General features: G+C 41.5%; 1 protein-coding gene across 3 annotated transcripts; it reads left to right on the forward strand.

Annotated features, from left to right (window-relative positions):
• The first annotated feature begins 5,881 nt into the window (after window positions 1-5,881).
• On the forward strand, window positions 5,882-47,052 carry ARHGEF33 (Rho guanine nucleotide exchange factor 33). 3 transcript variants are annotated; one of them, XM_061432140.1, is made up of 14 exons: window positions 5,882-6,109; window positions 6,429-6,550; window positions 7,697-7,839; window positions 11,179-11,238; window positions 12,100-12,324; window positions 18,414-18,543; window positions 24,908-25,040; window positions 26,696-26,779; window positions 27,960-28,043; window positions 31,238-31,386; window positions 32,386-32,550; window positions 35,420-36,215; window positions 39,389-39,528; window positions 46,352-47,052. In XM_061432140.1, the coding sequence occupies exons 1-14, from the start codon at window positions 5,990-5,992 to the stop codon at window positions 46,479-46,481; spliced, it is 2,481 nt and encodes an 826-aa protein (XP_061288124.1). In that variant the 5' UTR covers window positions 5,882-5,989; the 3' UTR covers window positions 46,482-47,052. The 3 variants fall into 3 exon arrangements, with proteins under 3 accessions (XP_061288124.1, XP_061288125.1, XP_061288126.1); XM_061432141.1 differs by having other exon boundaries at window positions 35,420-36,206; XM_061432142.1 differs by lacking the exon at window positions 46,352-47,052 and adding an exon at window positions 42,330-46,332.
• Window positions 47,053-51,718: the final 4,666 nt, after the last annotated feature.

Raw genomic sequence — 51,718 nt, forward strand, 5'->3', positions numbered from 1 at the left:
AAGAAGAGGACTAGGAAGGAGGGATACAGGGAAAGATTAACTAGAATAGATACAATCTATACTTAAAAGGGAGAGCAAAATATGAAAGGTGAAGGAAAATGTGACATTTCAGACATTTTCTATCTCCTTATTTTCTCAACAGATCTCCCAATCCCTACCTAACATTAGAGTAAATATTAACTTGTTTATTATTTTTCAATTGTCTGTCTGCTTCTCTAGAGTGTAAGCTCCAAGGGCAGGGATTAGTACATTTTGCTCTTTGTTATACTCTCAGAACAAAGTATAGTGCCTGGACTATAATACATATTCAATAAAAGTTGAATGAATGAATGGATATCGTGGGATGTGTATATTGCTTTAAGCCAAAGGGTCTGATGTAGTTTTTTTAGTTTGGTGCTAAATGGTGTTTGGAAAACTGTCTGGTTCTTTGCAAAAAAAGAAAAGATCTTTGCTTCATACTCTAATCAAAATTAGCTCAAAAGTGAATTAAAGGATTAAATATTTGTAGAAACCATAGAATTAGTGAATATTTATTTTGTCTCTGGATGTCTTTGTAAGAAAAAAAACACTGGAAAATATCTTTTGAAGAGAAAAAAACCACTGGAAAAAAATCACAAAGGGAAAGGTTAGTGAGTACATCACATCCCAATTAAAAATTTTCCCAATGTAAAAATATTTTCAATAAATTCAAAGATAAATAGCAAAAACTGGAAAATTTCCTACAAAACTATTACAGAGCTTTAATGCTATATAAATAGTTCATAGAATCAATAAAAAGGAAAATTCTGAAACCCTGATAGAATATGGGTGAAGAAGACAAACAATTTACCAAAACAGAATTGCAGAAGGCTAATAAATAGAAGAAAAGGTTGAAGCTCAAAGAAACAATGATTAAAACAAGGAGTATTATTTTTTGACTAATTTAATTCAAATGCAGTAAAAGTGTTAAAATGTTCATACCCCTAATTGGCTTCCTGTTCTTTGGATGAATGTAACCTGTTTGCTAAGAATATGGTTCAGTTCAGTTTAGTTCAGTTCAGTCGCTCTGTCGTGTCCAACTCTTTGTGACCCCATGAACTGCAGCACACCAGGCCTCCCTGTCCATCACCAACTCCTGGAGTTCACTCAAACTCATGTCCATCGAGTCGGTGATGCCATTCAGCCATCTCATCCTCTGTCGTCCCCTTCTCCTCCTGCCCCCAATCCCTCCCAGCATCAGAGTCTTTTCCAATGAGTCAACTCTTCTCATGAGGTGGCCAAAGTACTAGAGTTTCAGCTTTAGCATCACTCCTTCCAATGAACACCCAGGACTGATCTCCATCTGAGCCACAGTCAGCTCCTGGTCTTGTACTGTGACCTAAATCAGGTCACAGAAGTCAACACTAGAATGAGCACTATAATCTCCCAGGTCACTCCAGGTAGAATTCTGTGGACCAGGTGAATCAGTAGACACACTGACTGATCCTTAGCTCAATACACTGCCTTTTATTTGAATCCAAATCTATCCCTCTCCTTTTTGTCCATTGTCCATTGTCCATAACCCTCTCAAAGTCCACCCCAATCTCTTTTCCAGAGTCACACTGTGTTGATTTAGCCTTGATTACTTCATTTGGAATATATATTTTAAAATTATGATTTCATTAACATGAGAAGTGAGGGTTGAGCATCCCCCAGTTAAGGCAACAGATGTGGTAACAGCACAATTTAGTTCTAGTGCAACCCTTACACTAATGACTTGAACTTCAGCCATGTTTTTGGCTCATGTGTAGCCTTAGGAATGTAGACACTTTAACCATTTATATTACTTATGTTTCATATGTCTTATCTAAGACATGATTTTCCAAATACACTAATATAGGACATTGCATGTCATACAGTATGTTTCCAAGAACATATACAACCATATTATTATAACTTTTCAAGCCTTCTGGTCAAATATATTTTGTATAATTATTAATTAATTGAATATATTCCAATATGGTATATTTTCCTTTGGGTCAATACTACCTAACATCCTTTGACTCAGTAATTTCATATTTAAGAATTATCCAAAGAAAATAACTGAAATATATACAAAGTTTTCAGTAAAAAGCATTATATTTCAATGCATTATCTTATATTGAAAAATTATAAATAACAAATTTATAACAAGGGTGAATGAGTAGGTAAACTCTGACACACTTGTAGTTTGGAATATCATATAGCCATTAAAATGTACACTTAGACAAACATTTGAAGGCTGAGGGGAAGGGCTTATAAGAATGTTATGCAAAAGGAAAGAAAAAGGAGGGCAGAATCAAAATATATCTTTTATGTGATTTCAACATGACAAATATGCATGCGTGTGTGCTCAGTCGTGTCTGACTCTTTGAGACATGATGGACCATAGCCCGCCAGACTCCTCTGTCCATGGAATTTTCCAGGTAAGGATACTGGAGTGGGTTGCCATTTCCTACTCCAAGGTATCTTCCCGACCTAGGGATCAAACCCCCTTCTCTTACATCTCCTGCACTGGCAGGTGAATTCTTTACCACCATGCCACCTAGGAAGCCAAAGCCAATGCTATTAATACTTGCATTTATATTCATAGCACAAAATAGAAGGAAATATACCAAAATGTTAATGGTTATATTAAAGTAATGAGATTTTGGGTGACTCTCTTTTTTTCCTTTTTCTCTGTAATAAAATTATTAATAATTTAAGAAAATGGGTTATATGCCCAAAGAAACTCTAACTGGAAAACTATGGGAACCAGTCCTACAGTAATAGGTTTCATCATCAAAATTTCCATTGAATGTTTTCTAGGATTTGTAAGCCCTGTTTAAGCCTCAGTCTCTTTTTACCATTGAGGCATGTTCTTCTAACTCCAGAGAAGCTATCTCTGCTAGACCTGTGTTGCATCCAGGGATAGATAAGATAAATTCCCACCACACCAGGCTTCCTATCAGCCTCAGTGTTGCCTGGTAAGAATGACTTGAAGGATCAATTTCTGCAGGGAGTGTAGAGGAGAAGGTTTGGGAAATTTACTCTTGACTGTTCAAATGACTCACTTTGTGTTTTAAATCACTGTGTTAAATTAATTGCAATGGGTTAATCCATTGCATTGAATTAACAGAGGCTAAAAATTAGGGAGTGGCAGCTGGCAGAAAGACCCCATTTCTTCTGTAGCAACCCTGATTTAGGGGGAAGCCAAAGCAATTACCCTGGCATTCTTGCCATCATGGGCTACTTCAAAATACCTGAGCTTTTGCTCCTGAAGAGCTTTTAGTCAGGTGTCACAGGAATTTGGCATAGCTTGTGGAGATTTCTCAAATCTTGATATTTAAAACTTTGCAGAGTTCTCAAAGCACAGGCCCATTCCCTACTTTTCTGACCTTAATAATGAGACAGAAGGGAAGGAGAAGTTTGTGTAAAAGACAAGTTGGAATAACTTGCTTAATTTATGAAAATTTAGTTTAAGGGATCTTTGGTGAAAAAAAAAATTGGAAGACAATGACTAAAATTCATCTTGAGAAGAGTTAAGAGCCAAGAAAGTAAAGGAAATTGAGAAACAGAAATTCATTTAAGAGCAGGAAATAGGAAGAATTCGGACTCCCCTCCCCTATTTCTTTGAGCCTAAGAAGCCCTCTGTGGTACCGTAGGCTTCCAAGTACAAGAGTTCCCTGAACCTGCCTCCGGTGGGAGCCCGCCTCCAGCGGCAGGATGGAGGGATCATAACCTCTCTAGAGCAGCTTCATGAAAAAATCAACGAGATGAGGAACGTGTTCAACTCGCTGGAGAACAAGGTAGACACCCATTTCTAATCCTGGGGGTGGGCTGTGGGCTGTTAAACAAGCAAGCTGGAGACAGAGCAGAGCAAATAAGTCCACGTCTTCAGAATATTTTTTTTTACTTACAAAGGAATGGCCAGTTGGTACCAGAAAACCAGTCTGCAGTTGCTAAAGGTTTTCAGAATCTCCCAAGCAACTTAAAAGTGACCTGTAGTCTCAGGTGTGTGATTGTACTCACTATGTATGGCATCCCCCGCCTGATCAGTGGTTGTGAAGCTGTTTATAAAGCAGTAGTGTTACTTCAGTGGCAGGTATCGAAGGAGCTCACAGTAACATATGGAAAGAAAATGGGCGCTCCTAGCTCAAAATGGTTTCAGAATTCCCAAAGTCCCTATATAACCTGGCTGTTAGTGAAATGTATTGATAGCTATTAATATTTGGGAACTGGGGTTCTACAGGTGAAGAGAACCCTGCTGCTTCCTTTTGCCTCCTGGGCAAAATGCCACACATCCACCTAGGGGAGTAGTGAAAATGAAACCTATTTCTGTTGGAAAGTGGTTCCCTTTTTTTTTTCCAAGCAGGAAACATGAGTGAATGTGAGGTTTCCTTCCTTCAATTTTGAAACGTGCCTACATTTTGCTTTGATATCACATGGCCATCGACTTCATTTTGCTCACAGAAGATGAATTTGTATAATGAAAATTACCAAATCAAATGTAGTTGATCTGGTGATTTAACCTAACATGACAACTGAATTAGGACATGTGCTGAAACCCATCACAGACATATCAAAATTAAAAATGACTGGAATGAAATACAGACTGCTCATGTTGTTTCCCAATCTTTCAGCTCCAAACACCTGAGATGTCATCTTCTTTTTCCTCGGAATGATCTCCTTGATTCCTCTTATTTCCCCCTCCTCCAAGCCCTCTGTGAAGCACAGAGACCCACAAGCCCTATATTTTGAAAATATGGTACAGAAGAGTAATTCATTTTATACTTTGAGATGTCACACAAGTTGGAACCATTTGGAAAGGGTTTTTTAGGCTCCTAAAAAGTTCTGTTTTAAAAAGTAATCCGGAGTAAGCATTTCTATACTTAGCAGAATGTAAGATCATAAAAATCATGTAAGTAATGTTATTATTACCTTATTGTTATTATCTTAACCTTTTATTTGTTGAAAATGCTTTTTTCATTGACTCAATAAATAAAACTGAACTTTAGAAGTGCTCCATTTTCTCCACATTTCTGTTTGCGCTTAGCTTTCTGATTTGCCATTTCAAGGGGGAAAAGCATTAAAATTTCTTGAATACTTTTTACATACCAAGCATAAGCTGTGGTAGGTACCTTACCTACATTTATTCATTTAATTCTCAAGACAGTCCTGTGAAATATTATCCTGGCTGTATTATGGATGAGGAAATTGCTACAAAGAGGCTAACCAACTTGCCTGAGGTTTTAGTACTTGTAGGAGAGTTGCTAGGATTTATACCCTACCTGACTCCAAAATTGACACCCTTTTCATGGTTGGAAGGTGACAATAAAAATCCAAGTGTGCATTCCTACATGACCAGGCTTGACAGCTGAAGACGACTCTCGTCACTATCAGTGTGCTGAGTTTCTACCATTGTAGGTTTTCCTGCCCCTGGAAATACCATAATCTCCTTTTTCATTATATCATCCAAGAATATTAAAAAAAAACTTCTTCCCTTTCAAAGAAATATTCAGATATGCTTAATTATTACTCTTTTTATCATTACATTTTTTTAAGGGAAAAAAATAACTGAATTTCTTCAACATCCTTTCTTGCATGGAATTCAAAGAATTACTGATCAACACTGTCTTTCACATGCATAGCTTGCTTTTAAAGTAAATCTCTTTTTAATCAAAGGTGTTTGAATAAATAGTAAGTTGCAGGAACACTTGCAAACAATAAATTGGTTGCTTTTTTATCACTATCAAGCTTCAGTATGAGTGATATAAAGAAGACCCACTTTTCCCTAGACAAATGGGGCCAAGGTGCCTTAAGTTGTGTACACAACAGTCTTCTAGTAAAAGAGTTTTGTACATGTTCAAGAGCCTGGTTTTGCAAACAAAAGAAACATCCAAGGGATCAGAGATACCATTCATAATAATTTATAGCAAATTGAATATACTCTTTGTGTATTATTTAGTTGCAGGCTCTAGCCTCTGAACTCAAAACTGGCTTCACAGAAGCAATGCAAGAACTGTCAAGAATTCAACATGGAGAATATGCTTTGGAAGAGAAGGTTAAGAGCTGCAGATGTTCCATGGAAGAGAAAGTTACTGAGATGAAGAATTCATTGAACTATTTTAAGGTAGGTCCTTCTTCTATTTCCCTCCTAGAGATTTCTGGTCATCTTAACAGAATTTAAAAAAAAAAAAAAAAACTTGCCTTTTTGCCTAGCAACCAAATACAAGAATTTTCCTCTGGCCCATTCATTAACTTTCATGGGAAAATATCATATTTTACTTAGTTGGATCTCTATGTCAAAATTAGAAGCTACAATAGAAGTAAAGTTTTCATTTCTCATTCATCATTTACTATGTATTAAAAGTTTTCTGTGTACTAGATATTATGTTATATACTTTACCTTCATATACCAGATTAAATACATATCAATTCTTATTTTTTAGGAAGAGCTAAGCAATGCCATGTCAATGATCCAGGCCATCACTTCCAAACAAGAAGAAATGCAACAGAAAATTGAACAGCTTCAACAGGAGAAGCGAAGAGAATCTCGAAAAGTTAAAGCCAAGTGAGTGTCTGACCAAAAAACTGACCAAAGGCAAACGTATAAGCCACGGCTCATAGACAGGCACCAGAAACAGCTTTCCCTCTATTGGTGGACAGCTGGCCACTGGGCTCCATGGACCAGCATGTGAGAGAGGTTATGCAGCACAGAAATGAATGGTGGGACTTCTCTGGCAATCCAGTAGTTAAGACTCCGTGTTTACAATGCAGGGTGCAAAGGTTCAATTCCTGGTGGGGGAAACAGGAACAGTAGCAGAAAACACACTTAATGTAACTGGAAGGTAAATGAAAATGACATCAAGTGGCATGTAGAATTTAACTGTAAAAACGTAAAATAACAACTAGAAAGTTAAAGTGTTAGTCACTCAGTCGTGTCCAACTCTTTTTGACCCCGTGGACTGTAGCCCACCAGGCCCCTCTGTCCATAGAATTCTCCAGGCAAGAATACTGGAGTAGGTTGCTATTTCCTTCTCCAGGGCATCTTCCCGACCCAGGGATTGAATCTGGGTCTCCTGCATTGCAGGCAGACTCTTTACCAACTGAGCCACCAGGAAAATAACAACTAGAAAGATATATTTAAATTATGATTTTTGTGCTAAGATAGTGGGGTCACCAGTGATTTTGTTAGATTTCTGAAATTTCTCTAATACTATTATTATTTTACTTTGACCATTGAAAATAAATTTTGTTAAACAGTATCCCAACCAGGCTGAATTAAGTAAAGCTTCACCACTAAGTAGACATAATCTTCATTGTTACATGTTTTAATATGATCAAATTTCAAATATAACTAATATTTGTGTGACCCTGGAGAATGGTTCAGTGTTTTCAATCGAGTACCTGCTCCTTCCTGCTACCTTTGTGTTGCTTTGTGAAGAGAATGTAAATTATCCCAAGAAATTGTTCCTGCTGTAAACTCTGTAACAGGGAAGCTAGCAACAGAAAAATAAGAATGTAGATATTATAATTAGAAGGTGAATTGTAGGTATTTGGTGATGAGTTGCATTGACTCATATGAATTGCTAGTATTCAACTGTGTTAAATTTACAAAAACTGCAATTTTTTATGGTTCAGAAATTTTCTTGACCTGTTCTGAACTCTTTTCTTACCCCATCACTTAGTAAGAGCCTTTTTTCTTTTCTTGTGTTAGGAAAACTCAGAAAGAAGAACATGGATCACAGGCTGGACCTGCTCAAGCACAAGGAAGTCCCTTCCGTTCCATCAACATCCCTGAGCCTGTTCTTCCAAGTGAAGATTTTACAAACCTTTTGCCTTCTCAGGCCTATGAAAAAGGTACAGTTCACACATCATATTGAATTAGCCAGGTAGTTCTCCCTTGGTTCCTAGGACTTCAGTAACATTGAGAATAGGCTTATAGCCTCCATCTTTATTAGATGAAAATGGTGTTATTGCTCAGGATTTTTGCTTTTGTAACTGGAATGTAGAAGAATTCAGAGGATCTAAGAGATGGAGAGAGTCTGCCCAAATTTAAAAGATTTACTTTTGAGGGAAAATACTAATCTGGGTATTCTAAGTTTCAAACGGGTTGGAAATAAGTTATTATACAATAATACTATACGAGCTGCCATAGAAAAAAAATTTTTAATTATTCACTGTAATAAATTGTTTTATTTTCTACATTACTTCTCAATCCTTACCTCTCTGCACAGATGGAAAATTGTGTTCTTTTTTTTTCCAGCAAAAGTTTCACAGATATGAGAAAGTTATATCTGCTCTAACAGGCAGGCATTGATGTCAGTGATAACCTAATTCTGTACTCTCCTTTCTCTGGAAAACGGATCTGGTGGTGTTTGTGGGCTGAAACAGCCACAGCCACATCACTGAAAATAATCAGAAAATATCTGTATGTAGCAGTCCTGAAGAAAATGGCTTTCCAATAGACGTTGCTAAGCATGTTTGCTACATCTTTGTATCCTCAACAATATAAGCAAGCACCTTATATGCAGGAGCATGAATGGAGATACTAACATTGTTTGGATAAATTTTCCTGTTTTTTAGGTCTCATGTTGAAAATTTCCAAAAGAGGCTCAATAAATTCTAGACCAACTGTAATCTCCTCAAGAGCAGGACTGGTGGTTTTCCACCCTTATGGTTTAAGAAACAATGTAACTCATATATTCAAAGATAACAAATCTGCTTTGGATAATTTAAAAATCTTAATCAAGTGGCTTTTAAGTGGTATTAACTTCAAAGTACAGATTTGCTTTTTTATTTTTTATCCATTTGAGTAGTTATTTTAGAGACTCAATAGGTGCAGCCTAGGAAAACTCACTTGCTCCATCTAGGGAATGGGTTCATCACAGGTGGCTCTGTGTTTTTTGCTCCATGGCATAAACAACACAGCATAAAATGAAGATGTTGTTAGGGAAGAATGTAGAATGGGCTTGGAAGGTAGAAGTCAGATCAGAGTTAAGTCTGGGACAGCCGACCATATGCACAAGATAAAAAATTAAAAGTTATATTTGCAAAGTGCCCAGATGCATGGCAAATTCTACTTCTTTTGTTATTATTTAGGCATGGCTTATATAATATAGTTTATTCTACCTAGTTGCTATACAAATTTGGGGATAATATGCCATAGTAAGACATTCTGGATATGATTGGTGATAGTTTATGTTAAAACTTGAGGTCAAAGGACCAAACTTTCAGAAGGGGTTGGCTTCAGTTCAGTTCAGTTCAGTCGCTCAGTCGTGTCCAACTCTTTGTGACCCCACGAACTGCAGCACGCCACGCCTCCCTGTCCATCACCAACTCCCGGAGTTCACTCAAACTCACATCCATCGAGTCAGTGATGCCATCCCGCCATCTCAGCCTCTGTTGTCCCCTTCTTCTCCTGCCCCCAATTCCTCCCAGCATCAGAGTCTTTTCCAATGAGTCAACTCTTCGCATGAGGTGGCCAAAGTACTGGAGTTTCAGCTTTAGCATCACTCCTTCCAAAGAACACCCAGGACTGATCTCCTTTAGAATGGACTGGTTGGATCTCCTTGCAGTCCAAGGGACTCTCAAGAGTCTTCTCCAACACCACAGTTCAAAAGCATCAATTCTTTGGTACTCAGCTTTCTTCACAGTCCAACTCTCTGCTGCTGCTGCTGCTAAGTCGCTTCATTCGTGTCTGACTCTGTGTGACCCCATAGATGGCAGCCCACCAGGCTTCCCTGTCCCTGGGATTCTCCAGGCAAGAACACTGGAGCAGGTTGCCATTTCCTTCTCCAATGCATGAAAGTGAAAAGTGAAAGTGAAAAGTCGTGTCCGACTCTTCGAGTCCCCATGGACTGCAGCCTACCAGGCTCCTCCGTCCATTGTTAATTATAAAATGGTGCCATTGTTATCCATTGACCCCAAACTCAGTATCTTAAAATAGCAACATTCATTATATCACAGTTTCTCTGAGTTGGGAATCTTTGCACAGCTTAGCTGAGTGCCTCTGGCTCAAGGTCTCTCATGAGGTTGCAGTCAAGGTGTTGGCCACCCGCTACCCTTCCTTCTATCCATCCATTCATCTACACTTTCATCCATCCATTCACCTCAAGCATTGATTTAGGTGGTGGGATGTCATAATGAACAAGAATTTCTAACCTTCAAGGAGCTGTTGTTCTGAAGGAAGCAGACAATGAACAAGACAAAATATGTAGTATGTTAGATAGTAATCAGAAGACAAATAAGGAAACACGGGTATAATTTTAGAGAGGGTACCAGGTAAAGACCTGAAGGAAGTGAGAAAGTAGGTTTATGGATATCAGAGTGGAGAAAGGGACCAGCCCCAAGGTACCAGGAGGAACATCACTGATGTGCTCAAGAAATTGCATAAGACCAGTGGGGCTAAAAGCAGAATAAACAGGGAAACAATAGGAGATGGGTTTTTTTAGAAAAAGAGAAAAAACAGCAGGCAGGGGAGGGAGGCAGATATTTTAGGGCCTTAAGATAATTCTAAGATCTTTGGTCTTTGCACAGAAATGGGGAGCTGTTGGAGGGCTAAGCAGAGGCTTGACAGGGTCTGACTTACATTTTAAAATCATCCTTCTGGCTCTGTTTAGCATTACCATCCTTACCATCATAGTTACGTAATCATTTAGCTCTTGCTGTGTGCAGTTTAGAAATGTTATCTTATTTAATTCTTATGGCTATCTATGAGTTAAGTTGGAGACGGCAATGGCACCCCAATCCAGTACTCTTGCCTGGAAAATCCCGTGGATGGAGGAGCCTGGTAGGCTGCAGTCCATGGGGTTGCTAAGAGTCGGACATGACTGAGAGACTTCACTTTCACTTTTCACTTTCATGCATTGGAGAAGGAAATGGCAACCCACTCCAGTGTTTTTGCCTGGAGAATCCCAGGGACAGGGGAGCCTGGTGGGCTGCCATCTATGGAGTCGCACAGAGTCGGACACGACTGAAGCGACTTAGCAGCAGCATGAGTTAAGTATTAGTTATATCTTTGTAGAAATGAGAGACTAGTACTTGCCACACTCTATTGTAATTTTTTTTTTTTTTTACTGCTCTGGCTTCCCCAGTAGAAGGTAAGCCCTGTGAGACTATCCCAGTTCTTAGTTAGTAGAAGGTGCCAGTCTATGTTAGCGGGATGAATATTGATTGAAAGCTTTCCTTCGTCTGCAGCACAAGAGACCAGATCCATGCACGTAGGAGACAGCAATGTGAAGGGAATGATGGGTCCTGGTAAGTGGCTCTTCTTCAAGTTCTCTTTTCTTCTAACAGCCTCACCCTTTCCCTTCTTCTACCTTTCCTGCTTCTACGCCCTCAGTCCCAAACCAGGCATGAAAGAAGTCAGGCAAGATAAAGCACTATGTTTTTAGTAAGATTCCAAGATGTATGCTGGAGTAGGTCAGCAACTCAGAGGGAAGGGGAAGGGAAGTTGAAGACAAAACTGGTCTTCTTAGTTCCTTCAGGCTTGTTTCAGTTACCACTGAACTAGAACTTGCTGAGAACTCACAAGTGCAGGTGGAATGACATTTACGTTTTCTGTGGACCACACATCTTATAGTTTATGTAATTTAAAAGTTATCTAGGAGATAATTCACCAGAATTTTATAAATTATTTCATCTCCCCTCCCTCCCTTCCTCCTGCCTTTTGGAAATATACCATCATCAGGGCCAAGGAGGACAAATTCCAAAACACAACACTGTCTTTGGTACCCTTCTTCCTGCTCTTTCTGTGTTTTCTCCTCAGGTGTGCTCACCTGAAAGGAAGAAATATGAAGAATCAATACATATAACTATAAATTAGTTTTGTTATTATATTTTATAAAATAAATAATTTATAAATTAACTAATTTATATTTTATTTTATAAAATTTATTTTTTTAAAGTCATTCAGTACAGTCTGTGTGCCAAGAATTAAGTATATAGACCAGAAACAGAGAAAGGTGATCCTTTGTAACTGTGGAGACTTTTAATTCTTAATTGATATGTTTAACCCTCAAAGGATAGTTGTACCCAAGCAAAGGCATAATATTTTTGAGTTAGTAACAAATATAATTAAAAAAAAGTCAGAACTTGATGGCAGATGTTATTTTTCAGGAATGACCCCAACAACTCCAGAAGCAGAAGAAAACCTTAAACCTTGCCTCTCAGCTGATATCCAACCCAAGAGTCATCTACCACCTGGTGTGTGGAGGCAGCCTAAGGAAGCTAAAGACTGGGGTGAAGAATACGTCACAAAAGACCACCCAGATAAACTCAAGGAAGTGAGCCAGGGCAGACATAGCTCCTTGGAAAACGTTTTATGTGAAACTTCTTTAGCTGGTAAGTCCAAAGGGGCAATGTAGGCTGAAAATGTAAAAAACAAGAAACCTAAGGGCTGGAATCCTTGCAATTTAGATGCAGTGGACCTATGAGACAATTGAGCTTCTGGTTTCCTTTTGAGATGAACAAACTGAAGTCTTTAGTGGTAAAGGGACTCACCTGAGGTCACACGGCCAACTGGGACTACCACCTTGATTCTGGGTATCCATGACACTTAGTATTGTACCGATCTGGGAGAAAAGGCATAAGGTTAGTGGAGAAGAAGGCAGAATTTTGTAATGGATTTATTCAGTGATATGGAATGTTCAACATATGAATCTTGTATCAGGGGTTCACCACCAAAATGTCAAATACTGCAATGAGGTCTGTTTTTCCCTTCCTCCTTTTTTCCCTCTTTATTTTCTTTCTTCAAAAGATAAATCATCACAGAGCACTTAGCACATGTCTGACAATGGCAATTCCAACTGTTGTTTTTAATTAATTAATTTTAATTGGAGGCTAATTACTTTACAATATTGTAGTGGTTTTTGCCATACACTGACATGAGTCAGCCATGGGTGTACATATGTCCCCCATCCTGAAGCTCGCTCCCACCTCCCTCTCCATCCCATCCCTCAGGGTCATCCCAGTGCACCAGCCCTGAGTGTCCTGTCTCATGCATTGAACCTGGACTGGCAATCTATTTCACATATGGTAATATACACGTTTCAATGCTATTCTCTCAAATCATCCCACCCTCACATCCTCCCACAGAGTCCAAAAGTCTGTTCTTTACATCTTTGTCTCTTTTGCTGTCTCACATATAGGGTCATCATTACCATCTTTCTAAATTCCATATATATGCTTTAATATACTGTATTAGTGTTTTTCTTTCTGACTTACTTCACTCTATAATAGGCTCCAGTTTCATCCACCTCATTAGAACTGATCCAAATGTGTTCTTTTTAATAGCTAAGTAATATTCCATTGTGTATATGTACCACAGCTTTCTTTATCCATTCGTCTGCCAAAGGACATCTAGGCTATTGTAAACAGTGCTGCAATGAACATTGGGGTACATGTGTCTCTTTCAATTCTGGTTTCCTCAGTGTGTATGCCCAGGTGTGGGATTGCTGGCAGTTCTATTTCCAGTTTTTTAAGGAATCTCCACACTGTTCTCCATAGTGGCTGTATTAGTTTGCATTCTAACCAACAGTGTAAGAGGGTTCCCTTTTCTCCATACCCTCTCCAGCATTTATTGTTTGTAGACTTTTTGATAGCAGCCATTCTGACCAGCATGAGATGTTATCTCATTGTGTTTTTGATTTGTATTTCTCTGATAATGATTGATGTTGAGCATCTTTTCATGTGTTTGTTAGCCATCTGTATGTCTTCTTTGGAGAAATGTCTGTTTAGTTCTTTGGCCCATTTTTTTGATTGGGTCATTTATTTTTCTGGAATTCAGCTACATGAGCTGCTTGTATATTTTTTGAGATTAATTATTTGTCAGTTGCTTTGTTTGCTATTATTTTCTCCCATTCTGAAGGCTGTCTTTTCACCTTGTTTATAGTTTCCTTCATTGAGCAAAAGCTTTTAAGTTTAATTAGCTCCCATTTGTTTATTTTTGCTTTTATCTCCATTACTCTGGGAGGTGGGTCATAGAGGATCCTGCTATGATTTACATCAGAGAGTGTTTTGCCTATGTTTTCCTCTAGGAGTTTTATAGTTTCTGGTCTTACATTTAGATCTTTAATCCATTTTGAGTTTATTTTTGTGTATGGTATTAGAACGTGTTCTAGTTTCATTCTTTTACAGGTGACCAGTTTTCCCAGCACCATTTGTTAAAGAGATTGTTTTTTCTCCATTGTCTATTCTTGCCTCCTTTGTCAAAGGTGTCCATAGGTGTGTGGATTTATCTCTGGGCTTTATATTTTGTCCCATTGATCTATATTTCTGTCTTTGTGCCAGTACCATACTGTCTTGATAACTGTAGCTTTGTAGTACAGTCTGAAATCAGGCAGGTTGATTCCTCCAGTTCCATTCTTCTTTCTTAAGATTGCTTTGGCTATTTGAGGATTTTTGTATCTCCATACAAATTGTAAAATTATTTGTTCTAGTTCTGTGAAAAATACCATTGGTAGCTTGACAGGGATTGCATTGAATCTGTATATTGCTTTGGGTAGTATACTCATTTTCACTATATTGATTCTTCCAATCCATGAACATGGTATATTTCTCCATCTATTTGTGTTATCTTTGATTTCTTTCATCAGTGTTTGATAGTTTTCTATATATAGGTCTTTTGTTTATTTAGGTTCCCTCCAACCCTTTTATAGGAGGTAATTTTTAATTTTTTATTATCAAATACATGAAAACTGAATAACACTAAAAGTTTTATTGTGAAAATCAGTAGCACTTTAAATTCTTTTGACATATTTTTTTCTGGTGCTTGTTTCCATGTTTTAAAAAGAGTTTATGCTGCTATTTTTTTCTATTGGTACATTGCATGCATGCTAAGTTGCTTTAGTCATGTCCAACTCTTTGTGAACCTATGAACTGTAGCCCGCCAGGTTCCTCTGTCCATGGGATTCTCCAGGCAAGAATACTGGAGTGAGTTTCTGTGCCTCCTCCAGGGGATCTTTCCAACCCAGAGATTGAATCTGCATTTCTTATGTCTCCTGCATTGGCAGGTGGGTTATTTCCCACTAGCACCACCTGGGGATACACAGACCTGTATAATATGAGAAATATATTGGGTTGGCCAAGAAGTTCTTTTGGGTTTTTCCATAAAATCTTACAGAAAAACCCAAAAGAACTTCTTGGCCAATCCAACATTAATATTTCTAATAATAGAAATATTATCTCATAAAGTTCTTTCATACACCTTTTCAGGCAATACCCACCCACAGAACCACTACTCTGACTTCTGTCACCATAAATTAGTTGTGTCTGTTCTTGACTCCATAAAAATGGAATATTACAATATGTAGTTTTTTCATGTCTGGCCTCTTTCTCTCAACATAGCATTGCATGTAATTCATTCAGTAATTTATTCCTTTTTATTAATCATATTGAATGAATTTACCATAATTTGTCCATTCTCTTGTTGCTAGACATTGGATTGTTCCAATTTAGGGCTACTATGAATAAAACTGCTATGAACATTCTTGCACAAGTCTTTTTTTTTTTAATGTATGCCCTCATTTCTCTTGAGTGTACACCTAGGAGTGGAATCTTTGGATTATAGGATAGGATTATGTTTAACTTTAAAACACCAGCAGTTTACCAGTTGGAACATTTTATACTCTTACCAGCAATGTATGAAACTTTGCAGTTTTTTTACATTCTTCTCAGTATTTAGTATGATCAGCCTTTTAAATTTGAACCATTCTGTGGGTGTGTCCTGTGTCATATTGCAGTTTTAATTTGCACTTCCCTGAAGACTAATGATGTTGAGCATCTTTTCATATGCTTGTTGACTATTTGTATAATTTCTTTTATGACGTACCTATTTAAGTCCTTTGTCCAGTGTTTAAATTGGGTTATCTTTTTATTCTCTATTAGTAGGGTTTTTTAATATATTTTGAATATGAGTTCCCTGTAAGATATATGTGTTGAGAATATTTTATTCTATTCTCTGCCCTGCCTTTTCACTTTCTTGGTAGTCTTTTGATAATAGATATTTTTAATTTTAATGAAGTTCAATTTATCAATTTTAAATGTTTAAAATAGTTTGTGACTTATGTGCCCTTGCAAAATATTTTTGCCAGTTCTAAGGTTATCAAGATATTATACTATGTTTTCTTATAAAAATCTTTATAGTTTTAGCATTCACATTTAGGTCTATGACTCATATTGAATAAATTTTGCTGTGTGGTATGAATCCAGATTCATTTTTTTCCCATATGGGTATCCAGTTGCTTCAGCTCCATTTATTGAAAATGCCTTCCTATTCTCACTGAAATGAATAGGAAAAGCCAAGTCATCACATATATGTGGGTCTAACTCTAGACTCTAAGGCTTCCCAGGTGGTTCAGTGGTAAAGCATCTGCCTGCCAATGCAGCAGATGCTGGAGACATGGGTTTGCTCCCTGGGTCTGAAAGATCCCTTGGAGAGGATAGTGGCAATCCAGTCCAGTATTCTTGCCTGGGAAATCCCACGGACAGAGGAGCCTGGTGTTCTACAGTCTATGGGGTTGCAAAAGAGCTGGCCACGACTTAGGGACTAAAAAACAAATTCTACTCTATATTCTTTTATTCTGATTAGGAGAGAATTGACATCTTGACAGTACTGATATTCCAGTTGAAGAACATGGTATATGACTCTTTTTACATGGGGGGTCTTCTTTAATTTTTCTTAGCAATGTAACAAAGTCTATCACTGAAATTTTTTTAAAACAGCATTTGCCTTAGAGACCTCTGCTATCCTACTGTATTCTGACTCACTGCACTGCTGCCCTCCTGGGACTTCCTGTGAATTCCCTTAAAATTCCTCCTATGTTAGATTTCTATTCAGGGTTTTGTGGAGGTTTTTTTTTTTTTTTTTGCATATCCTTCTCAGTTTCTTGGTTTACTACTTGTTTTGATGGAACACATAGCCTGGTAGGTTCCACATAATTCATTGGCTATTTAGATGAATACAAAGTCATTTTCCATTATCATTTTGAAGCAATTGTTCCACTGTCTTCTAAATTCTAATGTTGCCAGTGAAAAATCCAATATCATCTAATCCCCAGTCCTTTGTATGTTACCTGATTTTTCTCTCTGGTAACTTTTAGGATCTTCTCTTTACCTTTGGTGTGCTAAATTTTCACAGTGATTTGGTATATTTTACAGTGATGTGAGAGTTTTTTTTTCATTAATTATACTGAATGCAAATGGGCCCTTTCCTCTGGAAATACATGTCCTGGTATTTTTTGTATTATTAATTTGATATCTTCTCATTCATTTTCTTTCTTTTCTCTGAAACTTCTACTAGTTTGATATTGGATCTCCTGGACTGATTTTCTCTATTACTGCCTTTTTTGGTGGGGAGGGAAATGGAGGCAGGTGTACAGATTTCCTTGACTTTGTCTTCTCCTCTTTTAAAAAAGCCAAAAAGTTTCTTTTTTCCTGGATTGTTTTTAAAATATAGGATCCTGTAATTATTAAGCGGGCAGAACATTTTTGGTAACTCTTTGAGGATATTAATTATAAGATTTTTTTTAAAGGTTTCTTTTTTTTCCCTGCATTGTCTCTATTTATGGTTCCTCCTTTTACAAATGTGTGTATACTTTTTTCTTCTCTTTCTTTTATGATGTAAGATTGATTCAAGTATCTGAGGATTCTTAGCTAATTATTCATATCCAGGAAAAAGGCCCTAAATAAAAAGAAACCTAAAAATCCTGTGTTGGTCAAGCTGATCAATAAGTGGGCTTCTTATCTGCTAATCAGGTGGCAAATTACCGTTTTGATTGGTTACCTCTGTATGTCAGTGATTGTAGACCTTTTTCACTTGGGCAGCTCATTCCTCCAGTGGAAGATCCTCTGGTCTCCAGTCTGGACAGTGTAAGTCTGGCTGCTGGCACTCTGGGACCTGCAGGCAAAGAGGCTGAGAGGAGTCTCACTCTTTTGTATGTGAGCCTTCTTTGAGTCCCTTTGTTTTCATTTTAGCATTTCAGCTCTGCTCTCTGCTGTGTCTGATGTTGTTAGTTCAGATACCAGAGACCCAGGCTTCTCTAGCTTTTCTTGTTTCTCCTGGGGTGGAACTGAGGAAGTCATCCAGCATGGGTATGAGGAACTGAAGGTTCAGCTTCACTGAATGTAGACTGTTTCTCCTGTTTATAACACTGCCTCTTACTTGTACTCTCTGTGATGTCTTGGTGTCTCCAATCCTTGAGCCTTTCTGCTTCTCAGCTGGTTTCCCATCCACAGATGAAAACGCTGAAGTAAATGGTTTGGTGCCCTTTGCTCTGCTGAATTAATGACCATGCCTCCACTCTGTTTTCCATCTTCCAGAAACTTGCTGGTGTCTCTATTGCTTTCAATACCTTTTTATTGCTTTCTATCATTTAACAGGGTCTCAGGGAATAGTGGTTAACAAAAATTCCCTCCTTGTTTTGTTTTTAAAGCTAAAAGACAGACTGTGGCTCTAGAACTGCTTGAATCAGAGAGAAAATATGTCATTAACATCTCTCTGATCCTGAAGATCAAGGCAACATTCCAGGGGTCAGATGGAAAGAGGAATTCTAAAGAGAGAAGGTACCCATGTATTCATTGCCTTTGCTTTTCAGATTGATTAAAATTTAAGGTAAGTTGTTTATTGTTTCCACTTTGGGAATTCTGGTACTTATCAAGAGCTCCAGATATAGACTTGGAAATGAGAATAGTCAGTGACCGCAGGTAACCCCTGGCAAGTCTCAACTTTTGACTTCCAGCAGATAAGAAAATGAGTGGAGTCTCTGGGGCTTTCAGTGGTCCTGGCATGTCTGTTAAGAGCCTAAAGGGAAAAAGTGCAACAGTGAGGGAGGTATTCCTGTCTGTTGCCATCTGCATATTCCACTGGAAATCCTGGAAGAACCCCTGGAACCACTTCTCATGGGAGCACAGGAAATGGATGGGAATGGAGATCTGAAGTGGCCATTAGATAAATGATGCAGGGCTTACATAGCTGTGAACTTGGACCTTTCTTATTATTTGTTCAGGAAATCCTGGTTAAGGTATGAGCCGCATGTGAGTGTAGTCATGCTGTGGGGCAGAGCTTCCATCGGGCCTCTAATGTGTTACAGCAACTTGCTAGTCGCCAGGTTACCACATTCCCCCCTCTATATCTGTTCCAAAACGTCAGATTTTCTCTGCTTCCCTCTCTGCTGAGAGAAAGCAGGAAGGAGAAACTTACGATTTGGTGGGGAAAGACTACTGTCATAAAGATGTGATAATCCAGATCCACCGAGGAAAAGGCCAAGCCAAATAAATGAGAAGTCTGGATGATGGATGACTAGAGACAAACACAGCATTACCACTTTAAGTATTCTACCAAGGAATATGCACTGGTGGTTCGTGAAGTTGTGGGAAGCCTGAACTGTATTTTCCAGATCCATATCACCCCTACCCCCAATTTTACTTGGCTTTGCAGCTGCCAGCAATAAACCCAATCACCAAAACACAATGTACATCCATCAAAGCGACTGATGTGAGAAAACGTGCCATGACAAACCCACAATTACTTCACTATTTGCAAGAATTATTTCACTGCAAAACCTAGATAAAATAGAAAGCTGTAAGGAGCAGAAAAGAACATGACACTGAAAGCTGTGAACAGTAGACGCTCTGGACTGGGTTTTACTTTCTGTGGCCACCTAGATCCTTGCTGGCTCTTCCCTTTCTGGCCACTTGATTCCCCCTTCTTCATCCCATCCAGCTTGTCTGAACCTCCCAGATTACCCCTTCAGCCCTCCGAGAAGTCTCTCTGGCCTCTTGCTATCTTGCTGGTGCCGAAGATTTGCTCAGTTCACATTAAAACCCAACTAAAACCCAGTCTACCTTTTGATGTGGCTTTGCCTCCACATCTATGAGTCTAAGCCAGCAGTATCTCTTTCTACTCTCTGAAAATGTGGGGATGGGGTAAGGAGAGTGAAAGAGAGGATTGTTTGCTCCAGCATACAGTAATCAGGCTCCATGTTGGGTACTTCATTTACTTCATGAAATCTTCACAAGAACCTGTGAATCCTACCTGATAGATGAAGAAACTCAGGTCCAGTGAGGTTTGAAGTCACATAACCAACTGAAGCCAGAGCTCAAACCCAGGCCTGTCTGATGCTCTTTTAGCATCAAACTGCTTCTCTAAGGACCATGTGATTTCAAAGATACCACCTTGACTGACAGCAATATTCCAGTGCCTCAACCAGAAGCTGACTTTGTCTCTTCCTGTTTCATAAATCAGGCTTCTCCCTTAGCTGCCCATTTGTCCTTACTTCAGATCTCAGCTGACCCGTCAAATAGAGGAAGATTTTTAGTTCACAGAAGCTCTTTTCTACTTGCCCTCTCTTCTACTGCTCATGACCCATTACTAAGGAAGAAGTGGGCCTTCCCCTAAATCCTGAGATTAAAATAATTAAAACTATCATACCTTCCTCAAGAAAGTAAGTTAATGGTTATTTCTCATATCCATGACAATGCTATTTATGTTAGTTATCTGCCAAGCTAATCCTCTTTTTTGTTTTCATTGCCCAAGAAGAGAAAAGCTTCAATTCAGTATTAGTGCTAATATGAAATCTCTGGTTCTGAGCTTTGCTGTGCTTAGTCACTCAGTCGTGTCCTATTCTTTGCGACCCCATAGACTGTAGCCTGCCAGGCTCCTCTGTTCATGGGGATTCTCCAGGCAAGAATACTGGAGTGGGTTGCCATGCCCTCCTCCAGGGGCTCTTCCCCCACCCAGGGATCGAACCCAGGTCTCCTGCATTGCAGGTGATTCTTTACTGCCTGGGCCACCAGGGAAGCCCCTCTGAGCATTGCAATGTCACCCTTTTCCTATTGTTGTTGAGTCGCTAAGTCATGTCTGACTCTTTGTGATACCATGGACTGTAGCCCGCCAGGCTCCTCTGTCCATGGGACTTCCCAGGCAAGAGTACTGGTTGCCATTTCCTTCCCAGGGATCAAAGCCAAGTCTCTTGCATCTTCTGCACTGGCAGATGGATTCTTTACCACTAAGCCACCAGGGAAGCCCTACTCTTTTCCTACCTGAGGTTAGAGCTTCATCCTCCTCCTTAATTAACTGTTTCTTTTTTCTAAGCTTTCTGAAGCCTCCACGTGTAGCCTCTTTATTTAAATAGATAAGTGGAATGAAATACAGAACAGAATGAGATTATTCCTCTTCTCTATTGGCATTTTTCCTCCCATACAAAGATGAAAATTACCTTATGAACATTTACCTTTCCCATCACAAACCACAAGCCTTCTGCATTTTCTGCCCTCATTGAAAAGTCAGCTGGGGGTGAAAACAACACCCACAAATACATACCTGATGCTCAAACCTGAGGGTGCCACGTCCTCTCAAACCTATAAAATAAAAGTTTAGGTTTTCCCTAGAAATACATGAAGTGCTCAGAAGTCTCTGCAGGCTGCTTCCAGCCAGCCCTGCCCCTGGCTGCAATCGGCTGCAGGAGCAAAGGCTGCCAGTGGAAGCCTGAGGGGAAAGTGTGGGCTGTTGTCCACTGGTAGGAGGATCACAGATGTTGGAGTTCTTGTTTTTTTCTGCCATGTTTCACCCACACAGAGCCACTACCTCAGGCTTGAATAGTCCTGCATGAACCCTTGTCAGGAGGGGCAAAGTCAGCCCCACAGGATTTGCCGGTTAGCCTTAAAAGCTGAACCCCAGGGCTACATCCTCCAAGAGCTCAACAAACTGTATGCTTCAGATCACCACTAGGTGGCACGTGTTTTTATTATCAATGCCTCATCTTGCAGCTGAAGCTCAGGAGTTGTTTTGACCTAAGTTACTAATTTAAAACTATAACTGGATGTTCGTTGATTGCTTTTAGTTTATTTCCTTGCTTAAGTACTGTCTTGCAGGCGTTGAAATTACTTTGAAGACTTTAGAAAGAATAAACTTTTCATGTTGCCATAATCTCACCCCCGGTTAGGAACAGAAAATAAATTGAGCACTTAACATTTTTGTCCTAATGAAAAAGTTGCTTCTGGGAGTCAGGTTAGGCTCCAGGCAAAACAGTGAAATAGGTTAAGTGTGTCTATACTTCTCGCTTCTTTTTCCCTCTCCCCATTTCCTGGCTCACCTCCTCTGCACTCTGCCCTAATTTCGAATACTATCCTTATTAAATTTAAAAAAATCTAAAGCCTGTTTTCAATATTTGGTACAGAAAGTGAAAAATGAAAGTTAAAGTTGCTCAGTCATTTCCAACTCTTTGCAACCCCATGGACTATACAGTCCATGGGATTCTCCAGGCCAGAATACTAGAGTGGGTAGCCTTTCCCTTCTCCAGGGGATCTTCCCAACCCAGGGATCAAACCAGGTCTTGCATTGCAGGCAGATTCTTTACTAGCTGAGCCACAAGGGAAGCCCAAGAATACTGGAGTGGGTAGCCTATCCCTTCTCCAGCAGATCTTCCTGACCCAGGAATCCAACCAGGGTCTCCTGCATTGCAGGCAGATTCTTTACCAACTGAGCTATCAGAGAAGCCATTTGGCACAGAATCCACCTCAAATCATCACTCTTCATGTAACTCACATGCTTCCGTGAAACTTAATGAGGGTATTAGCCTTTTGTGATCCCCATCCTAAAACCTTACACTGTCACTCCAGTGGACTGTCCACGAGGCAACCTGGACTCCAACTGAGTTACCAGCTGTCCAACTCTGCAAGTACACTGGTCATAGTGTAACAGAAGACAGCTTTCTTGAAAGAAAGGACAGGACAGGAAAGGAAGGAAAAAAAAAAAAAGGAGAGGAAGGAAAGAGAGAAAAAGAAGAGATAAATCAAGACATTTTATACAACCTACACTGACCACCCATCACAATCTCAGATCTCACCACTGTGCCCTAACATCTCACAGTGTCACGCCAGGAATATTACCTGCAGTCACTGTCAGCCTCTGGGTGGGGAGAAATCTTTCATGTCTAGGTCTCTTGTGGGTGCAGTGTTTCACTCTTTCAATGTGATCAGGTCTGCTTTCCTCCGTCAGCTTTATGGTTTCTCCCAGTTAGACTGTCTCCTAGCCATGCCTCCAAATTCCCTCTGATGTGGACAGGGATTACTTAGGTCTTCCGAGCCTGTTATATCAGGCCAGGAGGCCTCTCCTCCTGTGCTTAGGGATCAGTGGGCTTCACATACATGGAGACTCAAGGCACAGGGACTGGAGGGGTTGGCAGACTGGAGTAGAAAGAATCCTTGTCCCTTTTCATGGGAGGCTGGCATTTGTGTGTCTACTCTGAGCTGCAACCACAGGGGAATTTTCTTTGCTTGGAAATGGGCTGAAAACACCTCCTTCCAAACTGATGTTCTTCCTACTGTTCTCAACAGAGGTCTGCTTGTTTGGGGGTGGCAAAGTACCCCAACTTGTAGTCCTGGCTGCTCTCACCTTTTGAGACAGATCCATATTCTGCCTATGGAATGTGTTCTCTGCTTTTACTTTAGATAAAAGAGATAGAGGGCAGAGGGTGGGAGAGCAGGAAGGGGCTCAGCAAAACTGGGACTAGCAGGCCAGACCTATGGCTCGCCCTTGAGTTCTTTTCTGCATAAAGCCAAGAACTCTCACGTGGTGGCCTGTCCCAGGAACCTGCCTGAGACCTGGGACATGACCATCCTCTCCTGCCTCATTTTCCTGCAACCTCTTTACAAAGGATATTAGTAAATCTATTTTTTACCTAAAACAAAAGAATCAAGAAAACCAACCAAACGAACATGAAAAACCTTGTGATCTTGAAAGCACAGGGGAACCTACTTTCAGTTCCCCCAGACCCCAAGCTGGAGCTGACATCCTTGCTGTGGCCCAGCAAGGCTCTACTCCTGTTTCTTCCTTCCTCACTCCTTCAGGCCTCTGCTCACCCCGCTTCTCCATCCAATCCACCATCCAGTCCACCTTCTCCTTCCTCCCATGATTCTCCTTCTGACTCTCCTCTCCATCCCACCCTCCTCTGACTTCTCTCTTCTTTCCTTCATTTCCTCTGAAATAAATGAGACACACTGAGATAGAGGGCAGAGGGTGGGAGAGCAGGAGGGGGGCTCAGCAAAACTGGGACTAGCAAGCCAGACCTACGCTGTAGCCTCCTCTGGCAAGACTCCATGCATTCCCAGATTCCTCTTAGAAACTGAAGGAAAGGGGAAAAGTAACACTTTTATGCCCTCATCCCCTGAACTTTCAGCTTCCAGCTTTAAACGAAATTTCCTCCTTCTCTAACTAAGTACAGTTGGTAGCTACGAATGACCAAGTGCCACCTTAGTGCTGTCATCTGCAGCATTAATTAGAATAGATGATTTGCATATCAAGTGGGAAGAACTTTAAAACATGAAAAAGATCACCCTTAAAGTTTTACTGTCATCTAAATAAGTGTGGAGAAGGCAATGGCACCCCACTCCAGTACTCTTGCCTGGAAAATCCCATGGGCGGAGGAGCCTGGTAGGCTGCAGTCCATGGGGTCGCTAAGAGTCGGACACAACTTCACTTTCACTTTCACTTTTCACTGTCATGCATTGGAGAAGGAAATGGCAACCCACTCCAGTGTTCTTGCCTGGAGAATCCCAGGGACAGGGGAGCCTGGTGGGCTGCCGTCTATGGGGTCGCACAGAGTTGGACACGACTAAAGTGACTTAGCAGTAGCAGTTAGCAAATAAGAGTGTACCATTTTGCTTTGAAAAGGCCACTCAAGCGAAGTGCTCTTAATTAGTTCAATACACATTTGAACAGGAGTCATCAGTAAAGGGGTCTTTCTGTGGTCTGAGGTTACCTGCTGTGAGGCTGACAGTGACAAATTTTTTTTTGAATAGTAAAGGCAGACCTGTGACTCAAAATATTTTGAATGACTGGGAAAACTGGACTTGTTCCGTATGTTCTTGAAGAGCCTTTTCTTCTCTACACCTGGTTTGTGTCATCCTGTCTCTATTCTGTTTCAAGCCTCTTCCCTGGCTCTTTACGGTACATTGTCCAGCAGCACCTGGATTTGCTTCATGCTCTGCAGGAAAGGGTCTTGAAGTGGCCACGCCAAGGAGTCCTTGGAGATTTATTCCTTAAGTTAACAAATGATGAGGTAAGTTTTTTTTTTCTTAATCCTTTATAAACTTGAATTACATGCATCTGTGTCTTCCATGTCCATTTCTCTTAATGGAGAATCTAGAATCAGTGGATTTCAGAGTCCGAGGAGATCTAACCTCCTTGTTCTACAGATAATGAAATAAAGTTCAGAGAAAAAACCATGGTTGAAATTACCCAGCTATCTAGATATTTGTAGATCTGTGGCTAGAACCCAAGTCTTTTAAGTTCCAGTTCATCATTTTTATGCTGAACTATAACTGCCCCCATTGAATATGATGTATATGTATGTGTGTGTGTGTATATATATATACATGCACATATATCCATCTATACATATAAAATACATATATGGGCATTTGTATATATGTATATGCTTTCACACACAATTTCATTTTTTAAAGATTTTAAAAAATGTGATGGGTAGCTATTTGTCTAGAATGTTTTTTGTTTTCACTTTCTTGGAGAAAGGATGCTAAGTTTTTAAACTCTGTAATGTTCTTCAAAAAAAAGTATGATTTAGGTCACAATCTGCAAACTCAAATGCCTACAGGGCCAGCAGATGACATTAGTAAGTAGAAATGAGCTGAATGTAATACAATGTGGGAATACTACTGGGAAGTGAGCTTAAGTGGAGCACATATGCTTTTCTATAAGGAATAGCTGCTCAGCTTTATCCAATTATTATGCAGGAAAAAGGACTAGAGTTGCCAGATCTGGTATTTTAAGAGAAATGGAAAGTCCAGAATTTTGTGTGAAAATTTATTTTTAAAATATTACATGGGTTAATTGAAATTCGTCTGCAAGTCAGATTTTACCTTCAGTTGACCTCTGTATATGAATGATTCATAATACAAGTTTACAAATTATTTACTTGTATAGAGTGGATGTAATGCCATCCCTCTAAACTCACTTTTACTCATTTGTATTCAGTGTGCTTTCTTGAGCTGAGAATTGTTATACCTATGGGAAAATAACTTTGAGAGGTGAAAACTGTTTTCCTGAGGGGATATTCCATAGGTGAATAAGAAATTAGTGGAGAAAGTCGAGAATTCCAGATCTAGACCCTCTGAGGTGAGTTGGAAGAAGTTCCTCATTTGGATGTAGATGATTGAAGCAGAGAGTAGTTAAAAAACAAAATTTGCATTTTTATCATTTAACTGTTTAAAATATTTTTTCAACTTACATGGCACCTTCTTTCTGCTTTGGTTTATCATTTCACTTTCATTAAAGCAGGGATACTGAGTTTTGGTTTCCAAGTCCATAGGACTATTTTCTTTAAAACCAAAAAGTTTTTTTAAAGATGAATAAAAAAACAAAACAAATATTACTGAACACATTTAATGAATGATTAAAATAATCTCTGCAAAGTACTCCTTTAAATATGCATGAGTCCGCCTGCCAATGCAGGAGATGCAAGAGATGTGAGTTCGATCCCTGGGACAGGAAGATCCCCTGATGTAGGAAATGGCAACCCACTCCAATATTCTTGCCTGGGAAATCCCATGGACAGAGGAGCCTGGTGGTCCATAGTGCATGGGGTCCCAAAGAACTGAACATGACTGAGCAACTGAGCACAAACAAACATGCATATTAATTATTATCATTCCTGTCTCCAGGTTCTTACCATGACTTTTTCTGTTTGTTTTCAAGAATAATTTTTTGGATTATTATGTTGCTTACCTGAGGGACTTGCCCGAATGCATCTCTTTGGTTCATGTGGTTGTTCTGAAGGAGGTAAGTTAACTCTGTTTGCATTCTCCTTTGGTTACATGTGTGACTACATTATGTTGCTCACCTTTCCAGAAAACACAGCACATGTACTCTGAGCTTGTTCTCCAGGCTGGGGAATGGCTTGAACAAGGCCACTGACTCTCCTCCCTGGGGTTCAAGGAGCCACTCAAGGATCAGTGCCATTGCTTTGGGCTTTGATCTTCCTTACTGAACTTCTGTTCCATTCCACTGGAAATACAGACAAAGGAAACAAATATTCTAACCAGAGATCCTCAGGCTGCAGTTTGCAACCTTAACGGTTTTGGGCTTTATAGACTTAGATGTATTAATCTGAATATTAAATTCATGTCATAGTGTGTCTGTCATTTTACAAGATTATAAAATGGCTCTAGTCATGTTGCTTTAAGTGTTGCTACTGCAGTGATATATTAGATGCTCAATAAGCACATATACATACAAAGCAATTCTAGTTATTTTAGGTCAATAGAAAAGAACTATATCAGAAGCTCTAAAGCTAAGAGTTAATTAAGTTTCACAAGAGGTGAGAGGCTCTCTTAACTTTCTACGTCAACCTCTGACTGTTCTCAACCCGGTATAATACCTACTGTATATTAGCACTCAGCAAATATTGAGTCAGCCTAAAAGTTCATGGGGGTTTTTCCATAAGATGTCACAGAAAAGCCCAAATGAACTTTTTGACCAACCTAATATTTGAGAAAGGAGAAAGGAAGGGAAGGGACATGAAGAAAGTCCAGCATGTTTCCTGTTGCCAGTTTCTCCCTTCTTCATTCTCATGAGGTTCAAAGCACCTTTAATGCCTGTTGGTAAAAACATTGTACAGATTACTTGCTGAAGAACCTTAACAAATTTAGTCAACTCAAGTCTAATTTACTGAGTGCTCACTTTGCTAAGATGGTGTTGGAGGGTGGGGAGGGGAAGGGGGTGGTTTGGACACTTGGGTAGATTCTAAAGAAGAATATGACACACTCTTTGTTAGCAAAGAGGTGTCTTCTTGAGCATGTCCCTGAATAAGTAGCCTCTCCAATGACAGATCAATGTTTCGTGACACTCTCCATGAAGAAAATGCTCTAGTAAACCCTTGCTACTCTAGTGGAACTGACCTCAGTTTTGCAGCCAGAACTGGAGGCACACTAAAGACTGACTCCAACTTTCTTTCATTCAGGGTGATGAAGAGATTAAGTCTGACATCTACACATTGTTTTTTCATATAGTCCAGCGCATCCCTGAATATCTGATACATCTACAGGTAGGCATGGCTGGTCAAGCTACCAAGCTGATTTTCATGCTAAACAGTTGTTTTGGGCTTCCAATGAAAAGACACCATAAAGGGTCAAGGAATCATTAATATTTCTAAATCTAAAAATCTAGATTTTTATGATTACCCTATCTCTACCTTGTGGTATGAGCTAAAATCTCATCCTCAAAAGTTTTTGGCTCATGAGGCCAAAAAGGAAATTCTATCTTTATTTACCAGCAATTCACACCTATGCTGATCCAGGATCTTTCTAGGGCAGCTCCTGCCAGATCCTGGGAACCTATTCAGTTCCTTCCATCTTGGTTCCACAGCCATCTAAATTCACCTCCACTCCCAGCCCTACCCCTTGGGTACCTAAGAAGTATCTATACAGGCTCCCCACTTACCTCTATTCTGACTACTTTCTTTTGACTTGTGTCCAAGGGTCTATCTACCATACCTTGCTTATGTCTTGTGTCATGAAAAGAAGCATGGAGAAGCTGATGAGCTGACATCTTCACACCATTTTCCTATAGGCTTGTAGCATTTTAGAGGGAGTTGAGTTGAGAGAGACTCAGCAACACCCCTACCAGTCCCTCTTCTTCCCACTACCCACCTGTTCTGGTTTAATTGATGACTGATTTTTCTAAGGAATTCAATGAAAGTATCTCAGAACTGCTTGGAATTTGTCCCAGGTAGAAGTAGCCCAGTATTAATATTAAAAAGACTTTCAATTGTATGTGGCTTTATATTTTGAAATCATTATTTCATAATAATTATCTAATTTAATCTTCAACTATCCCATGAAATCGGTATCATTATTAACACTTTAGATAATGGAGAGACAAAGAAGTAATTTGCCCAAGTTAAGATATTTGGTCGGTGGAAAAAACATAGGCTTGAAACCCAGGTCCTGCAAGCAGTGTGTAAGTAAGCAAACAAGAACCCGGAGTCTACTCTCTGGCTTGAGTTCAAATCCTGGCTTTGATCTTCATTAGATGTGTGACCCAGTGAAGATTATTTAACTTCACTGTGCCTTGATTTCCTTCTTTGTTAAATGGAGGTAAGAATGGTACCTATCTAACTGGGTTGTGGTAAAAGTTAAATGAGAAAATAATGTAAAAGATTTAGTGCTTGGCAATGGGAAGCACTCAGTAACTGTTCAGTTCAATTAAGTTCAGTCGCTCAGTCGTGTCCAACTCTTTACAACCCCATGGACTGCAGGACGCCAGGCCTCCCTGTCCATCACCAACTCCCAAAGTTTACTCAAACTCATGTCCATTGAGTCGGTGATGCCATCCAACCATCTCATCCTCTCTCGTCCCCTTCTCCTCCCACCTTCAATCTTTCACAGCATCAGGGTCTTTTCAAATGAGTCAGTTCTTTGCATCGGGTGGCCAAAGTATTGGAGTTTCAGCTTCAGCATCAGTCCTTCCAATGAACACTAAGGATTGATCTCCTTTAGGATGGACTTGTTGGCTCTCCTTGCAGTCCAAGGGACTCTCAAGAGTCTTCTCCAAACCACAGTTCAAAAGCATCAATTCTTTAGTGCTCAGCTTTCTTTGTAGTCCAACTCTCAAATCTGTATGTGACTACTGGAAAAACCATAGCCTTGACTAGATGGACCTTTGTTGGCAAAGTAATGCCTCTGCTTTTTAATATGCTGTCTAAGTTGGTCATAACTTTTCTTCTAAGGAGTAAGCATCTTTTAATTTCATTGCTGCAGTCACCATCTGCAGTGATTTTGGAGCCCCCAAAAGTAAAATCTGTCACTGTTTCCACTGTTTCCCCATTTATTTGCCATGAAGTGATGGGACCTGATGTCACGATCTTAGTTTTCTGAATGTTGAGCTTTAAGCCACATTTTTTACTCTCCACTTTCATTTTCATTCAAGAGGCTCTTTAGTTCTTTGCTTTCTTTCATAAGAGTGGTGGCAAGTGCATATCTGAGGTTATTGATATTTCTCCCGGCAATCTTGATTCCAGCTTGTGCTTCTTCCAGCCCAGTGTTTCTCATGATGTACTCTGCATATAGGTTAAATAAGCAGGGTGACAATATACAGCCTTGATGTATATTGGAACTGGTTCCTATTTGGAACCAGTCTGTTGTTCCATGTCCAGTTCTAACTGTTGCTTCCTGACCTGCATACAGATTTCTCAAGAGGCAGGTCAGGTGGTCTGGTATTCCCATCTGTTGAAGAATTTCCCACAATTTGTGGTGATCCACACAGACAAAGGCTTTGGCATAGTCAATAAAGCAGAAATAGATGTTTTTCTGGAACTCTCTTGCTTTTTCAATGATCCAACAGACATTGGCAATTTGATCTCTGGTTCCTCTACCTTTTCTAAAACCAGCTTGGACATCTGGAAGTTCACAGTTCATGTACTGCTGAAGCCTGGCTTGGAGAACTTTGGGCATTAGTTTACTAGCGTGTGAGATGAGAGCAATTGTGTGGTAGTTTGAGCATTCTTTGGCATTGCCTTTCTTTGGGATTGGAATGAAAACTGACCTTTTCCAGTCCTGTGGCCACTGCCAAGTTTTCCAAATTTGCTGGCATATTGAGTGCAGCACTTTCACAGCATCATCTTTTAGGATTTGAAATAGCTCAACTGGAATGCCATCACCTCCACTAGCTTTGTTCGTAGTGATGCTTCCTAAGCCCCGCTTGACTTCACATTCCAGGATGTCTGGCTCTAGGTGAGTAATCATACCATTGTGATTATCTGGGTCATGAAGATCTTTTTTGTATAGTTCTTCAGTAACTGTTAGCTTTCCCAATCCCAACCAGCATGCATGCTCCACTACAGCACAGCAGGCATTGTAATGGGAGGGGGTAATAGGCTAGGCTTGATCATAACGTCCCCCTACTTCCAGCTCTGATGCCTGATATTCCCACCATTGGTTAGAGACAATAATTGTTAGAACGGCTCCATTACTTCAGAGATCTAATTAGTAGATCCTTCTAATTTTCCACGTGTTCAAATTCAACTCCAACAGGAGCAAAAATGACTGTTATTTTCCCGAGATGCGATGGAAAAAGGGAACAACAAGTCTGACTTTTCAGTTTGTAATTAAATTGGCCATTGGTATTGTTTTGAGTAAATGGCTTCCAAACTCTCACAGCATAGCAAGGCAAGGTACAGAAGAGACAAAACAACCTTTCATTCTAACTTTGCAATGCTGCTTCCTTTTTTCTTCCATCCAGAATGTCCTGAAGTTCACAGAGCAGGAACACCCTGACTATTACCTACTTCTGGTGTGTGTTCAGCGCCTGCGAGTATTTATCTCACACTACACCCTGCTTTTTCAGTGCAATGAGGATTTGCTTATTCAGAAACGGAAAAAGCTCAAGAAGTAAGGTTCTGATGGTGAAGTTTAGAGGGTTGACCAAAGGTTTCTGAGAACAGGGATACACACAGTCAATGTGAGTGTCTGTTGCAAGTAACCACATTGTATGTAAAGTAGCTGAAATGCAGTGGTGGAGGCAGAAGAGAGAAGGGAATGGAAGAGAGGTGGCCAGGCTGGCTACAGGAGGGAGGTACTTACTAGCTGGTAGAAATTACTTTAGAAAAAAAGCAAATTTGCTGTAATGTTTATGGGGACCTTCTATTTTCTCATGTTGCTAACCACCTCAAAAATAGTTATTTCGCTAAACTTGCCTGGTTTAAAATTGCAGTTTAAAGGCTAAAATCTGATTTCTTTCATTAACTCAAGAAGTATTTATTGAGCACCTATGGTATACCAAGTAATGTTCTGCAAACTGAATACACTGCAAAGAACAAAACGGTCAAAAATTTTTGCCACATGGAGCTTACTTTTTAGACCTGGATAGCCAGGTAATAAATAAGATAGATAGTTTTAAGTGCTATGGATAAAAATAAAACAAATAAGGGAGAGGGTGGTGATTGAACAGATTTCACACTAAGAAGAAATAGGGAGGACTAAGGAAAATCTGGTCTTCAAAGGGAACAGAAGCAACTCATAACAAAGCTTCCTAATAACCTGGGTTTTTTCCAACCTCATCCCAATCCAATGAGGAAAACAGAATCATTTCTATGGGTGCTTCACGTTAGAAGAAGATGCTATCCCCCAAGTCAGGGCTCCTCTAATGGATGACATCTCCCCGTACTCCCCCTTACCCCCAAACTCAGTTCAGCCAATTGATCAGCATCCCCACTCCCAACCAGCAGTCAGCTGGCACTCTAATGTATCAGCAACCTAGTTTGTAGAGAGTCTGGGGAGAGCGAGAAGCTCACAGCTGAGATTCATCTGAGAAATGCTACTTTTCTTGGTATAATCTATATATTCAGAGAGTTGATTTTCCACTGAGAATTATTACCTCCATTCTATTAGGTCATCCATGGCGAAGCTGTACAAAGGGCTGGCTTCCCAGTGTGCAAACGCCGGGCAAGATGCTTCTCCCACTGCAGGCCCCGAGGCTGTCCGTGACAGTGGGATCCACTCAGAAGAGATGCTGCAACCCTACCCTTCTGCTCCCAGTTCTGGACCTGCTGTCACGTAAGCACCTGTTGCTGTGGAAAGATTAATGACAATGCCCTCGCGTCCCAGGTGGTCTGTATAGGGTAGCAGGCCAGTCTGTGTGGGTTAGCAAACCAGCTTGGATTAGGAGTATGACTTACAGGGCTCCTTCCTCCCTCTCCCATCAGGTCTTATATGTGGCAGGCAAACAGCTGACCCAATGTCTGGATCCCAGAGGAAGGCACTCATGTTAAGGAGCAGGCCTAGAGGCTGGAGGTTACTCTCAATGTTACCACACGTAACCATCCCCCACCTACAGCATGAGTCTCTCAGGGTTTGGACAATGACAGAGTGGAAGGGAGTACCATAAGATGACAGGAAGGCATTTTATAGCTCTCAGAAGAGTAGGGCTTTAACGTCTCCACGAGATACAGTGGGGGGAAAAAAGCTATCCCAGTCAGGGGTCAGAGGAAGTCTGGGCTCTGAGGATGAGACATTGGTCTGAGATGATGCAGAATGTTGATTAGCATCTCCCAATTCTCCGTGAAGCTTCTTCAGAAATAGACTTCATGACCTCTGTTCTTCAGCTTCTCTGAAAGCTGTTCTGGGTTGTGAATGGATGTGATCATTGTTAAAGTCTCTGCACACAACCTTTTCAAACACTAAACTGTTTTTTTCATTTAGCAAACTTCTTGATGATCTTTAAAGGATAAGGCCACATATCTGGAACTCATTTTACCTCTGAAGGATAAGTGGACTTAGGCCACCTCTGAAACTAGGACTTCTGGAAGATCAGGGAAACCAAAACTCAAAATTTCAAATCCCCAATTTACCAATTCTCCCCAAACTAATTCCTCAGACTATAATTTCTGCTTTGGGTTTTATTAAGGAAAAATTAGAAATCATGCAAAAAGCTGCTTTTCTATTATTATGATGACGTGAGAAGCAGTTGAGCTTATTTCAATTTTTTAATCACTAGTTTTTAGAACGCAAATTACAATCATGGAAGGAGCAACTGATCAATAACTCAAATCCTGTTTGCTTTTTGCCTTCATCTCTTAAACTGAGAACACTTAGCAGTAAGAGATGGTGGAGAAGGAAATGGCAACCCACAGCAGTATTCTTGCCTGGAGAATCCCATGGACAGAGGAGCCTGGTAGGCTACAGTCCATGCGGTTGCAAAGCATTGGATACAACTAAAGTGGCTTAGCACAGCATAACACATGAGTGAGAGATGGCAGTGCAAATGTGCAGTCAGGATGGTGAAATTTCATAATCATTCTGAAAATCTGAGACATTAATCTTTCTATACATAAAGTCCAGGATGATTTTCCTACTATAGACAAAATCCTAGAATACCTGTAGGGAGAGTATGCTGCTGCTAAGTCGTTTCAGTTGTGTCCGACTCTGTGCGACCCCATAGACGGCAGCCCACCAGGCTCCCCCGTCCCTTGGATTCTCCAGGCAAGAACACTGGAGTGGGTTGCCATTTCCTTCTCCAGTGCATGAAAGTGAAAAGTGAAAGTGAAGTTGCTCAGTCATCTCCGACTCTTAGCGACACCATGGACTGCAGCCTACCAGGCTCCTGCGTCCATGTGATTTTCCGGGCAAGAGTACTGGAGTGGGGTGCCATTGCCTTCTCCAAGTATACCACACAGAAAAAAATACGTTTCCTGGGAGGGGAGAGGGACAGGAGATGGAATTTTTTTGTGGATCACTTCAGCTTTTTTTTCACTTGAATTCTTAAGACAATGATAAAATTCTTTGAAGTTAAGGCTTATACTGCCTAAAAAATGAAATCCTTAGAGATTACACCCAGAGGAAGAACATGGCTGCCATGGCACTCTGTTGGGAAAATAACCAGAAAAGAAACCCAAGTGTTCCAAGTTAAAAGAGAATTCAAGTCAACATTCCATTTTACTATATTTTCATCTTTGTAAATGTGACACTTAATTTTTATCTTAAGACCATCAGACAAAAAATAGTGTTACAGTTTACTTCTGCATTCTTTATGCATTTTTTTTGTGGCAAAATTTAGTATGAATAAACTATAACTAGTTTGGGTCAGTGTGCAGTAGTCCACTCTCATCTGTCTGGCAATTAAATTCCAGCCGAACTGGCATTCGCATCCAATCTGATGCGTATGCTATCCAAGTATCCAGTGTGAATTATTCTTTATCCACGATGAAACAAATCAAAATAACTCTCCATGAAATCGGGCATATTCAGAGACACAGACTTTTCATTTTGGTAATGTTCTTGTGGATGGAAGTTTGAGATGACTTATATAGCATGCTTCATAGCCACAGGGAATTTTTTAGTTTTTTATTATGAAAATGTCAAATACATACAAAAGCAAAATGTACAGTGAACCCCGCATACCATCATCCAGATGTTTTTTTACTTCATCCAGATTTTTTTTTACTGTTTACTTCATCTGGGATTTGTTCTTAAGCAGGAAGAGCCTTGAGTTGAACAAAAGTTGTTTCCATGATTTTCTATGACTCTGCTAGGACAAAAAAGGGAGAGAAGAGAGAAAAAGATGTGCCTTGGGGCCTTGACACATGGTGGAGAGGGTCAGCGCTGAGCATCCTTGGCCTACCAGCCATCTCTACACAGTGCCTCAGGGCTCAGACGGGTACTTCCGGGATCCTCTTCACAAACGGTTATTTTCACTCTCCCACTTGGGGGACCAGGGCTCCTGGGGGCTCCTCAATTTGACAAACCTGTGGCGCTTGGTAGGTAACACACAGAGGAGCCTGGGAGGGCCAGAGAAGAGGGAGCAGACAGTTTGCGTCTAAGCGGTATCTGGTAGGCACTGTGTGGTTCCCAGCCTCGCGCTGCTCGGGGACAGGCGCGCACTAATACACCGTAAGCACACTTCTTTTGTATTGTCTCCCCTTTAAAGACATTTGATGCCCCCAGTGAAGAAAAGCCAACAGCAGCAAAGCTTGATGGAGAGCATGCAGCCCGGGAAGCCCAGTGACTGGGAGATGGAGGGCAGAAAGCACGAGAGGCCCGAGAGCCTCCTGGCGCCGGCGCAGTTCTGTGCCGCTGAGCAGGACGTGAAGGCGCTCGCCGGGCCCCTGCAGGCCATCCCGGAGATGGACTTCGAGCCGTCGCCGGCGGAGCCGCTGGGCAACGTGGAGCGCTCCCTGCGCGCCCCGGCCGAGCTCCTGCCCGACGCCCGCAGCTACGTGCCCGCGGCCTACGAAGAGTTTGAGTATGGCGGTGAGATCTTCGCGCTGCCCGCACCCTACGACGAGGAGCCCTTCCAGGCTCCGGCCCTCTTCGAGAACTGCTCGCCCGCCTCTTCCGAGTCCAGCCTGGACATCTGCTTCCTGCGGCCCGTCAGCTTCGCCATGGAGGCCGAGCGGCCCGAGCACCCGCTGCAGCCGCTGCCCAAGAGCGCCACGTCGCCGGCAGGCAGCAGCAGCGCCTACAAGCTGGAGGCAGCAGCGCAGGCGCACAAAACCAAGCCGCTGAGCCGCTCGCTCAAGGAGTTCCCGCGCGCGCCGCCGCCCGAGGGCGTGGCCCCGCGCCTCTACAGCACGCGCAGCAGCAGCGGCGGCCGCGCGCCGCTCAAGGCCGAGCGCGCCGCGCAGGCGCACGGCCCAGCCGCCTCCGCTCGCGGGGCGCCCCGGACCTTCTTTCCCCAACAGAGATCCCAAAGCGAAAAGCAGACCTATTTGGAAGTAAGGAGGGTAAAGTAAAACCAACCCCAAACCCACAGCGCTGGCAACCCCGGGCCTAGATCTCCAGGGGTGCAGCCTGGGCTCACCTAGCGTGGAGGGGAACGCAGGTTGGCCAGGTGGGGGCAGCCGAAGATGCTGAGAGCCCGTGTTACTTACAGGCTTGTCCGTCAGTGGTCCTCGGAGGAAAGTGTTAGTTCTTCAGGGCCAGGACGCAGGAGCGTGCCATACCTATATATGTGTATGATGACAAAAAGACTAGGACTCCTCTTAGACCTGCTTAAAACACACCCCGCCCACCACCACCAAGTTAAAGCGTTGCAGGTGTTCTGTGCTTTCCTGCTTAAGCTGTGGCACCTCCCAGATGCAGTTCATATGCAAAACACTTCACAGAAGTCCCAGGGGCTGTCTTCTTTGCCTATTAAACGCACCCCTTATTGTTCAAAATATCGAATCCTATGTGCTAGCACTGATCTGCACCCTTGTTTATAGCTAGGGAGGAGGCAAGTTGCCCTCTCTCCCTGGGGACTCTTGAAAAAAGTTCATTTCCACTTGTTTTCCTTTTGCCTGGAAAAGGGTGTCATGGTACTTTGCAGACTCCAGTTGGACGAAGACAGCACCAAACTGTCCAGAAAGCATTGACTCACAAACACCTTCTTTGGCCTCTATATGGATGTTTGGTATTTTGATGTTTCACCTTGACATCTGCAAGCCTTGGGACATTTAAAGCAGTGTTTAAATACATATTTGTGAAAGGACTAATAGTTCCTGAATAAACAATGTCTCCGCAAGTGATTGGAACAAAGGCAATTTCTGATTAAGTAGAGAGTAACAGAGTGGCTCTGAGCTGTGCCCCCATTCTTCTTGTTTAACATTTTAGAAGCAGGGTTAGGATTTACAGGGCAGCACTGTATTGATTGAAACACCTTGAAAGTGACAGTCAAGGACTGTCCTTCATTAAGTGTCCCTTACATCCAGCACTAGGGATCCTTTGCCTCCAGGAGAAACGATTATCCACAGGAGTGAGGGCCCTGCGTCCCACCTGTTCCTATTTCTAAAGGAGTGGGAAGAGATTGAAGATCACTGACTCCATTCATTTTTCAGCAAACCCTGACCACCTGCCTCACCCCAGGCTCTGTGCTAAATGTTGAGGGTTCAGAAATAAACAACATCCAGTTTCTGCCCTCCAAGGCCACTGGCTTAGCCCTGAAGGAGACACATAAACAGAATTATAATAAACCATGGGAGCACATGGGAGGGTCTCTATTTAAACCCTCAGAGAAGTCTTAGATAGTTTGAACGTCTGAATTCAATTTTAAAAGCTGCTTAGCTATTGGCTAAGTGAAGAATGGTGTAGGGAAATATAAAAAAGAAAGCTCATAGGCCTTAAAAAAAAAAGGCAGGAGTGAGTCTTCTTTTGAATACTTCCCCAGGTGGGAGTGGTGAACATTAGGCCAGAGGAACATGAAGAACCTTGGAGCTTCCAGCCCATCTGGACTCCAGAAATCAAAGTCTGTGTCTGGCTCCTGAAAGGCAGAAATACTTGAGGGTGCCCAGCTAAGGTTGCTGAAGGGCCCTGGGATTCTTAGATTTCCTTCTGCCTCTGATTTTCAACTCTGAACTTTATACAGTTCTATTAGGTAAAATTTCTTAGATAAGTCAAAGTTAGGCATGTGTCAAAGTTTAAAAGTTTAGGGACTTGCCTGGCAGTCGTGGTTGATACTCTGTGCTTCCAATGCAGGGCAAGGGTGGTGGTGGCATGAGTTTGATGAGTTTGATCCCTGGTCCGGAAACTAGGATCTCACATGTTGCACAGCGTGGCCAAAAAAAAAAAAAAAGTGGATTCAAAAATGAAAGATACATATATACACATATTTTTTAAAGTTCATTAACAAGGAAAGTAGAAAAAGTGCCAACTCAAAGTGACTTGGAATGGGCAGAGATATACATACAAAATCTTTTAACTCCTATAGTATAAACTGCAAAGAGTGCTTTTATTTCATATGCTCATACAAATGTCTTTTTTCCCCTAGTTGATGTGTGAAAAGTTGGGAGCTCAACAAATGGTTTTGCCAGGCAAAAACCATTAATCAGAGTGAGATGGGGTTTTAGCTGCAAAAGATGAGCCCTTCAAAAGCCCCATCTGTAAAGCTATCGGCTCTTTCCTGATGAGGTGTGCAAAACTCCTAGGGTTCCATCTCCTCAGATGTACTGTGTATCTGCCATCCTTGCCCTCAGAGCCAGCCACACCCTAGTCTTTAGTGTTCTGTCGCTAAGAGTCAAAAAAGAAGACGATATGCTTTAGTGGCAAGAGCACCTGACTGGGAGTCAGGAGATCCGTGTTCTAATCCTGACTCTGCTGCCAAATAGCTGTGTGCTTCTGGACAATTCATTTGGCTTCTCTGCCTCCAGTTTTCTCATCTATGAAATAAGACAATCCGTACTTTACCTACCTCACAGGGTTGTTGTGAGGATAAGGCCAAATAAGATAAAATTTGTGAATACGCTTTGTAAAGTGTGAAATGCTACACAAAGGCAAGATCTCATCAAGATCATGATTCCACAGAAAGATTTTCCTTCAACTATTAGATTTATTTCCTAAAAAGTCCCTAAAAAGCCCACTTCTCAAGATTTGGTCCTTGCACGAGTAGTAAATGCTTTACTTGGGAGCTTGTTATAGATGCAGAATTTGGGCTCCACCTGTGACCAACTGAATCAAAATCTGCATTTTAGCAAGATTCCAAGGTGATTCATATAAACATTAAGTGCAGGTAGGCAAGAACATACCTTAAACTGCTGTTTTCCTAATCTGTGTGCAAAAAGATTAGCTAGGCCTAATTTCAGAGATTCTGATTCAGATAGTTTGGTTTTTGGGCTCAGGAGCCTACATTTAAATGAAAGCCCCAGTTGATCCTGTAGCCCTAGGACCACACTTTCAAAAATGCTACACTCAGCCATCAAAATGTTGATCTCCATTATTTAGTTATGAATCTTAGTAGAATCCCAAATAATCCCTAGATCTAGTTTCTTAATTAGCCCAGGTTTGCTTTAGTTGGAATAGGTGCCTGTCATTAGTCTTTTGGGGTGGGAGAGGAAAGTGAGAGGTTAAAGAAAATTGTCCCATAGTCAGGATCAATGTTAACTTTGGAAAAGAGTAAAAATACACCCCTCTTTTGTGTTTTCAGGAGATGCATTTAGAAGATGCCACCAGATTCTGTCCAAAGGAAGAAAGAGAAAGCGAACAAACATCTTTCAGCGATCAAAACCCCAGGCAAGACCAGAAAGGGGGCTTTCGCAGCTCCTTCCGCAAGCTCTTTAAAAAGAAGTGAGTAGCCCTTAGACAAGACAGCATTGTAACTCATTTCCCTGTGGGCTAAGTCTTGAGGTTTTAACAGTAACAAGTAGCCTGGTTTTACACAACTGCTTCAAGCTCAGTGCCTGTACCCGGTAGCCACAATTCCTGCCAGGTGAAGATGTTTCTTATTGTGATCTCCTAGAGTAAAAGCACACTCGGCTCTGTCCTCTGCCGCCTCTGTCATTTAGCCCTGCCTCCTTGTTCCCAAAGTCCTGTGTCCTGGGAGGAGTGGGCAGAGGAGGTCTCCTGGGAAATCCCCATGGGCGCGAGGAGTGGGGTTGGGTGTAATGGGTGCACCATCAGAACCTCCCTGCCTGTGGAAGGTTTTCTCAGGCATCGCAGCTCTTCCGCCTGTAGGGACCTGTAGTTATCCTGGTTACTAGTGCACATTTGGGGGATATCTGCCTATGTTTTCCCTAGCAGAAACGATTGGATGGATTCGGCTTGGGTCCTACTTAAAAAATCACTTTAATGGAGTCTCCGTACTCCATAGGAGGCAAAAGCGAGGCACTTCTTTCCTGTGGCCCTAAGATTCTCAGCCCTTGCTGTGTGGTGTCTCCCACCTGTCATTTTGGTCAGCACTTACAAGCACTGTTTCGCAGACTGGGAGGCATTGGCCAAATGCCAGCACGAAACGTAAGACAAAAGCACTGAGTGTTAGCGTTTGGCAGTGGGGGGATCTCCAGTCCAGCCATCACCTGCCGGGGAGACTGCTGTCCCTTTCTCCACCCGTCCTCAGGCCTGTTGTCTCCCCCTTAGAGTTGTTGCCTGGTGCTTCGTTTCCCTTCTTAGAGGAGCTTCTCACAGTGAGCCTTAAACAGCAAGTGTCCCTAAAATTTTAGTGGATGGAAAAGTTAAAGGCACTGTTGCTGACTTCATAGTTTGGAGCTCCTGTGTGAGGAAACACAGGAAATCACTTTCTCCCAATTTAGATAGTGGTCTTGATGGAAGAACTGGGGCAGGCCTGGACTGAGGATTTTTGCGGTCGGTTTGTCTAATTCCTCTCCTAGAGGGAGGGTAGTACTGAGAGTAGTAGGTCTCTCTGATCGTTGGTCCCACCCATTGTTACTGGAAGAAGAGGCAAGGGGGAGCAGCAGTCCTGCAGAGACAGCCCTGTTCCTATTCTAGCCCGTTCGGTTTTGCTAGAGTAGCCCGGGCGTGCATGACTGCTGGAGCCCCTTGATTTGGGGGCAATGAGCTGAGAATTGAATCCCTTTCTAGGACCATAGATTTAGATCTTTCCTGACCCAGCACCTCCTGTCAAGTGTGACAGTGGAGAGACCTGGAGACAGTTCTCCAGCCTGACTTTGGTATGCAGGCTTCTGAATCCTGCTAAGAACTCCAGACTCCTAAGACCACTGCTTGAGCCTTTTATTTTTACTTATTTTTAAACCACAGTGTTTCCCAAGAGAACAACCACTTTTTGCCATTTATGACTGTGTGCTGCCTGTTGGAAAGCACCCAGTCATGGATCTGTTGCTGGTTCCTTTGCACATTCCCGTTCCAGGACCGGGAACAGTGGATAAGAGAGGAACTTTCTTAAAAACGCAGCTGCCTGGAACTGGGGCTGGCTGCCCCAGGAGGCAGTGGATTCTCCTAAGGAGGATTTGGATGACCCTGGTTAGGGAGGCTGTGAAAGGGACACCCACAGCGGGTGGGAGATCACTGCCACCCGAGTGCTTTCTAGCTTGAAATTTGCTTTATCTGTATTTTGACTTTGTTGTAGATCAGTCTGGGAGATCACATCTTTTTAATGCTTGAAACAAGAAATCAGTGTGGCCTGGGACCTGTCATTTTAATGACCACGTAGAAGGCCAGATTTTATCTTTCTATAACCTCCCATAGCCACTGGTTCATTGCCAAGGATTTGCTGTGGACTCTCTAAATTTTCATGTTAGATAATTACTTTCAGCCCTCTGGCAGATTTTGGGGATCCTTTCTGGAGGGTCAAATGGATCCCCTTAGTTCTCTCCTACTTTTATCATAGACAAGTCCCTCTTGCCTCAACCCAATTGCTGCCACCACTTCTGGCACTGCCTTTGTATTTAAAATCTGAAATGTTATACGGATGGAAGTAAAGTTGGTGCCATACAGTTGTTGCTCCCTCTGGTTGGCTTTCCTGGCTTTTTACATCTTGTGTAGGACTGTGAGCGCTGCTGTGTAATACTTTCTTGTCGCCTTGTATCCGGGGTGCTTTGGTAGGCCCTCTGGAGACTTGGCTCAAGGTCAAAAAGCAGCTTGAGTAGCTTCTCCTGAGTATTTTCATCCTAGAACCTTGGAAAGTTTGTTCCATTTTGCTAAAGTAGAGACAAAGGGCAAGAAGGCCCCAGCATAGCACAGAAAGGTCAGCAGCTCTCAACTCGGATGAGAACACTTGACTCTTCTCATGAATGAAGCATTCTTTGTCATACACGTGTACTGTGTGAGATGCTTGTCTAGGAATCGTGAGTGACTTGGTTGGTCCTAGCTGTTATGTAGGAACTTCTCAGACTGAAGCCAGGCATATAGACAGGTACAGGGAGGAACCAGAAAGAGACACTCTGCCCATCCTCCTCCCATGTGTTGGGAGGTCAGGCTGGCAGCAAGCCCTGTGACTTCAAGACATGGTTCATCCTGGGTACTGAAGTCAGGCTAGAGGCTGGCCTCAGAGGTCCAAAACGGATCAGAGCCAGAACAGCTGCCTCTGTCACACCCGGGGCTCACTGCCTGCCTCCCCACAGCCCTCTGGAGGCTTGTTCCTGTCTACACTGACACACTTTTTGTATCCATAGGGGCTTGTTTGGCTGGTGGCCCCACACACCCAGAATGCTGCTTCGGGATGAAGCTAGGCATGGAGCCAGATGCAACAGAAAACCTGAGAAAGGGTTCTCTTCCCTCTGAGGCTGGGAGGGCCGAATGCTCATACTCACAAGGATTGAAAAGGGAGAGTCAAGTTGACATCATAAAAAAAAAGTCATGAAAAATGCCCAAGATATCTGGGGGAGAGGATGATGCTCTGACCGTTTCTATCTCAGGCACATTCATCCTGGGTAGATACCAGGTCACATGTCCTTGAGAGCTGCCCAGAATTGGTCAAAATAAAGATGACATATCTTAAAGTTGGAAAACGTTAAGTGATTTTAAAAATTTTTTAATGAGGATTCTTAGAAGCCAGGAACAGAACAGACCTCATGTGATAGGTTGATGCTGGACTGAATCCTTGTCCCCCTGCCTTTGAGCAGGATGGAAGGTAGACCATTCCATTGTACGAGCATTGACCTGGAAGCTTTCAAAAACTTGAATCTAGACTGTCCTGAAGTCCGAGACCAATGCTACTTCATCCCTATGTGTGAATCTTAGACTTAGGCCAATACCTTGGTTGGGGGTGTGCATAGGGGAAGAGGGTTCTGTAAGACAGCTTAGGGGCAGGGATATACGTGCTCTTTTTATCCTCAACTCTCATGGGAGTGGAAGACAAAGCATATGGCGTCCAAATGATTAATTCTACTTCGTCACCCGTTTCTTCCTCTTTAGCACTTTGTAATTTACATGCCTCAGAGGGTCTCTTTCCCAGTCAGCACCCTCCCTTTACCAGTCCCATGGAAATCTCTTCTTTCTTTAATCACACACTGCGGAGAGAGCACTTCCACAGAGTCCCATATGACTGTCAGTGAGTCCGCTTTGCCGTCTGCCCAGCTTGGACTGTGGAGCAGACCATGTCATAGAAAGCACAACTACTCAAGAATCCATTGATAACTGCACCTCATGTTCTTCTCTGCCTCCTTAGAGCCTGTCTGAAGTTCTTCCTCCATTCTTACCCACTTTGGGATTGTCTCTCATTTCCCATTTTAATTCCCCATATAAATGGAAAACGGAAGGAGATGGCTGAAGAGAAAACATGTACTTAAACCTGATTATAGATGTTACTCAGTAGGTCATTTGAGATCAGTCACTAAGTTAAGGGTCTTCAGTGTTCTAGGTTCTGTCAGCAGAAGCTTAAGATCCAAATGTAAGAGTGACCCAGCTACCAGGTTTAGTGCCTAGGACACAGTAACCCCTTTACAAATCCACATCAAACGAGTGTGCGTTTGTCGCCCTGTTGATTGTCAGGACCAGCTTACGTGGCCGACAGGATGGGTGCTCTGCTGCTCCCTTTCTTCTCCATCTGCATGTTCCTGAAGCTTTCAAGGCAGACAGTCTTTCCAGTCAGCAAAGCAACCCTTTTTAGGTCAGAGGCTCCTGCACCACTGATTCCAGCCCTCCTGTTTTCCCCAGCTCCAAATAAACTTTACGGCTTACTGTAGTAAATTGGTACTTGCGTGACCTACCCAACTTGTGATTTTTTTGTCTCTGTCAGTTGAGGGGAAGGAAAGTTAGGGACAGGTGTGTTCCCCTCCCATCAAACATTTGGATGGCTGTGTCAGAAGGTGCTGGCAGCCATCCTAATCTTGCCCAGCAAGTGTTTGCCTGCCTGGCCCTTATGTGTGTTCCTTTGCAGTCAGCCAGAACGGCCCTAGCAACTCAAAAGCCATTTCTGTTTTATAAAGAAAGGGGATAAAAAGCAAATCCACTAGCGTTCCACCTAGATTCCACAGGTTATTTTTCAGTGATTTAGGTATGCATTACTCTAGAACCTGACAACCACACATTCACAAGGGTCCTAAAGTTGAGGTGTTCATATACCATGTAAGCATTAGAAAGAAATCAGCTAAAAATATCTTTAAAAGGGTGAAAATTAGCTTCTAGTCATGGCTACCATGGAATACTAGATCTTGAAAATGATTAGCAAGTTACCATTTAGTTAATTGTTAGTTAATATCAAGAAATGAGGAGCCATTCACACACCTTGCAGACACAAAGGTGGTTTGTGAGAAGAGCAGTTAAAAAAGAAAAATACTAAGCTGAGTTTGTGGACTTTGGAAACTAGACAGGGCGATTTTGGCATTTGTTTCAGAAATGGGAACTCAACTGGTGAAGATTTCTGTGGTCCTTGGGGCTGGTGGTGACATCAGAGCTTTCCCATTTCCAGGTAAACATGAAACAGTTGCATGTTGGAACCATCAAAGTATGACATGGTGGGCTTTGGAGAGATCAGATGTAGCTAAGAGGGGAAATGGAAGGCAAAGATTTTAAGTTTTGATGAATGTTTTCTGATGAGAAACTTATCATGTGGGGAAACAATTTGGAAGAAACAGCAGCCAGATTCAAATCTTGCTTCCTACTTCCTGCCCCCTCGCCCTGCAATGCTTTAGGTATTCTTAGTCTTCTGGATAACAGAAGATACGGGGAAAGAATGACATGGTCAAAAATCTATCTTCCTAACAGTTGGGGCACAAGTGCACCAACCAGGGATGATTTGAACTGGAGGTAGCGGGGAGTTCTGAGAGAAAGCCTGGAGCTTTAGGGTGGGGTCTGAGGAGGTGGTTTCAGGGGAGAATTGCAGGCGGCTTCTGAAAAGGAAAGAGACTTTCAGCCCAGCCAGCCATCATCTTACTTAATGAACACCCAGATCTACTGGGGTTGAGGAGAGAAAGTTCTTCCTCTATGTACTGGGATATAGTGGAAAAGGGCTCCTTACTGACCAGATGGAGGAAGTGTGGTAGACAGCTAAGGCCTTCATCTGTGAAACCAAATAACAGGGTCAGAGTTAAAAATAAAAATCCAATCAATCATTATGTTTCTAGACATCAGAATTTTAGTCTTTGTGTGGATCTAGATTCTTTCCTTAAATAAGGTAAAGGAACGTTTGCATTCTGCCCAATGATTTCAGTAAATGATAGAGTCATAATTAACGTATCTAATAGCAACAGTGAGGACGTTCCTAGTGTATCTACGATAGTGAAAGAATGTATCCTTCTTTTGTGGATAGTGGAAGCATGCCTGACTCTGCCTCAGCATTTGGAGAACTTGCTCAGTTGTGTAGGAGCTTTGGACAAAGAACTTCATGTCTAACGTCACTGTCATACACCTTGCATGAGGTCTTTTGATATTGCTTCTTAGTCACTGGGCTAGTTTTTACCCATTCTAGCTCAGAGCTGAAGCTAGCCAAAGGGCCCCAGCCTAGCTTATCAGAGGTTATTTCCAGAAAGCCTCCTCCCTCTAGGGACTTCTGACATGAACAAACTGGAGAAGGTGCAGAGCTGGAATGGATTACCCAACTGGCTTAACCAAGAGAAAGGAAGAATACACCCTCGACTGGGGACTCAATTGGACTGTTTTGAGTTGTTGCCTCTTGATTGGGCTTGGTCTCCTATGTGGTGGTTGAGATAATAGAATCTCCTTAATCTGATTACTGTACTGATTTCTGCATTCTGCCAAATGTAGCATATGTGTGTGGTTGGCTTCAATAAATTTTTCATTTAAAAATGAAAACAAGCAAAAGCAAGAGTTTGTAATGTAATGCCCAGATTAAGTAAAGGCCCTTGATAACCTTGGTTGAGAGCAATGAATTCTATCCTTTAAAATCTAAGGGCCTTCTTAATTTGTGTAGTAGTTCCTTGATTGAATTGAAAATAGGATTTATTGAATTTTCTAATCCTTTCTCCCCCGTTGACAATGCTATTACATGATTTCTTACACTGTCATACACAATTGTCACAAGTGTCCCCATTAAGCACTAGAAAGGTCAACTCTTTATGTGCACTGCAACTCTTAGTTACACATGTCCTGAGTCATGAAATTCAAGGGAAGTAAACATTATTCCAGATCTAGGAGGCAACTGTTTTACAAATGCAAAACAATTTGGTTAGATAAAATATTTGAAAACAATTAAAACCAAATCAACCTGTACTTTATCTGTGTGCTGAGATTTTAGGTCCAGTGGATCAGAATACAGGGAAAAAACTAATGAGAATCCCTCAATGGATCCTTCACCCACCAAACAAGATTTCTTCAGAAACCGACTTGCTCTTGCAAATGAGCTTGACCAAGGAACAGCTGTGTAAAACATACTTAAAGTTGTATTGTCAAGTGGTAAGATGAGGATAAAAAGCTTGTATATATCTGTGTAGGAATATATATATATATATATTGATGTATAAATCCCTGAGGAAAACTAATATAAATACCTACATATGAAACTAAATCAACATACGAGACATTGAAGAGATGAAGATTAGTCTCTGGTTGAGAGCTGGCTCTTTGAACAACACTTGGGACAAGGGAAATGAAGACTTTTCACAGCATTACAAAAACACAATAAATTTGGAGGAAAATAAATGCTTGTAAGAAAACTTCCACCTTGAAGTCATTCCCCCAGTATAATATTGAGCATGTTCATATTTAACATGGATGTGAAATTTATGCTTCTGAGGTCTTTAGCTTATTCATTTCATCTTAGACTAGTATACACCATGCTAGGGGGCAGTTCTGTCATGCCATATGTCTTCCAAAAACCCCAAGGCAACACCTAACATCCCTTAAGGCAAAGCATCAGTTAACCCAATTGTATTACATGTTGCAAATACGAGTTGTGGAAAAATTTGTGCTTAAACCATGACAAAGAAGGTTCAAAGCTTAAAGACATGTTGATATGCAAATAGGAAAAGAACCTTAAGAGTAGTATTCCTCTTGTTCTATGGTTATGAAAACCAGCGCAGGGAACAGTAATTCCTCTAGAACTGGGAGGTCAAAGAAACATTTTCCCTCATGTGGGTTGTGGGTTGTGCTGCGGACAGGAAAAAGTCCAGAGTCTGTGTTTTATTAAATACTCAGGATTCAAAGGTCCACCAGTGATCCTGAGTGTCACTCACACTCACGACCACGTGGACTGAGAAGAAAGCATTGATTTAGCCACATTGCCTTAAAAGACGTTCTTCCGTCTGTAAAGAAGGTAGCAACAACGTCTATACTTTACTGGCTCACACACAGTGGTTGCTACAAACACCAAGTCAGAATGAAAGCTTAGGGCTAGCATTACCTTATTCTGTTTTCCAGAAGTAAGTTGAAAAGAAAGTTCTTACAGTACAGGCAGAAGAGTTATTGCAATGAGGCTTGCCTGGCTACGGGGAAATAAAATGTGCTCTGTTTCCACACAGATATGGCCCAGATGGTCCACGTCCTTGACATGCCTAGAGTTCAGAATCATAATAGAAAACAATTAGGTTTAAACAATCCGTCTCTATTTCTAGGCAGTTCTCTGTAATTTGGGGCATAGGTTACTACTGTTCATTGAGAATCTTGGTACTGCAGCTGACTTCTCCAGAGGGCTGTTCCTGTAGCGATGTACTGTTTGATAAAATAGGGGAAGTTTCACTTGTAAGTCTTACAGGTTTTCTTCTCCTTGTCTGATGACTAATCAGGAACCCATCTATTAGCATCTTGAACAAAAGGAGTCTGGAACAGTCACAGGATAACTGCCAGCTTTTTGGAATTTCTGATATTTAATTTGAAGCCAAGCTTTTCATTTTTCTGAAATTAATGAACTCCTTTGAAATTAGATTTCTATTATCAGGCCGCAGATGTTTGGCGGTCAGTGCTTAAAAGCAAAGTGTGAAATCGACTGGACACGAAAAGTGAAACAGGAGACATAAACTCGTAAATAAAATATTAAAAACAAAATTTCTTCCCCCTTCATATTATTATAGAAATGATCAATTACTGGGAAGGTTTCAGAAATATCACACTGCCGGGGTCCAGCCCCGGCTGATCCAGGGAGTTCGAAGCGGGGACAGCGTCGGCGAGGATCAGGATACAATAGCTTCAATTAGATATTAATTAGAGATGTAAAGAGTAATAGAATAAGGATAGCTCAGCAGGAAAATTCAGTGGAGAAAAGAGGCTGAGTAGCTTGGTTTACGTGGGAGACCAATAAAACTTCAAGACAAGAAGTTTGCACCACTTACGTAGGCCACAGGTGTCCTTCCGTTCTCCTGAAGGAGAGGAGACACTGAGGCCTCCCGGGTTGGATCTTAGAAGCCCAGGCATAATTAGCAAGCATGGCGGGCTCCGCGCTCCAGATGGAGACTCAGCCAGAGTTTGAGAGAGAGACATAGGGAGACCAGTCTTTCGAGGAACTGATCCCAATTCTTTATTTTCCATGGTCTACTTTTATACACTGAGATGTTATGCAAAAGTCACATGGGGTCAGCAGTCCTGACTTTTATCAAAGTCAGGTGCTTCATACAAATGTATACAGAGGTCTTAGGGGTGTTACATCATCTTCTGGCTAGGGGGCCTGCTGACAATTTATGACCCTCTCCTTGTGACAGTGGTCAGTCAACCAGGACACTTATTTCTCCAGGGGTTATTATTCTTAAAACAGATGCCACCCAAATAAAGTTACATTCCTATAGGGTGAGGGTGTAGTGGGTTTTAGTTAAGGAAAGAATTTACTTAGCCTAAGGTCTAACGTGATTTATAGCAAAGGTTAATACTTATTTCTTCTACATATTCATTAATGTGTGTAAGGGCAGGGGATGTGGAGACTTAGCAACAAACATTGGCTCAACAAATGAAAAACCCTTCACCAATACAATTTCTAATCAGCCCACTATGCTTATACTAATGGTTTTCTAACTTTTCTAAGGAACCTGTTTTTAGAGGGTTAAAGCATCTCGTGCCTGTCACGGTTGGGAGGCTGTGAGCAATCACATGTGGCCGGACAAGCCTGTCAGGCAGGTTAGAGAACCTTCAGAGGAGTTTGTAGGTTGAAACACTCCTATCACGCCCAGGAGTTTTTATTAACTGGAGCTCTAAGTTAACTCCTTCTCCGAAAGAGGTGGTGGGGGACAGCCCCCCTTAAAGTCAGAGGTGTAGGTGAGAGAGCACAAAGTAGTAAAGTAGGCAGGCTCTGGTTATGGGGGTAGATGCTCAAGGATTTCCACGGGGACTCCTGAGGCTCGATCCTGCCTTTGCGTATGTCGAGCCTCCTTCCTCATGACCTTTGCCACAGGCAGAGTGCCTCACTCTGGCCCCTAACATCACACACCTCCCAAATTTTCATTTTGATAACATCCTTTGAAAAATCTTAATGCTACATTTGTAGCACAACTCCATTTAGTTGTATTTTAGGAACGTAACCTATAAAAACTAATCGTAATGTTGCTGTTCTCTGGGTCTCAATCACCTGATATCTGGATTTTTTCCTGGTAGCTTTCCTCCTGCTCCCATCAATCCCACAGGTCTCTAACATCTCATTCCCAAACATTGCCTGTGTGAAACTCTTTGACTGTTCTTATTTATCTACAGTCAAATTCCAAACTCCTTGACTTGACATTCAATCTCTCTCCCTCCAGTTCAGCTCGTTTTTCCTCTGGCTCCTCTCTCCCTATTTGCAGTGTGGGCTCTTATTATTTCCTGGCAAGCCATGCACCTTGCTCAGTTTCACTCCTGCTTCATGTCTTTACTCTGGCCTCCTTCTCTGCTAATCTTTAAGACCGAAATCTAAGCCTCTTCTTTCTGTGGTCTCCTGTGGTATAACTTGTCTATCTTTTGATGAATGTGTCTTGTCTTCCCAAGAAGAATGTAAGACTCTGCAAGAGCAGGAACCATACCAGAGCTTTTGAAATTCTTTCCACTTCTAGAATAGTAGGTGCTCAGTAAATGGCTGAAATCAACATTAATGGGGGTGCTCTAAAGATAGAGACCACAGAAATTAATTTCTATTCAGAATTTGTCAAAGAGTTTCAGGGTTGTCACTTTACTTTCCTGTCTTTTTTAAAAGGCAAATATCAATTGCAAAGGAAATAAAATACAGTTGTCATCAGAAGCAGGTAAAGGCACCACTACCACTTTGACAGCATCTGCATTAGAGAACATCTCTCCATGAAAGAGAACAGTTTGCTACTCTTCCAGGTTGTACTGGCTGATTTCATCATCTTTATAGGTAGCACTGTAAACTGAGGGAGGAGACAGGATCTTTAATGATATTGATTAATGGTATTTAACTGATGTCACACTAGGGATGAGGTCAGGGTGTGGAAGACTTGGGAACTGCTAAAACTTGTTGCCTCCAGTCCTCTGGAGAAGCATGGTTTACAAAGGAGACCACTGCCAGCTTCTGGAAGTGTTTGAGTGGATTAGCAGAAAGAAGCACTCCACCAAAAATGAAGTGGGTATTTCTGCCCAGGCTGGGAGTGGCTACTGGTCCCTTCTGCATTCTTGTGAGGTCTGTATGGAACCCCAGGCAAGGATTGCCCTGCTTTTCTGATTCCAGAACTGGAACCTCATAGAACCAGGAGTTTATGGACCAAATTTCTGGGGATCCATGTGGTGGGTTATTTCACCATAGTTTAAACTTCTTGAAATTACTGTCTCTTGCTTGCTCAAGGAAAACCCTTTGAACAGTGTTTCTATAGCACCTCCTGTCATAATCACTCACCTCCTTCAAGTCTGTATGAATATATTATCTTCCCTATGAGGGCACTTAGAAAATTGAAGATTCCTGGGTAACATTTCAGTTCCACTCTATTGTAATATTTCTGAGTAGGGCCCATGAGTCTGCATTTTAAATGCACTCAGGTGATTCTTTGGCCCATTGAAATTTGAGAGCCACTACTTCAATAAGTTGAATGAGTCAGTATATAAACCACAAAACTCAGTTTCTAAACACACTGACTTTTAGGACAGAAAAAAGGATTATTACTTACCTTGAGTTACAGAAAACTGACAGTTTATGAAAACCCAGATGAATCTTTCTGAATTATTTAATTTACCATCTGTGTCCTCTATCATTTGATGAGAAAGATATACATGATCAGTGTTCTTTATAAGAAACTGGTAAAATTGACTGTATATTCTGAATAATCAATTGCATGCACTTAGAACCATGATAAAATGAATGTCTTACATTAAGTTGTATGGTAAAATTAAGTCGTTTTCAGACTACATTTTCTCTTGAAATATCACCATACTAACCTTCCTTCCTGAGGCTAAAACAGGGATGCTCTGGGAACACCGGGGATTCTCATATCCTGAGAGCTAATTTGACTCTTTTACATTCCCCACTCAGCCTCGGAGCATCTTAATATCTGTGCAGAGGCCAGTGAGTCTCGCATGGTAGGGAGGGGTTGAGGGGAAAAAAGGTGAGACAGTTTTTCAAAAAGGACATAGATTAAAAGAAGGTTGAGAAAACTGATGGGAGAGACACTTCTATATTTTAAGGGAAAAGTTTAGAAATTGATGTGTGACACTAAATTTTAAACACATAAGAATGTAAGAATGTGCTGTAAGCAGTGCTGAA

Source organism: Bos javanicus, chromosome 11 (assembly GCF_032452875.1).
Source record: "Bos javanicus breed banteng chromosome 11, ARS-OSU_banteng_1.0, whole genome shotgun sequence".
Classification (NCBI taxonomy): Eukaryota; Metazoa; Chordata; class Mammalia; order Artiodactyla; family Bovidae; genus Bos; species Bos javanicus.

Coding starts and splice junctions, on each gene's coding strand:
- ARHGEF33 (XM_061432140.1), top strand. CDS start 5,990: ATGCAAGAACTGTCAAGAATTCAACATGGAGAATATGCTTTGGAAGAG. Junction 11,239..12,099: donor GAAGGGAATGATGGGTCCTG/GTAAGTGGCTCT, acceptor GTTATTTTTCAG/GAATGACCCCAACAACTCCA. Junction 28,044..31,237: donor AATATCTGATACATCTACAG/GTAGGCATGGCT, acceptor TCTTCCATCCAG/AATGTCCTGAAGTTCACAGA.